General features: G+C 43.7%; 4 protein-coding genes across 16 annotated transcripts in view; all 4 read right to left on the reverse strand.

The window, feature by feature from the left end:
- The window catches only part of LOC140556451 (uncharacterized), an 8,412-nt gene extending 1,307 nt beyond the window's left edge, over positions 1–7,105 (reverse strand). The window contains exons 1-2 of one of the 4 annotated variants that reach the window (XM_072680391.1): positions 6,975–7,105; positions 1–2,942 (exon numbers count right to left, since the gene is read on the reverse strand). The exon at positions 1–2,942 is cut by the window's left edge and continues 1,307 nt beyond it. In XM_072680391.1, the coding sequence (XP_072536492.1) occupies positions 1–2,878 (2,878 nt within the window). In that variant the 5' untranslated portion in view covers positions 2,879–2,942; positions 6,975–7,105. Of the gene's footprint in view, positions 2,943–6,321; positions 6,495–6,521; positions 6,603–6,709; positions 6,863–6,974 lie in introns of those variants that run through there. The other 3 variants (XM_072680390.1, XM_072680393.1, XM_072680392.1) reach the window with 3 other exon arrangements.
- A 7,316-nt stretch (positions 7,106–14,421) lies between these two features.
- znf1035 (zinc finger protein 1035) lies at positions 14,422–29,053 on the reverse strand. Of its 5 annotated transcripts, XM_072680398.1 has the most exons (5): positions 28,789–29,053; positions 27,805–27,885; positions 22,834–22,887; positions 18,053–22,734; positions 14,422–17,971 (listed from the first exon to the last, which is right to left on the reverse strand). In XM_072680398.1, exons 4-5 carry the CDS (start codon positions 22,688–22,690, stop codon positions 15,029–15,031), a joined length of 7,581 nt encoding a protein of 2,526 aa, XP_072536499.1. In that variant the 5' UTR covers positions 22,691–22,734; positions 22,834–22,887; positions 27,805–27,885; positions 28,789–29,053; the 3' UTR covers positions 14,422–15,028. The 5 variants fall into 5 exon arrangements, with proteins under 5 accessions (XP_072536499.1, XP_072536496.1, XP_072536495.1 ...); XM_072680395.1 differs by having other exon boundaries at positions 14,422–22,734; positions 28,793–29,053; XM_072680394.1 differs by having other exon boundaries at positions 14,422–22,734.
- A 2,849-nt stretch (positions 29,054–31,902) lies between these two features.
- LOC140556454 (uncharacterized) lies at positions 31,903–56,547 on the reverse strand. Of its 6 annotated transcripts, XR_011979729.1 has the most exons (6): positions 56,313–56,547; positions 52,982–53,058; positions 46,164–46,244; positions 45,418–45,480; positions 37,084–39,805; positions 31,903–32,234 (listed from the first exon to the last, which is right to left on the reverse strand). XR_011979729.1 is itself a non-coding variant. In XM_072680401.1 (5 exons), exon 5 carries the CDS (start codon positions 39,457–39,459, stop codon positions 37,615–37,617), a length of 1,845 nt encoding a protein of 614 aa, XP_072536502.1. In that variant the 5' UTR covers positions 39,460–39,805; positions 45,418–45,480; positions 46,164–46,244; positions 52,982–53,058; positions 56,313–56,547; the 3' UTR covers positions 31,903–37,614. The 6 variants fall into 6 exon arrangements, 5 of the variants coding, with proteins under 5 accessions (XP_072536502.1, XP_072536504.1, XP_072536503.1 ...); XM_072680401.1 differs by having other exon boundaries at positions 31,903–39,805; XM_072680403.1 differs by lacking the exon at positions 52,982–53,058 and having other exon boundaries at positions 31,903–39,805.
- A 12,057-nt stretch (positions 56,548–68,604) lies between these two features.
- The window catches only part of fpr1 (formyl peptide receptor 1), a 4,826-nt gene continuing 1,341 nt past the window's right edge, over positions 68,605–72,089 (reverse strand). Inside the window, exon 2 of the mRNA XM_072679018.1 lies at positions 68,605–71,338. Within this exon, the coding sequence (XP_072535119.1) occupies positions 70,174–71,307 (1,134 nt within the window). The 5' untranslated portion in view covers positions 71,308–71,338 and the 3' untranslated portion in view covers positions 68,605–70,173. The remainder of the gene's footprint in view (positions 71,339–72,089) is intronic.

Genomic DNA, 72,089 nt, shown 5'->3' on the forward strand with positions numbered 1-72,089 from the left:
CGCAACTGAACCAGCGGACGCACACCGGGCAGCGCATTGGTTTGAAGGAGGGCGTACAGTTGTTGCTCTGAACATGAACCTTATGCGCTAAGGGACTTTGGAACGTCATGCCACAGCGAGAACAACAGTGTTTCCTTTGAACTGCAACATCTCCTCGGCAGCTCAACCTCAAGTGCCTCAGCAAAGACTTGCGCCCGCCGAAGATCTTTTTACATCTGTGGCAAACACATGGCTCAGTGAGAGGTCTGTTAGTCAAGCGTGACTTCAGCAGATCTTGCGGCTGGGTGTTCGGATTCTGAACGGCTGCCTGAAAATGCTGCAGCTGCTCGCCTTTCTGCCTTGGAGTTTGGGCGTGCAATTTCTGGTGTGCTTCGAACTCGGCCCAAGACTGCAAATTCTCACCGCAGTGTGAGCAAATGTAGGACTCCATTGCATGCAACTGCAGATGCTCAAACAGCAGCCTTGGGCAAGTGAAGGCAGCACCGCACTCACAGGTCACTCTTCTGGGGAGCACGGACGGTAATGACATAATCCCCCAGTTTCCACTCCCAGAACTGTTTTTGCCGCTCTCCTGTCGTGCCTGGCTCTTTGAAACTGGGGGCAACACAAACATGTTTTCCTGGGAAGCTTGATTTTTCTTCTCTAGCATCCTGTTCCCCACCAAAATGCTTGCGTTCCTTATCGACTGGCACCTCTTTCGGTGAATGTTCATATTGTCCTTGCGGGTGAACGACGTTCCGCAATGCGGACATGGAAACTTTTTCTTAAGGGCAAGGATACTGGCCTTTCCGAAAGAGCGCTGCTCCATTAATTTTCTCGCTCCGCAGATCTTAAGGTGCTGCTTTACAGTGAACCGCCGGGAATAGCTTCTCTGACATCTATTACAAGAAAAGCGCTTGACACCACTTTCAGAGATGTGCACTTGAAAATCTTTACTTGACATGACTAAACTAGGTTGGCATTTAATGGCGGGTTCTAAAATGACGACATCATCGGAGTTGTCTTTGGGCGCCTCCACCAAATGGTGTTTCTCCTCATCGACGTCCATCATCACATCAATTTCAGTGTCATCCAGAGGCACCGTCCACTGGCTCTCTTCTAACGATTCCCTTTCCTCCGTGTCGCTTCCTTCCCTCATTCGGGCATCTGTAAATTCTGTTAACGGTACTGAACTGAATTTAGGAACTTTGGCAAGAAATGGTGGGAAACTTTTAGCCGAACCCAAGTGGATTCCAGACGTGACCGAGGACAGAGGCTGCGTCCCTATCCTCGCTTCCTTGAATGGAAAGTCAGCAGTGAGCTCCTCAGTCTTTACGAACCGAAGGTCCCCTGTGTTCACACCCACGTTTATATGGCGTGCTGAATTGTGCTCTAATGACCCAAGCTGTTCTCCAGCACTACACCCTTCCCCAAAGTTGTGGACCTTGCCATCTTGTTCGGATGAAGTGGCAGAGCACTTAAGGGAGGCTATCCATTGACAGTTATGCTTATTGAGGTTGTGCCTCCGTGTGTAGCTCCGGTTGCACAGCGTACAGTGGAACAGTTTCCGAGAGTGAAGCATCATAGGATTGTTTGATGTCAGGAAGCTTTTTCTTACAAATGTGAAATGCCTGGGTGTTCCAACGTTGGAGACAGAGCAGATGTGGTTATTCGGAACAGAAATGACACATATCAGATACTGTCGGCAGCGGCGGCAATATTTGACTCGTTCTTTTTTGTGCAAGGCATGATGCATTATCAAACTGTCCACGTCCTGAAACACTCTGCGGCAGACGCCACACTGATGCTTACCCTCAATGTTGTCCTTGACGAGCTTTTGACAGGTCTCAAGAGCCACCACAGGATACAATGTCTTGGTTGTAGAAACAATCCTTTTAATTTTTTTTTTCTTTTTAGGCTTCACGTTAACCAAGCTGCCGTCTGGCTGCCTGCAGCCCTCTCCAGCGGGGCCATATTCTGCCACCTTTTGTCTCAACTGATTAACGAAATCGCCAGAGCTCGATGTGGATATTTCTGCTGGGGTCTGCATCGGAGCCCTTGGGGAAACTTTCCGAGGGGGAAGGGTTCTCTTGCTTTGCTCCCATTTCGTCTGTGCTGGCTGCCTGCGGCTCAAGTAGGCAGACGCGAGCATTTTAAGCAGCGATTTTTTATCGTTCGATTCTAATTTCTCACTTTCGTTCGCCGATTCCTCGCTGTCAGAGAGGGCGCTCTTCTCAAATTTCACAATCTCGGCTTCATTTTCGGAGACCGGGTCCGATTCTTCCGCGAGTGCCGAAGGGACGGAGGGGTCAGATGGTTGCAACCCTTCATCACAATGCTCTTGAGCGACGGTGTCTTGCACAGGGGGTAAATCTGAAGTCGGGATGCACTCCGTTTTGTCAGCCTCAGAAACCGAATGCGTGTCCTGATCAGGTGACTCATCAACACAATGAGATGGTGAGTTCTCACAAGGCGAGGGCAAAACTTCAACTGGTGTATCGTGGCAGCCAGCTGTCTTGACTTCAGGTTCTGCTTCAGAATTTGTATCGCTTGGCTCACCCAACTGTGGTGGTTCTTTCACATGTTTCGTCTTATGCTCCTGAAGGTCGCACGATTCACCAAACTCTTCGCCACAGTCACACCTGTATACATCTTGAGCAACAGGAAGGGGTAGTACCATGCAGTGGTGCTTTTCAAGAAGCTCCTGGCTTGCAAACAAGCCACTGCAGTGACTGCAAGTAGGCAGCGTAGACACTTTGTGGTCGGAGATTTCATTGGCGTGAGATGCTTGATGTACTAAGAGAGATGCTAGACCATTAAATGTGGCCGAGCATGCCACACAATTATAGGTTTTGGTGGATGGAGTTCCAGCAGATCTTGTTTCCTGAAGACCAAGCATTTTGAGATGCTTGGCGGAGAGGTTTCCAGTTGTTCACTCCGTTGCCATGACTCTTGTAGATTTCCTAGAAGAAGAAAAGCAAACAAAGTAAATCTAAACTGCAAAACATTAATCATGGTCAATGAAATGATTTACTACAGGTAAGGACTGTCACTGTGATAGCCACAGGCCTGGGGTAGAAGCACGCAATTACTATTTGTGTTCCACACATAAGAATTTAATCCCATCTGTGCAATGAACACACACAGACACGCCATAGCACACACAGTAGGGGGAATCCGTTTAGGGAATCAAACTGATGACCTTCTGGTTTAAAGGCCATTTCTTGAACCTTTAACTTTAAAACTTTAGGCCCCCAGATGCCCCAACATTACACACATTGGCAACAACAGACATACAGCAAATGTCTGAATGGCCACTTGTCTTAGATTAATTTGCAGATCAGAATTCACAACCTTCAATAACCATTGGAAAGTCATTAATCATTGACTCTAACACGGCGGGGGGAACAAAGTCTTTGCACCCTGATGACCTTTGAAGAAAAACTGAAATAATGGCTTTAATATTCCTCTTTTTCTGCTGGATTTTTACCCACTAACTTAACCCACAGTTTGAGATATCAACACTAATCCAACTCGCACTGGCTTAGCATTTAGGCTAACACACCAATGGATTTTTTGCTGATTTTGTTTTTCTCAAGATGGCTTGGGGTGCAGAAGTCTAGCATAGACTAGTTGATGTAGTATCCAAGTCTAGGACACCACATGAACCATCTAGGATACAACAAAAAAACACCTAGATACCCTAGCAACACAATAAACAATTATTTAAGATACCATAAGAACCACCTGAAATACCACAGCAAGCACTTATCAAAACCCCATAGTGAAAACAGTTCACTCTGTTGACCATATAGTAAAAGCCTGGAACCTGGAATACCACATTAACCACTTAGGATACAATAGCAACCACATAGATACCCTAGCAACACCATAACAATTATTTAAGATACCATAGCAACCACCTGAAATACCACAGCAAGCACTTAGCAAAACCCCATAGTGAAAACAGTTCACTCTGGTGACCATATAGCAAAAGGCTGGTAAATGCCTGGACCTGGGCTACCACATTAACCACCTAGGATACAATAGCAACCACATAGATACCCTAGCAACACCATAACAATTATTTAAGATACCACAGCAACCACCTGAAATACCACAGCAATCACTTAGCAAAACCCAATAGTGAAAACAGTTCACCCTGGTGATCATATAGTAAAAGCCTGGACCTGGGATACCACATTAACCACTTAGGATACAATAGCAACCACCTAGATACCCTAGCAAGACCATAACATTTATTTAAGATACCATAACAACCAACTGAAATACCACAGCAAGCACTTAGCAAAACCCCATAGTGAAAACAGTTCACTCTGGTGACCATAAAGTAAAAGCCTGCTAAATGCCTGGACCTGGGAACCACATTAACCACCTAGGATACAATAGCAACCACATAAATATCCTAGCAACACCATAACAATTATTTAAGATACCATAGCAACCACCTAAAATACTGTAGCAAGCACTTAGCAAAACCCCATAGTGAAAACAGTTCACTCGGGTGACCATATAGTAAAAGCCTGGACCTGGAACACCACATTAACCACCTAGGATACAATAGCAACCACATAGATACCCTAGCAAGACCATAACAATTATTTAAGATACCATAGCAACCACCTGAAATACCACAGCAAGCACTTAGCAAAACCCCATAGTGAAAACAGTTCACTCTGGTGACCATATAGTAAATGCCTGGACCTGGAATACCACATTAACCACTTAGGATACAATAGCAACCACATAGATACCCTAGCAACACCATAACAATTATTTAGGATACAAGGATAGGCTGTCCACTAGAGTTTAGAGGAGCATTACTCTGAGCATCTGATTGCATTCAGCAACAACAGCATTAGTGAGGTCAAGATGTTGGATGATCACCACCCCACTTCATCCAATAAGCACTGGATAGAGCACCATCATTCCAGAAAACACGGTTCTCCACAGCTCAATGCCGGGGGCTTTATACCCCTCTAGTGCCAATATGTTCATGCTTATCTGCTCCAGAGAGTCCTATTCTATTGGCAGCGCTTCTCTACAGGGACTAGACAAGCTGCGGGTGTGCGCATTTGCATTTATGTGTCAGCGGGCTATTGATGACAGGGTTGTGGGTTCGGTACCCGGGCATGGCAAGCTGCCACTGTTGGCCCTTGATCAAGGCCCTTAACTCTCTCTGCTCCCCAGGTGCTGCAGCAATGGCTGCCAGCGCTCTGGGCACATTTGCTCACTAGTGTGCATGTGTGCATGTGTGTGTGTGTGTGTTCAATGCACAGATGGGTTAAAGGCGGAGGCCAAACTCCACCCCTGTCCAACACAAAAAGAAGGGATGTCCACAAACATTTGGACAGATGGTCTAATAGAATAGGGGTACAAAAAGCTTGTGCAGCTTTCTTATCTTTACATAATACAAATACATTAATATCCCCCTAACAACCACGTGGGGTACTACTGCTACCACCAAAGGCACCATAGCGACCTCCTTGGATACCATAGCAACTGCCTAGCAACACCTTATAAACCATGTGAGATTCCATAGTAAACACTTAGAAACACCATGACAAGAACCTAGCAACCACCTAGCTACACCCTAGAGACTGCCTAGCAACTGCCTGAAGCTGCGCAAACAATTCTGAAGTTTCTTCAGGTTCTTTCAAGTTTATTGCACTTTTTTTTTTTAGAATTATAAATATTCAATTTATTTTTTTATAACAATGTTCTACATTAAGTGATGTAAAAAAAACAAAAACAGAACATATTGAATAAAAATAATAAATAATATAAATAAATAATTTGTATTATTGTTTATGATGTTACTATCAGCCCTAATGACATCATAAAAGCATAACAAGCATCCAAAGCATAACAAGAGGAAAATGGACGAGGTGGTCCAGAAGGCGTCTGCCCGCGTGCCAGTTCTGTAATATTTTAGTTTCCAGCCCGAGGAATGGAAAAACGATGGATGTCGACAGTGTTTAATGCCATCTGTGCACAGTACGGTTATTAGAAACCATTTAGCAATAAATGTATTAGAATTATAATAATTACACATATGTTATTACATTATCACGAATGGGCAAGTACATGCCAATCATCCTACATAAACAAAGGGCTCATATGTGACCCCCTGGCTCATATGTGTGGCTAACCGATTTCTCCAGTGGTGGTCATATCAGAGAGCCGGCTCTGAGCGTTAACGCCAAGTGGCTTCGACGTTTCCTGACAGGTGACGTCACCCACTGTACTTCACACATCTGTCTGAAACGGCTCTGGCGTCATTACCGAAAGCGCGTGAGTCGCGTGCGTTGGAAAACAAACCGTGCATGACTGAATGAGGGGTTGCAGGATCGCTCGCATCACAACACCGTTTGGCTGCGGCGCGCAGGCCTCTCCTCTCCTCCCACTGAAACGCACGGCGTGTCACCGCCAAAGCAACAAACGAGCATCCGCTTAACGTTTACGAGCCCCGAAAGCAAGCTATTTTATCGCGTGAACACAAACGACGGTGACCTCTGCACCTTAGCTCGCGTAAATCTGCGCTCCGTGGTTGCCTCCTCGCCCTGCTTGCCTGCCTGCCTGCCTGCCTCCTCGCTCACTCGCCCGCCCGCCCGAGACCCCAGGGATCCAGATGGTTAGCTCGGGTAGCTATCCGCGGCTCGGCATTTGTTCAGCACCGAGCAAAACGCCGCGCGAGAACAACGCTTACCTGGGCCGTCTCCACAGCCTCCTACCCCCGCTGTTGTCGAGCGAGGCGGCCCGCGTGCTCGCTAACGCTTTAGCTTAGCGCCACACATTGTGAGGGAGCAGGCGTGTATTGGACAGCCGCCTCGTCCTTCCTCGGTGTGGGTTGGCAGAGCAGAAGGCTTTAGCGGGGGTTCTCAGCAGCTTGCACGTTTCTTCAAAATAAAAGCACTCAAATGCAACCAGGGAAAAGCTCATGGAAAAAAGCACAAGCACGACAGAACACTTACAGGCTGTAGCCGGGTCCATATTGTGCAGGTCCGCCGCTGGAGATAAAGCGAGGCTTCTGACTGCACCAAAGCCACAGTGGAAGGAAGCCCTCCGAGGTATTCCCACTAGACTAGTCACACGCCTGCCTACATGAGCTGCTCACAAAACGCACTCTGAAGCAGCCCAGCAGTCATCATCATCATCATCATCATCATCATACCAAATATCATCACTGTGTGCCATCATTTCATAAAAAGCTTTTGCTTTTGTTGCATGTGGATCACAGATGGTTGAGCTCCAGGTGCACAGTAACCCAACCTGGCAATCCCCATGTGACCCACATGTGCATTTCACTGACAAGCTTTTTGGTTGAAGGTCTTTTGCACCTGCAGTTTTCTTCTTCTAAGATATAAGCACCGAACTGCCCCTCGTATGGAAAGCTGATGAATTGACCCACCATCGTTACAAAGGGAACCGCTTTGGCTGCACCAAAACCACAGCGGAAGGACGCCCTCAGAGATATTCCCACCGGACTAGTCAAACACCTGCCCACTGAATCTGAATCAACCCAGCAGTCATTATCCATCACCCATATGTCCAACTTTATACCCATGTGTACGGAAGGGGGTTTACCTTGCGACGTCCCAGTTTAGCATTATACAGTGTTGCCAAAGAGCATGTACCCTCTTTATTGTCTGTTGCACTGAACGGTGTTTTTATATTGTTTTGTCAGGAGCTGAAAAAGCACAGTGGCCCGTGCCATCAACATTACTCAAAATTGTAACACACTGGCACACATCAGCAGCCTGAGCCTGAGAGAGCACAATCGGCCATGCGCTCTCTCTCCCCTCATCACTCCCATCATGATGCTGGTTAGCAAGGCCTCTGTTCCACGAGGTATCAGAGCTGGGGATCCGGCGCTTTCCTCCAAGCATCTGCCTTCAAGCGTATTGGCGTCGTAGCGTTGTGAGCTGAGAGTGCTCTTCAATTAAGTGGCTACTGAGTATGCGTACGCCTAGCCATCTGGACAGTAGGGACCCCTTGTCGTCTGATATTCCGTATATACCCCTGCCCTTCTGCATTCAGGTCTGTCTCAAAGGTTAACTTTGGGGTACATGGTGCTTATCAGTGGGTAAACATGGTAGATGTGTATACAAGCTTATTCATGTGTATACGAGCCCATTGGCTCATTCTATGTTGCACCCTAAGGATATCAGTTTGGTGGTGCAGTGAAATTGAGAGTTCAACACCGTGGTACATTTACATTTAAGGCATTTAGCAGATGCTCTTATCCAGAGCGACTTACAAGTGCTTTGCTATTTACCCAAGAAAAACCTCAGCAGACTTATAATTCAAAGACACCTCTAAGATACCCTGACGCTGGCCTACAAAGCTCAGAATGGACCAGCCAGCCCCTCCGTACTTGAAGGCAATGGTCAAAAGCCGATCAGCACCAAGAGCCCTTCCAGCTTCAAGTACGGCTCGGCTCGACCCGACGTCCCTCAAAATCCACGGAAGACAAGCGTCCAGGCTTTTTACTGTCCTGCACCAAAGTGGTGGAACGAGCTTCCCCTGGGTGTCCGAACGGCTTTTGACTGTCGCCATCAAGGACGTAGAGGCTGGTTCTTTCTGGGCTTTTAGGCCAGAGTCAGGGTTTTGAATCTGATGCGGGCAGCAGCTACAGGAAGCCAGTGAAGAGAGAACGCAGCAGTAGAGTGACATGGCTGAACTTAGAAACGTTGAAGACGACCCGTGCCGCTGCATTCTGGATAAGCTGCAGGGGCCTGATGTAAAAGGAGACCAGACAGAAGAGAGTTGCAGTAGTCCAGTCTTGAAGTGACGAGATCACTTGAAGTGATCTTTATTTACGTGAACTTGGCATTGCAGTTAAGGACAAGTCTCTTATACAGTCTGCCATGGCCATGAGACAGCTCCTTTGTTTCTCCGCCGTTCAAGGACAGGTTGTTTTGACACACCACACTGCAGGGAGAATGCTACGACTCTGGCATTCTCAGTAAAGCTTAACACTACAATTTCTGTAGGGCTTGGCATCGCAGACATCGTCAGAGGTCAAGGCTTAATGCTGTGCTGAGAAAAAAAAAGATATGTCACTTATGTCACTGCTAGATATTCCATTCATAAACATTCATGGACGTTCATCACATACACACACAAAAATGCCTGGTCATCTAGAAACACTGGCCTTCAGATTGCAACAGCGTGATGACCAGTCACTCTCACTCATGTTCACCTGTGCAGTCATATGTCAGAGTATAAAAGAGGCCCCAGGTTACTTATACTGCTGTTCCTTTTCATAGAGGAAAAGTGAGAGTAGGAGGAGGCCTAGCAGGCCATGGAGACCATCGAAGACGAGGAGTAGGAAGAGGCAGGCAAAGACAAGCCAGTGGCTGTGTCTGAAACTGGAGGTAGCTTCCTGGCCTGATGCCTTTCTGTCCACGCTGTCTCCGAAGGCAGTGAAGTAATAAAGGTCTCTGTAGCCGAATCACAAAGGCAACAATATGTCCTGGCACTCATAGATATGAGATTGATATGAATGTTTATCTGTGCTGTCATTAGCTATTAGCATTTTTGCTAATAACACATTAATAACACACCAATAAAACAGAAGGCTAGACTACTAACCTTCGATTCCTGTCTGACTAGGCAGCAGTTCTTACATTTTAGACACAGCCAATATCTCCAATTAGAAACTTTGATGGACCATGTAGTCATTCGGAGCCCAACCTTGACCGAACAGGGCGGCGAGTCCAGCCGAATTTGGGCCACTTTACAGTAGAAATTTGGTAATTAAGCATCGAGTAGTTTTACAGTACTCTCTACAGTAATTACAGTTTCTATGGACTACTGTCTACTACAGTGCTCACAGAAAGGTACCCTATAGTGAAATGTTTTGCCGTACACTCACGTAGCTATACAGTAAAAATATGTAAAATATGTGTCCTATAATGGGTGTGTATATACTTTTCATAGGACAGTAGAACAGCAAGCAAGAGGTGACAAGATGCTAGAAATTCACAGCCAGTCAGAAAGACCACCATAGTAAACATGGTTCAGAGAAAGAGTCCTGGAAGACGGTGTCCATTTCCGCAACGTTGCCAAGGTCAGCCTGTCCACAATCAACCGTGTCTCAAAATCTGAGAACAACTCTGGCCAGGTGAAGGAGCAACGATACCAATATGTACATGTGAGTACAGCATCTTCTCAGTACTCGCTGTAGACAAGTCACTGTTTACCTCAGTGTCTCTGTATGTAGGCTCTATTATAGTCAAGTCAAGTCAAATGGATGTGTATAGTGCTTTTTACAACTGGGAGGAACCAAGACTCACAAGGGGGACCCGGCCCGTCCTCCTCTGGTCAGAACTATTTATAAATTATTGATAAAAGTTACCAAACCATCTATACTGTTAAACTGCTCTGATCAAAATCATAATATATTACTCATGGTGAAGTATAACTTAATATAATCACAGCAGTGATGGTCAGAGTAATGATAGTTAATAGTGGTGATATTAATTTTATTAGTGGCAGATAGTTAAGAGTCCATTTAGGTTGTAACATGGTCATTAGACAAGTAGCAGTGGTAGGAGGGTGTGCCGCTGGTCTGGCATGGGTGGTGGTGGGGCAGGGCCTGCTGGTTGTACTGGTAGGTGGCAGCTGGTCTGACGCAGGTTGAGGGGACCTCAGCAGGAAGTCTTTCAGCAGGTCGGGCTGAGTGACCAGTCATGCTTTTTCAAAGAGAGCTTGAGCTTGATGCCAGTGCTACTCCCTATGAATATATGTCTTCATTGAGGAGGCAGGGTTCAACCTGCAGAAGACCAGGTGGTGGCGAAGGAACATCATTGGTAAAGGTGCAATTGTCCATGTCCCTGGGCAGCATGGCAGAAATGTCACCCTGTATGCTGCTGTTGGTCAGTGTAGGGTCATACATTACCAAGCACAAACTTGGTCCCCATAACACTCTCCGTTTGCTAGCATTCCTTGACTGAGTAACAAATATCCTCATCCTCCCACAGGTGGAGGAGCCAGAGCAGCCCACCTATGTTGTAATTTGAGATAATATAAGTTTCCTAAACTGAACAGAGGTATGGAGGAGACATCTGATAACATCCACACAGATGCACGCCAGGGATGAAACCAGCTGGGTCAGAGCAGCTCATATTAAGGCAGTGTTCCTGGTATGCAGGGGGCAGTACCCACCAAAAGTGCTCTGAGGAAGAAAGCCGGTGATCAAGCATCTGTGGGATGTGCTGGACAAACAAGTCAGATCCATGGAGGCCACACCTTGGAACACACAGGACATAAAGGATCTGCTGCTAACGTTTTGGTGCCAAATAACACAGGAAACCTTCAGATCACTGTAAATGGACGAATTCCCCGACTCCTGAACACCTGCCCCAGCAACTCAGCCCATGTCCTCCACACTGAGCGACTTCTGCTCGGAGACTGGTGACGTTTTGAACAGGCGATGATCTGGTCTGACCAGGATCAGACACGATCACTCTCTGCTCAACATCAACGGCTCCTCTGTGGAGATCGTTAAGAGCACCAAGGAGAACCTCACCTGCTCCCTGAACACCAGCTATACAGCTAAGAAAGCCCAGCAGCGCCTCTACTTCCTCTGGAAGCTGAGAAAGGCTCGTCTCCCTCCACCCATCCTCACCCTCTTCTATAGAGGAACCATAGAAAGCATCCTGAGCAGCTGCATCACTGCCTGGTTTGGGACCTGCACAGCCTCCGACCGCAAGATGACTCCACCCACCCTTCACACAGACTGTTCTCCCTCCTGCCATCAGGAAGAAGGTACCGCAGCATTCGGTCCAACACGACCAGACTCTGCAACAGCTTCTTCCCCCAAGCCATCAGACTTCTCAACTCAACTCAACTTCTGAACTGATGTTATTTCTGTTACATGCACACACTCTCTCTCTCTCCAACCATTTACCCCAGATAACACGGGAGGCATTTTTGCACAAAGCATTTTGCACAAATAACTTTACTACCTCGCTGGACTGGAAAGGGAGGTAATCCTAGTTAAACCCTAATATCAACGACAATACGTGCAAAATGTCACGTTCATTTCAGTCAACAATCAAGTAAATTGCTTTTTCATAGAGTAGAAAGACTCCAGATGTTGTTTTAAACTGCGGTGACTCAAAAAGAAATAAATAAATATGATAATTTAGCATATACATGCACCAGCTTGCTTATTTTAAACAATAAAGGCTTTATTCACTTTGTATACAACAAAACCTGCTTGTTGCAATTCCCTGACCACGAAATAATCTCGCCTACGGATTCTGTTGCGTTTCTTATAAGTTTAGGCTGCTACGAAATGCATCCCCTTGTGAGAGGTCTTGTGCACGTTTCACCAAAGTTTCATACTGCAGTAGCCATCGTGTTAAGCCTGGAATGGTAGCCAATCACCCTATTACAAGTCAGTGGAGTCCCCAAGTGATTTTAAAGGCCTGTGACTGACAGGGGCCTTAAAAAATGTAGTAATTAAGTATTTTGGCTGAATTTTTTAAAGTTGTGGGGCCTAGTGTAATATATTTTCACAGGGCCCAAAACTCCTGGTAGCATAAGCAAGCACAACAATCTGCCAAATTGTGATGGCTAGACTAGCACAATCCTAACCCTGGAGGCCCACTGGCCTGCACCTTTCAGTGCTTTTCTTGCTTGAACACACCCACTTTAACTCAATAACAGACTGTTAATGAGCTCAGTAGTTGATCAGCAGTGTTGGGAACAGGGAAAACACTAAAAGGTTCAGGTTCAGGGCCTCCAGGACCACGGTTGAGAAGTATTTGTCTAGAGCATCTCTAAACAAGTCAGATCCAAGGAGAGCAGATTACACAGGACATCTTCTGATCACTGTATATGTATGTATCCTCTGATTCCGAAGATCTCTTGGCTTACGTTGATAATAAAATAATCATAATAGATACATAGATGTGGTTTATACAAATATATAGTTCATACAGATATGCACTATATTAGCAAAAGTTTTGGGACACCTGCTCGTTCACTGTTTCTTCCAATATCAAGGGTATTAAAGAGTTTACCCTGCTTTTGTTAGTTAGGAGTAACTCTCTCCACTCACCAGGAATGGCTTCTTCTAGATTTTGGAGCATTGCTGTAGAGATTTGATTGCATTCTGGCACAAGGGCAGTGGTGGTTCAGCGGTTAGAGCTCCACGCTATTGATAACCAGGCTCGGTGAGCTGCCACTGTTGGGCCCTTGAGCAAGGCCCTTCATCTGCTCCCCGGGGTGTGTGCACGCTCCCTGCCCCTAGTTCACTAGTGTATATATGTGTGTGTGTGTGTGTGTGTGTACACCACCACAGATGGGTCATATGTGGAGGACACATTTCGCATAGTACAAGTGACAAATACCTTTACTTTTAAGAGCATTTGTGAGGACAAGATGCCAAACCCATCCCCTAAGTACTGGATAGAGCATTCCAGCACTATTTCCAGACAACCCTGCTACACAACAGGTGGAGGGCTTTATACTCCTCTAGCTCATGTCTTGCATTAGACGTGGTACCAATAGGTTCATGTTTATCTGCCCCAGAATGTCCTATTGTTTTGGCAATATTTCTGTACAGGGACTAGACAAGCTGCACAACTATGTCAGCAATAGGTGAAATGTAAAGACACCGAATGCACTCATTAGAAAGGGTGTCCACAAACATTTGGACATGTAGTGTACATGTAAACACAGTCATATTAGAAGTATTAAGACCACCCCACTGTGTAGTTCTACATTCTAGACTGAAGTTCCATCTGTTTCACTAGATACTTCATTAGCCTCCTTTGACCCTGATCTTCACAGAGCAGGTAGTATTTGGGTGTTGAGTCGTTCTTAGCACTGCAGTGACACTGATGTGGTAGTGGCGTGTTAGTGTGTGTTGTGCTGGTATCCAGTGTCTGATCTACCACTTGTACCAGAGCCACACACACACACACACACACACACACACACTACTAAAACACAACCACCACCACCACATTAGTGTAACTGCAGTGCTGAGAATAACCCACCACCCAAATACTACCTGCTCTGTGGTGGTCTGGTGGGGTCCTGACCATTGAAGAACATGGTGAAAGGAGGCCAACTAAATATGCAGAGAAACAAATGGACTACGGTCTTGAATGTAGAACTACACAGGGCTCCTATGAGAGAAGTGGAACTGATCATAGGCTAATAGAGCGGTTAATATGGTTTCTCATGAACCATATTAGCATGTACTTCCATTTGACATTTTGGGTTTGAAAAGAGAAAATATTAAAAATGCATGCTTGAATTAACCACAGAGAAAGCCTAATCTAGATCTCCCCACTACAGTATGTAGATATGACCATGAGTAATGTTTTATTCCTTTGTTGTAACAACCTTAAATTGAAGCCTGTAAAGGATCAAAACAGCAGACCACAAACAATAAGCTATATAAAAGTGGGTTTATTGGTTTGGTTTGGAAAATTTTATACAGTGTTCTTTTTCATTTGTATAAAAAAAGATTTACATATGCATACTGTATATACTGTAATAAACATCTGAAGTAGCTTCTCCTCAGGGTACTCATAAAACACCTGTAAATCAAAGGCTAGTAATAGCAAGAGCTATCATTAACAGGAAAAAAAAAAAAAAAACATACAAGGCATATGCACAATATTCTTAATAATATTTTCTGACAATGCTATTTAAATCTTTCAAAACAGAGGTATTAGAGGCTATGGGGGGGGGGGGGGGGGGGGTGTTTATGCTTACCAAAAGGGCAATTTATGTAGCCATAAAACTCAAATGTAGGATATTTCTGCCAAATTCCACCTTGCAATCAGCACCTCGACTTAGCAAAATAAAGACTAATCTGAACTTCGGAGTGCTCTACAAAAACACTGGAAGTTCAGTGCGTAGTTCTTGACATAACCTTGACAGTTAGTTTTTAATATTTTAAAAAAAAATAAGAACTAGTAGCATATATACATAACAAAACAGTAGAATAAAAGGAGAAGCATATGTTGAGCATATGGAATTACAATAGGAAATACCTCTACAGTATGCTCTCATCGACTGGGCTTTGAAAGAGAATGTGGACTGGGGACTGGGAAGCATGTGTAGCAGTCACATGAGTCTGTTGATGTTCTTCTAAAAGGTTTAGAAAAGCAAAGGCTTTGTCACACTCCGTGCATTCATAGACAACCTGGCCAACGTGAGTTTCCTGGTGCTTCTGCAGCTGAGAAAGCAATGCGAAAGATTTGTAGCACATATCACATCGATGGTCTCCGCTCCCTTCCTTCTGACGCTGCAATTCTGGATGCTTCTTCGCATGCTTGGAAAGTTGGGACGGCGTGCGATAGCTTTTGTTACACAGAGAACACTGATGCTTCCGCGTCGCGTCATGGGTTCTGCGGTGGGACAACAGTCTCGACTCAGTCTTGAAGGATTCCGAGCAAAACTCGCACCGATACGGCTGCTCGCTGTGTAACTGCTGGTGCTGCGTGAGATATTTCTTTTTCATAAAGCCTTTCCCGCAAACCAGACACTTGAAAGGACGTCCGTCGTCGTGCAGCTTTTGGTGCTCCTGTAAACTGCTACTGGAGGAGAACCGCTTGTTACACAAAGGACAGTTATAAAAGTCTTCTCCAACGTCAACTTCCTCCTCCTCCTCTTCCTCCTCAACCACGACTTTAAACGAAGTTCCCGAAGATCTCTTTTTGCGAGGTGGGGACTTGGACGAACGTTCATGTTGCGTGTCTGAAAACAGGCGTTTCTGGCGGGCACAGTTATGCTGGCGAAAGGAATCGCTGCCAAGGAAGCTGTTTCCACACTCGGTGCACTCGTACTGTGTAGCTGCAGACAAATGGCACTGCTCGTGTTCCTCAAGCTGCTGCTTGGACGGGAAGGTCTTTTTACAAACACTGCACATGTGCGAGTGGACAGAAAGGTGGTTTGCTAGCTCTAAAGCTTGGGCGAAGCTTTCAGGACAGATCGGGCATTTGTAAATTTTGTCCGGATCTAAATCGTTGGCGGCTGGCAACTTGTCTTTTTCTCTGATCTCCGAGTCCGGAGGTTCGTCGCTGTGTCTCCGCAAATGGGTCAAGTACTGATGGCGCTGGGTGAAGCGCATGTGGCAACTTTTGCACTGAAAAGAACGTGGGCCAGACAGCTGGTGACTAAGCTGATGCTTTTTCAAGTGCGAGCCATGCAAGAAATGCTTGTTACATTCAGGGCATGAATATGGACGCTCTTCTGCTGGACTGCAGCCATGCTCCGAAAGCTGCTCCGGATCTTTGAATCGCAGCTGACAAACTCCACAGCGATACATGAACTGCTGACCGATGTTAAGTGAGGAATAACTTTGGATCGTTGCGGGAGGTGGTGACGGTTGTTGTGGCGGTGGTGGTGGTGGTGAAGCTTGCTCTGCGGGTGGAAGCAAGGGAGGGAGCTCCTCCTCTTGCTCGGCGTGGGTCTTGCGGTGCTCTGCTCTGCTCGATTTGCAGGAAAAGGTTTCGTGGCAAAGGTCACAGGGAAAATTTTCATTGCGATGAGTGATCATGTGCTCTGCAAGCTGTGAAGAGCCTGTGAATCTCAGGTGACACTTCGTGCAGCGATGGGGCCGCTTTGTGACATGAGTGTGCTTATGCTTGCGCAGAGCAAAGATTGAAATGAAACCTTTCCCACACATGTTGCACTGAAACTCGGTCTTGTGGCTACGCTGATGCTGCTGCAGGTATACAAGCTGGAAAAAGCATTTGCCACACTCCTCACATTCATAGGGCTTTTCGCCAAGGTGGCATCTTTGGTGGTCCTCGAGCCTTTCTGACGTCACAAACGTTTTGCCGCAGACGTGACAGGGAAAATAAGGTGCAGAGTCCGAATCGTCACCGCTTCCAGGATCGGCAACTTCACCTGAATCACTGACGTCAGGTTCGTTCGCGTCCAAGGGTTGATCCTTGGCAGCACTCTTAGCCTCGCGACGTTCTAAGCTTTCCGGATGTTTACTCTTGCAGTGTCTCATATAGGACTTTCTTGTTGAATAGGATCTATTGCAGGGCTGGCATGCAAATACTTTAGAAGACCCTGCTTCGGTAGACTCACTTGCCTTGACCATCTCAATAGGTGGATGAGCATGCCCTTCGTGAATTTTCAAGGCTTTAGCTGTCCAAAACCTCAAATTGCAGGTGCTGCAGACAACTGGCCGATTAGGATCATGACAAGACCTGTGGATATCCAAATCTGACGGAGAGCGAAATTTACGGAAGCATTCTGGACACGCATTTGGAGTGCTTTTCTGATGTTGGATCTTCATGTGCCTTTGCAGCATCCCGGCTTGATCAAAAGTCTTCCCACACTGTTGGCATTGGTGCTTCTTGCCCACCCTGCGCTGCAGGTCTTCGCGGCCATGATCCTCAAGGTGACTTATAAGTCTGAGGCCATCTGTGAAACTTTGATCACACTCGGAGCACTGATACTTGTTGACAACTACATGATCTTTGTCCAGGATTCCTTTATCATGATCCTTACATGAAAACTTTGTTTGCAGTACTCCGGTCCCTGTTGTTTTAGATCCCTTCTTAATCACAAGAACTGTATCCTCATTAAGCTCCAATTCTGATGAAGGTGCGCTTTCCAGATTATGGTCCCTTTTCGGAAAGACTTTACGGTTTTTGCACTTTCGCTTGTGTTTCTGCAGCATCACTTTGTTCCAAAATCCTTTGGAGCATTTGTTACAAGAAAGCGGGTAGTCTGCTGTATGCGTACGGACATGCATCGCTAGTCCACTGCTGGTCACGAACCTTAATTTGCAATGATGACACTCGTAGAGCTTTTCCTTTTTACCGTTCGGATTCTGATGTCCAAGCACTTGACTGCTGCTCGGAAGGTTGTCGCCGTACCTGGCATCTACTGGCTCGTCCTTTAATGGCTGGTCCTCTAGGTCATCTGACCGCTTTAGCCCATCAGATCTGTGTTTAGTCAGAAAATGCTGCTGGAGCTGGGAAAACAACAAAAAACGGTCATTACAACTACCACAGGAAAAACCCTTGAACTTTTCAGGGCTGCAAGTACTGCTTGCCTGGGTGGGGACATCTGACTTGACCTCAGCAGCAGGGCAGTTCTTCTGATGTTCATGTAGTGCATCTCCAGTAAACGATGCGCCACACAAGTCACAGGGCACCTTCCGCCGCCTTTTGTCTTTTCTACTGCATTTAATAATGTGTCGTTGCAAATAGTCCCTTCTAATGAAGCGTTCTCCACAGCCGGCACATCCAAAAGGTTTTTCTCCCGTATGAAGACGAGTATGCACATTCAACTGCCAATGGGTTTTAAAACGCCGGGGGCAGTACTCGCAGTGGAACTGAAATTTACTGGAGCGCTGTCCCTGTGCACGTGGCAAGAGATTGGAGGTTTCTTTGCTTGGCCGGATCGGAGCATCTGGCACAGGTGCTTTTAAGGCCTCTCCCGAGGACCTTTTGCAGTTTACTGTAAGAACGTGCCTCCTCAACGTCCTTTTAGTGCTATACCCTTTGCCACACCGTTTACAGAAGAAAGGTTTGATCGTAGAATGTAGAACGGACATGTGCCGTGTTAAATTCCTCCGGGAGGAGAACTGCTTCGAGCAGATGTCACACTGGAAAACATCATTTGGCGACTGCATTTTAGTTTGCCAGTCTGTGCCCAAAAGCTCGAGATTGATCTTTTCAATGCGTACCTCAAGCCGCTGTTTCTTGCCTTTACAGCGCGCCTGGTGCAGCTGCAGATGATCGTATCGTGAAAAACTGTTCTCGCATGCCTTACAATGATACGGCTTGGCGTCCGTGTGGGTGAGGATGTGGCGCCTGAGATTTCGGGGTTTTGTAAAGGTTTTTGTACAAAAGCTGCACTTCAGCTCTGTATCATCTACTCCCATATCCTTTACAATCAAAGAATCAAGGGACATGGCTTCGGTTTTTGGAGATTCTTCAGATATCTTCGTCGTACGTTCTTTTAAAGTGTTCTTACAGGAGGCCTTATGCTGATGCAGCTGTTTGGCATCAAATTTCTGACCACAACGCACGCACGCATGCGTCTTCGTCCTAAAGTGAGAGCCAACGTGTCTCAGGAGGTAACTTCTGTACCGGAAACGTTTAGAGCAATGTGGGCAGCATTGCTGAAGCTTTCCTTTGATCTTCTTCCCAATTCCTTTTGACGCCTGGCAAATTTCACTCGCAACAACCGAACCACTGCCTGTGTCCTCGTTTTCCTTTTCGCTTTTCTTCTCACTGAGCGTAGGCTGGGGTTCACTGCCTGTGCAGTTTCTCAGATGTTGATTAATGGTCTTTTTCCTGTAACACTTCTCACACTTTGAACATGGCACAAGAGTCTTAGCCATATGAGCTTGTTCGTGAATTTTCCGACTGCTCAACATGGAAAAGACATGAGGGCAGTACGAGCACTTGAAAGCGTTTTTCTGTTCTTCTGGACCTGGGCATTTCTCTTGGTGAACCATGAGGTATTCCTTCCGAGCGAAACGCCTTCCACAATCCTGGCAAAGAAAAGGTTTTTCACCAGTGTGGCGACGGATGTGCCGAATCAGTGAAGCTCGACTCTGAAAATTACGTTTACAAAACTGACATTTGGAAACCATCGATTTTGGCAAATGGGTTAAACAGTGCTCGCTTAGTGCTTTAGAACTAACAAATCGCTTCTGGCATATTCCACATTTGAAATCTTCGGAATTTTTGTCCTCGGCCCTTTCATCTTTAGGCTGGTTCTCGGGTAGCGACCGGGCTGACTTGTTTGATTTGGACTTGTTTTTGTGTGTCGAAATATGTCTGAGTAAGTAGACAGGGAACTTGAACTGCTTTAGGCAATCGGGGCACTCAAGCATACCCTTCTTTACATGGGATTGTCGGTGTTTCAGCAATTCTCCAATGGAGGTGAAAATTTCCTTACAGACAGAACATTGTATCTTTCGCCTGTGTATGTTTTTGTGAGACATCAAATGCCCATGCCTCCCAAAGTTTTTCCCGCAGTCCAAGCAGCGGAAAGGTTTGCTTCCCACATGTTTTTGCAAATGCCTGCTTAATGTATCAGAAGAATTGAAGCATCTTTCACAGAAGCGACAGAAAAAAGATACACTGGGGCCCACAACGGAAGAGTCTTGGTCATCAGCGCTTGATCGTTTTACATTGATCAGGTCGAAATCTTTGCCAATCTGCTTGAAGGTAGACTGATGCAGTTCATGTTTCTTCAGGTGTTTCCAGACTCCAGATTTGAAGGAAAATGCGGCTGGGCATAACTTACACTTATAACGTGTCCCATTCTCCTCTTTTTCTTCCTCATATCTCTTGAGGTCACTAGCATTGGCCCTGGTCTTGGCCCGTTTTACGTCCACAATCCCTTTAACTTTAAATTTCTGAAAGCAAGTGTTAATAATATGTCTATTACGATTGGAAGCCAAGCTGAAGGTTTCGGTGCACAGCGGGCATTTATACCTGTTCCCAACTTTTCCTTTCCCTTCCCGAACATATTCCTCTAGACACTGCTGACGCAAATGCCGGGTTCTATTGTAGGAGTACGTAAACACCCGTGGACACATGGGACACTGGAACCAACCAGGTTTCCTGCCTGACACTTGTGAAGCATGATGTCGCACAACACTTTGAGAGCACTCCTCTTTCCTATGCTTGTTCAGATTCCAGGCATATTTGAAATCCATCTGACAACGGTCACAAGTAAAGCGCTTTTCGTCAGAGTGTGATCTCATGTGAGATTTCAGTTGCGCTCGGAGCCGGAAGATCTTTCCACAAACCGGGCATTTTATTTTTTGGTCCGTTTCGCTTATGTCGACAAGTTTCACAAAACAGTCATGAATCTGACCGCCATCAGCTCCAAGTCCGACAGGGGGTTTATTGGCCCTTTTCTGGTCAATTCCTGAAATTTCTTCAGACTCTTCCATGGGTTCGAATACCAACGGTGTACACTTGACCTTTCGCTTGTGACTTTTCAGTTTATATTCATCCGGAAGGTACAAACCACAACAACCACATCTATGAGGCGTGACCACTCTATGCCTTTGTTCATGATCGAGATAATAAGCCCTTACGATGAATGGTTTTAGGCAGTACCTACAGTTATATTTTACAACCGCTTTCTTGGACTGCTCATCACGAGACAAAGAACCAAGTGCTTGCCCACAAACGTGTTGCTCCGCCATAGCCTCACTGAAAAAATAGCTTCCACAGGTGACACAGCACTGAAAATGACACCCCAAGTGTTCACAGTGGTGATGTTCAATAAGCTCATCTAAATGTTGGGAATTCTTTTTGCATGTACAACAGCGAAATGCATTTCCATCATCAGCCTTCTGCTCAGATGTCTGCAGAAGCACAACGGGTTGCAGTTTTTTCATTAATTTCTGAGACGACACCAAGCAAACTTCACTAGTCTTGATCTCAACTGCCATGCCACTAGTTTGTTGCCCTTCTGCGCACACATTCTGCTGTCCAGGAGGTCCCTGCATACCACCAGATACGTCTTGTATCTGCTCTCCAGTGACTGGTTCAATCGTAGCCTTCACAAGAACTGGAGGTTGAGTGTTCATGTCACGGTTTTGAGATGTTTGAGTCATACCTTCACGTGCTGAAGAATGTGTCTCATGTTGGTCTAAAGTTGAATGATCCGGACTACTCAAGAAAGGAAGGCTGGATTGTGTTTTTTTAAAGCCAAAACAAGAGTTTAAGAAATCAAAACTGCTGCGTTCAACCTCCCGATTGATGGATGGCGAGCAGGGACCCTCCGTCTGGTCAGCTTGAGGTACACCGTCAAGGGCAGTCTTTTCACAGTCAGGGTTGGAGTCAGTTTCTGGACCAGCAAGCTCAGATTCACGCGTCTCGCTGACCTCTTCAAACTGGCAACCACTTTGGTTATATGCATTGCCACCATTAATGTCATTCTTTTGGCTACTTGAATCCAAGGCACAAACAGAAGTAATCTGAGAATTCTCAGTATCTTTGCAGTTTTGGTTTAATTCCTCAACACAGCATCCATTCTGAATTAGACATGTTCTGTCTGCCAGGTTTTCCTCACGTTCTACAGAGCACCCATTTTCACGGTCTGTGCTACTTATGTTTAAGCTCTGATCTTGGAGATCTGAGAGAGACTTCTCCTGCAGGCTAACATCATCCATCACATTCAGACGGCCCCTTCCACTCTCACACTCTGACTCATGCGATTCCTTGTTGTCAGAATTTGTGGAGTCTGCTTTTTCCTTGTTGCTTGCTGCCAATGCACTACTCAAACGATCAGTATGGAACAACGTCGAAGGATATTTTTTCAATTCGTTTGTTTCCTTAATAGTGCCAATGTCCACCTCAGAGCAGCTGCCAACATCTGAATTGCCATCAAGACTGGCCAACAAACCAGGGTTTTGTTTTGTCCCATATGAACATGCATCCAGGACAGAGGATACATTTTTTGTGGAATCCAGCTGATTTGTTTTCACTTGCTGACCTTTCTCAGAGTTGATCAATTTCCCTCCCTCTTGCCATGGTGGTTCATGGCAGGTATCCTGAAGAGAATCTGCTTCAGTACTCAAACAGTCTGATGTGGGGATTGTTTCAGAAACCATCCTACTTGAAATGCTATCTTCTTTTATAAGATGGTCAATATGACGTTCACAGCTCTCCTCAGACTCCAAGGACACTCTCAAAGCGTTCAATCCATGAGCCATCGCTTTGACTGGAGTGTTCAGTAAAAATCTGCAGATCTCAAGTCCTGGGGAAAAAAAAAAAAAAAAAGTATAAAAAAAAATAATAAATTAACTACGTTTATAACAGTTTAACAAAGGAAGAAATGAAAGAAGTCAGTGCTTACCCAACTGTATCCAGCCGAATCAGTGGGAAGACTGCAATTCAGTTGTCTGAAGGACTGTGTAAGGAGAAAGAAACTCAATTAGGCATGTCAAAATTATAGGAAGCGGTCTTCAAGTCACAGAAATGGTGAGAAAGCCATTGTAGTAGATTTAATGTATGTTTGATCAGATAATGCTGCTATTTCTTTTTTTTATATACCTGTAGTCCATTTACATATGCTACACTTACAACAATGTACCTCTAGATACAATGTTAACAAGTAGTGTTCATTGAGAATTTGAGAGTCACATGCAACCCTAAGATTACCATATGCAAAACCCATGTATCAGTTTTGGGGCGAAAAGCACCACCACTGTAGAGCATGAATTTCCTTACCATCTGGCAGTATGACAACCAGGCTTGTACACTAGGGGTTTACTTTTTAGACACAAGTGGACAGCAGGGCAATGTTTAATTGACTACAATTGACGACCAATTTAGTTGGCAACTAATTTAATAATCAATTAGTTGGGGAGGTCATCACGCTTATTTCTCATGCTTACGAGGACCAGTTCGGGACACGGATAAATCACCAAAGTTTAACCAGAACAGTGTATAGGATTACTGCCACTGTTACTTTTTACAGTAATAATTCTCTCAGACTCTCTCTCTCATTCTCTCAGTGTCAGTCAGTGGCCCGGTTGTCTTTTCGGTCAGAAAAGGTGTGGTTCTACTTGTGCATTTTAGCCAAATGCCAAATTCTAACTGCCTCAATTGGAGTTTGTTGCCCCCGATTTAGGTGTGGCATCTCTTTACCAGAGATGGAGATATCCAACAAAGTAAACTGTAAATAAAGCACTGAATTTCAGTCAGAGACGCACCGAAACTTTTACATGTGCTTTTAACCTGATGCTGGAGTATCTGTAATATTTATACCAATCTTTGAATTTTGGGTAAAAATGTGTGACAAATGAAATAAGCAGCTTAAAAGAAAACTCTCGCTGAATAACTTCAGAGCCACAAGTATAAGAACACAGAGCTTTAACATATCACAGTTAACCCATCACATCAGAGTTAAGACACAGCTGAAGTTTTTTTTTTTTTTTGCATGTGCACAGCTTTCCATTGTCCTTTCACATCAACACTTGGGATGTACTAAGAACAGATACTTGGGCACCAAGTTGGTACCAGCTTGGTACCGAAAAGGATGCTAACCATAACATGTAATGGCGTAAAACGGAAAGGAAACACCTCAAACTTATCCAAGCACCTTAAAATGTTTTTGTTATTGTTTGTGAATTGCGTCCAGAAAGGCGCACATTATCTTGTTTAGGCTAATGCTGCAATCGCTCATAACCTGTAATATAAGCATGCGGGGTGCAGCCTCTGTGATTTTTCTAAACAGTAGAAGTGACATACTAGTCTGACCTACTTATACCTAGAAGCGCAAGCTCCGGTCATCTGACTGCTGTGACTATTCACTAGAAGCGCAATGTTGGTTTTACCTACTTATACCATGGTTCGGTTGGTAAAACACAGCTTTTAAGCCATTACCGACCTAGTGATCGGCACATGGGACTTTATGGTTATCTGTCAACACTGGGCTTGATACTAGGAACCCGCTCAGTGCTCTTGTCCTAATCAACAAGTTTACCTGTTTGTCCAGGCTGGTATCACTGTTGACATGCTGTGCCAAAACAGATTGAGTGACTTTCCCAACACAGTATGGAAACCCAATAGCACAACACTGTTTAATGCATTTTTAATTATAATGGCCAATTTTAGCAGCAGTGTTCACCCCCTGCCAAACTAATTAGCATTTCATAACTTAAGTATTTAAATAAGTATTACAGCCACCAAACATAGTTTACTTACAGTATTTAAACTAACTGACCATCCTAGTCAGATCATAATTGCGTTTCTTGATAACAAATATGAAGATAAAAACTTTTGGGTGTATTCACAGTACTTTTAAATAAAATAGAATAATTCCATTTCATAACCAAGTCATGAACTGTAAGCCTGTCAAAAGGTATATGGCATGAAATTTCATGACCATCCAAGTTAACTATTCATGTCAAATGCTTGCACTGCACCACATGTTCAACACACTGAACACGACCTGCTATGATCGAACGCAGCTACTAGAAGCATAAGCACAGTACTGCAAAATAGTATTGCCTAGAAATACACAGGCATGCGAAAAGTAACTGCCCACTGTAACTACGAATGTTCAATTCAGTTCTGATTATGCGTGTTAATCATGGTGTTTTGGTGCAGCAGTGCGGACGTTCTCCGACGGTAAATAAAAGCGCTTAGAGTTCGTAGTGTGGAACCTGAAAACAGACCATCATATCTGAAACTTTATAGAGAAGCACACAGCTTTGTTTTTAAACCAGCACTAATAAGTGCGCTCAGAACCAGGCTAATGACAAAAACACACGCTACAGAAAGTCTAGTCATAGCACATTCACCTCACCAGTGTATAAATACGTGGTTTGACTGCAGTTTTTTAAAGGAGCTGGGAGCTGACTGATCAGGGTGAAAAGTCAGACTGGATTATAAAATATTAAAACACTATAAAATCAGTAATTTTAAGAAAACTAAATCAATCAGTCCAGAATGTCTCATTATAGAAACTGCTACTACTAAGTGATTTAGTTCAGTATTTAGCAGCTAACCGAAATTGTAAATCTAACCTGACATATTTATACAAACACAAAAATCGGTATCGGCTGATACTCAGCATAGTATAGCCTACATACAAACATTTTATGAATATGCAGACTGCTTGTTTTAAAACTCCAAGGTAATATCGTTAGGTCTGTCACAACTACCTTTGTTTTACTGGGTGATAAACTGTCCCAGAAATGACTGCGATAACCAATATTATTGTAATTTTAAGACCGGTTTATTTTATTAAAAAGAGCATAATTAAAAGAGCATAATGATACAATGACACCCTTTTAAAGAGCAGTGAACTTTCTATAAGGAAAGGAATACATAAATTAAACTTCACTAACCGTTTTAAATAAAGTAGACTCACCAGCTCGCTCATATTAACAGGCTTTGCTCGCTCATTCGGTTTAAAGCCAAACTGTTCCCACACTGGAGCTGTGACACAAAGTCCATTGTCCGCTCCGTGTTTAAGGAGGCACTATTATTGAAGTATCAGTCAATGCAAACACTGCAGTCTTTTCCTAAATGCCGGATGTCGCTTTCAGATCACAGACTGGTCCTCGCCTATGACAGAAAGCAGACCAGAGAACACCGGTCTGGAAATGATCCATGTCATTTCCATATATTGTACGATAAGTTGATAACAATGATCAGGTCTAACGTGTTATATGCGGGTTATAACAGCAGTTATGACAATGTACGGTCTTAGGTGTAGGGATTGCGATACACAAATTAAGCTGCCACTACTGTCACTAATACAGAGATATTTCATGAATATTGCAGATGTCCTGTGATGAAATTCCTTTCCTCCATCTTTCATACAGTAAGACTAATCATGTCTCCAGCGTACTTAAGATTCTGCAGGTCCTCCTCAGGTCTGGATGACTGCCTCACACCATACCGTAATTAATTTATTAATTAATAAAGAATGTTCTCAAAACTATCTAAATGAACTGCTTCCCACTCCAACGCCCATGCGGTCCCCACACACACACACACACACACACACACACACACACACACACTACAGTGTCTGGATTTCGTTTCTCTACTTTTCTCTACCAAGTCCTCAAGACTGTTGACTAAATCTAGTAATTGTGTCCATCATGACAATACTTGAAATTCCTGACTTCTCAACCCACTCAATCATTTTGCAAACGATGTGGTTTTTGTTGGCCATAAAAAAGTTTATTTGTGGTTATAAAAAAGCAGGCATGATCAGGGTTCCCACACCTGAGTGTATGGTATGTACTATATGCAAATATGTTCTGGAAGCTGCAAATCCCGCTATGAATTATTTGGCCCATGGAGATGGAGACAGTCTGGCATTATTTTGGTAGAGAGAAAATCTGCAACCACCTAATAAATACATGCAATCTCAGAGGCTCAACAGCTCAACATTTCCCTAAATTCAGCCATGTCTCTCCACTGGCTTCCTGTAACTGCTGCCCACATCAGATTCAAAACCCTGACGCTGGCCTACAAAGCCAAGAACGGACCAGCTCCTCCATACTTAATGGCAATGGTCCAAAGCCGATCCGCACCCAGAGCCCTTCGAGCTTCAAGTACGGCTCGGCTCGACCCGCCATCCCTCAAAATCCGCTGAAGACAACCGTCCAGGCTTTTTTCTGTCCTGGCACCAAAGCGGTGGAACGAACCTCCCCTGGGTGTCCGAACGGCCGAGTCCCTCGCTGTCTTCAAACGCAAACTGAAGACCCTCCTCTTCAGAGAATACTTGGCTGAATAGCAGAGTACTATGGTCACCTTATTGTCTTGTGCTTAGTAATGTCTAAAGCTTAAAAGTATCTTTAAATTATTGGTCTATTCTAACTAGCTGAGGTTTTCTTGGGTAAATAGCAAAGCACTTTGTAAGTCACTCTGGATAAGAGCATCTGCTAAATGACAGAAATGTAAATGTAAATAAATAAATAAATAAATCATAATAACACCCCCAGGACATTATTCCCAGAGTTTCCATAACTGGAACAGTCTATAAAGTAGCAGGTTTCCAGATTCTGGGAAACCCCTAAGACAAAGCAGCAATTTTTGTTGACTGCCATTATAAACAAAAAGTAAGCGAGTCAATAACATTAATAAAGTAAAGATAAAGACCCATGGTGTCCCATATCTTCCCACCAGTTTACATAGCCTGAGCAAGAAGAGTCAAAAACTGATGCCCTCATCACATGTTTTGGTGCGACTGGAGTCGAGCATCATTCTACACAATGACATTACTGTAAAAATCACTGTAATATCACCATCCTGACACACATTATTTTATTTTTTGGGGGGGGGGTCTGATCAAATAACATACCATGTTGTGTCTCAACAGCTCCAACATCCATCTGATCACAGTCATCTCCACATCACTGCTGCCATAGAGCTCAGTGGGTCTCTGCGAAAACACAACAAACATGACATGAATTCATGACTTGCATGACTGTGCCTCAGATTTAACACGATCATGGTCACCTTTAAGTAACAACTGCACATGGCTGCGTTTGGGGCGCACTAGAACCCCGTGGTGAGCACAGTATTAGCTAGGTTAGCTATCTAGCTATCTACAGCAGAATGGGATGAATGATGCGCTGCAGCCTCCGGGTAAGCTCTCCATTAGCTAGAACCACAGACTGAATAAATAAATAAATAAATAAATACCAGGCACAAATCAACTCTAAGCCTGTTACAGGGCTAAAGAGCTGCTGTATATGTGGCTAGGCTAAGCTAAGCTAACAACGAAGAAAAAGTTCACTGCCAGGCATCCACAAGGCTACATAACCAGCTAGCTATCTAGCTAACTAGCTACCTAGCTAGCTGAAGAGAATAATAAGAAGCTTCATGTATCAGATGCAATACCTCTTAAATGATCAGCATTATTTAGCTAGCTATCTAGCTACAGCCCCGCCAGCCACTGTCATATTAGCTAGCATTATTATAAATAATAATAATAATAATAATAATAATAACAACAACGTAAGCTAGCAGGTATTAACCAGCAGCCAGGTCTTCAGCTCTGCCTACTTGCTAGCCTGGCTAGCTAGCTAACAAGCGAGGTAGCTAGCTATCTAGTTAGCTGGCTAGCTACCAACCAGTCCCAGAAGACGGACCACAGGGATGGGCTTAAAACTCAGCCCCCTCTCACCAAAGCGACGTGACTTCTGCTAAAACCTCGCAACTCAGCAGCCCCTCCGAAGGGCAACGCACGTTTAGCTAGGAGCACGCTTCCTCGGTTTCCCGCAAAAGCTCAGGCACGTTCATTCCAGGTGCACCGTGGCTGCCAACCCACCCACTCACTCACCCACCGTCGTCCTGAGGAAGGGGGCTGTTTTCGCTTTGATGTTCCTCCCCGCGCGCCACAGCAACCTGCGCTTCCCCTATGGGTGCTGACAGCGTCCTCTGGTCCTCCACGTCCGGGACGACGCGTGGATTATTATAACGTTATAATCCCCTTAATCATTGACGATCTGTCGGTGGCGCCCCACAGCACACTCTGTACGTACCTAGCTAGCTACCCCCAAACAATGTGCACAAGCCCGGGATGTTTTTCGTGACACCCCGGCTGGATCCAATCAGAGGAGGGCACAAACGCCGAAGCACCGCCCCCGGTTCTACGGGGCTTCCACTTCGACTTCCATTATGCGCAATCAGTGCCGCCTTTGCGCATGTTTCCTAGCTAAAGTCCTGTAAGATGGCTGCCTGCACGTTGCAGGGTTGGCCGTGGTGTGTGACAAAGGCACACAAGTCTTTTTCAGGGCACATCTAGACACCTGAATAAGGGTGCTCTGCAGCAGCCTAGCAGTTCGAGCACTGTCCCAGCAGTCCTCGACCTGCTTGTTCTCTTGTAGTCTTTTATGCACCGGTTCTGGCACTACTGGTCACTTGACCTTGCCAGCAGGCTGCTGTATTTGTGGTAGCCATGCCTGAATATCTGTCCTATCAGTTAAAACCAGTGCTTGTACCCAATGTATCCAATCAGCTGGCCAGGAAATGGAGGTGGTTCACTAAGGAAGGGTTCAGCTCCAGAGTTGCTGGACTTTGAAGGGCTGGCTGTTTCATGAGCAGAAACCCTAGAAGCACTACTCTGCCATGGTAAAAGAAAAAAGTGGTTGCACAACAGATGCGTCTGTGCAGAGTTTAAAACAAGCCTCGATTCTTTTTCCTCCTGCTGGGACGGTAGGTCAGTGTCCCAGCTTCAGTCCCAATGGACAACCTGCACAGCACATGTTTCCCTTGCCCCCCCCTATACACTTGTATAGTACTCTGCACATCCCATCTGAGAAAGCTAGGATCATGCTGCAGTGCCCCTGGGGCAGGGAGGTTAAGTGCCTTGCCCAAGGACCCGTGCCAAGGAACTACTGCCCCTGCAATTACTAGGGGGTATTTTACGAAACAGGATTTCCCATACAGAACACCTAAGCCCAAAGGCGAGTAGTGTCCAATAGGGATGTCCCTTAGCTCAGCTCGTCTATCAGACAGGTTTGATAGGAATCCTGCTTTGTGAATTACCCCCTAGGTCCTAGAGAGTACAGTACCAAACCATGTGGGTACAGGAAACACAGGAAACAGACCAGTGAGCATGTATTTGAGATTCACCTGCTTTCTAAGTATCTAAGAGCTTCTGGTCCCAAAAGGCCAGAAGGATTTAAGCCCACATGTGTACTCAGTTAGAGCAAGCATTTTTGCTTCAGGCATTTTTTGTAAACATCAGTGGTTGAATGTGCTCTAGCATATCGCCCCAATCTGAGGAACCATACTTGTTTAGTGAGCACCGTTCCACTGTTTGAAAGCACTGCTCTAAGTACTTGCAACTCCGGCAATTACACAGCATTGCATTTGAGCCACCCACCTGTTAAAACCCTCATCCAAGACCATCCAGGCTGATTAGCCTGATGCTGAAAAACATTCATGGTCATAATAAAGCTCTACTGCTCTGTGCTTCTGTACTATAGGATGTGCGAGTCTGTCTCAAATCCAGCCCCATAGTTGTTTGAAGGGCACTACCCTCAACAGTTGCAATGAAGCACTCTTCTCTTCGCAAGGTCTCAAACATGTTAAGCAGCTGTGCCCCCATAGGTCCACACCTTCTGATGTTGCACAACAGGGTCAACAATGAATATGACAACAGCGTAATGATTGGCGAACCCAGACAAGCCTAGAGTTTCCGGACCGCCATTGGCTGCATAGAATCGTTTCAAGTTCATTACCATTTCATGTGACCCTGCCTGGTAGAGGAATCAAGCCTTGCCCTCAGAGCCTTAAGATGTAGACCACATATTTTCTAGTTTTGAGATTTGAAAGGGCCAGGACCTCTTGAACATGGCTTGTGACTAGTGCAGCAGTAGCGATGCTGGACAAGACCGGCAGCCGGTGCAGTAGCAACGCTAATGCTGCGGTAGCAATGAAAACACCGAGGTAGTTATGCTGGGTGAGGTTGGCAGCCAGAGCGGTAGTGATGCCATGGTATGATAGCAATGAAAACACTGCAGTACCGATGCTGAGCGAGGCCTGCGCGTTAACACCGTGATAGGGATGTTGAGTTGACATGCTGTCGCTATGGACTTTGACACACATTAATTCCACAGGGCGTTTTCCCTCCACTTCCTATTTCAGTGATATCTCAAGCTAGGAGACCCAACCTCAATTTACCTAAGATTACATCTCCTCTCGGCAGCACATATACTTGTAAATCTCAGACTGTCAGCATGGGAAAATGTCTTTTCTAGGCAAACTAGAGGCAGTTCTTGGGCATGCGTGTTTCAGCTTGGCCGGCCTGCTTGGCGGTCCAGCAAAATAAGAGATATAGCTGTTATCATGGTTTGTCTAGTCTGCAAACATCACATTAAGGCACAGGGCCCCACTGTTTATGTTGGTAGTGCATGTTATACTTGTCCTCTTCAATTTCTGTGGAGGTGAACAAAGAATATTACGAATACAGGCAGGATGCACGGGCAGCCATCTTGAGCATAATTCAAATCAAGTCTTTTGTGGTCAAGGTCCAACTATGGGCCTTGAGGTCCAAAGGGACAACAGATTTACCCACAAATGCCTTCTGGGGCTGCAGGTTTTCAATCCCAATCTTAATCTGTGTGTCCCTTGCTGAACAGAACCCCTGATCTGTGTTGTTTCTTCTGAGACCTTAGACTGGTCCACGTCACATGGCTGGCCGTGTCCCTACCCAGAGGTACTCTTTTAAGGCCCAGTTTTGAGTTCCTTTAAGTAAGCATGTTAGACATTAGGTCAAGTTTGCTGAGTCTGTTCACTGTTAGACAACATTAGGGCGTCATTGAGGACAGTCCACGACTGTCACAATTCATCCCCTTAGGAACTAGACTGTACACATACATTAGAAGCCAGGACAGATCATAACCGTATGCTATATGGGGTTCCAAAGGACGACAGTAGACAACACCTGTACATTTACATCTGCACAACTTTATTGATAATGTTGAGTTCTAACATAAGTCAGTGTCAATTATCGTAGCTGAGACTTGCACTGGTATTTGAAAACATACTCAACCCTTTCACAAAGGACATCCTAACTCACAGAAGTGGGCAACAGTAAATAAGTCTCCAAATCCCAGCAATACTTTGGCAAAAAGAGGAAATGGTAACATTGGATGAAGTGCACAGTGGATCTTGACATATGAGCTCAAACTGAACACTCCGGAACGAAGCAGTGTTGACCGGCCTGTTCGCGGAGGGAAAGTATGAGCTGGAACACAGGTCTCGACGTTGGAGAATCTCCTGTTGTAAAGACAAAGACATCCATATTCACATTCACAGTTGTTTTGGACGCAGATGGAATTTGGCCTCTGCCTTTAACCCATCCGTGTAGTAAACACACAGTGGACAGCAAGCACACTTGCCCGGAGTGGTGGGCAGCCATTGTCGCGGTGCCCGGGGAGCAGAGAGGGTTCATGGGCTTGCTCAAGGGCCCAAAAGTGGCAGCTTGCCGAGCCCAGGTATCGAAGCCACAACCCTCATGAACAGCCCGGTGCTCTAACTGCTAAGGCACCACTGCCCTGGTCTAGTATTTCGCAGTCAGTTCACATTGCGTCCCAAATGATCCCTCGTCTACAGTTCATTTTCAGCAAGAGGTTCTTGACAGAATCCCATGAGGGTGGTCCATACTCCACAATACCCAATCTGGCAACTTTCTTTGCTATGGAGAAGAGCTCTTCCGTAGAATCAAGGGTTAGTGCACAGGGACATACCACTAATTGCATGCAATGCTGCACTTAGTTTCCAGGCTCATGACCATTTTTGTCGCTCTTCCTATGTGGATCCTTTTTTGGGGGGTTATTGACTGTTGGCCTGAGGTAAGAATAGGCTCTAACTAACTAGAACATTGTTTGGGCAGAGAGCGCTCTATGACAACATTCCTATGTGATGATGCCTGGAAATGCCAGGGATCCACAGACAGGGTGAAATTAGGAAGCCAGCATTTCACAAGCCAGGAAACTCAGGCTCAGTCATATTGCACAATTTTACAATTGTGTAGTGCTAAGAAGTACCATACCTAGATCAATTTGTGGTCTATTGGCCACATGACTAGATTACCAGTTTGAGCAGCATTTTTTTTTTATGATGAATTCCGGATGGCAAAGACCTGACATGAGCGGCAGGACTGTAATGTTAATGACGTTAATGTTAAGTAAAGTTAGATGGTTTAATTGTATTCTGGTTTTGCCCCCAGGGGACAGGGGTACACCTCGTTCCTTACTTGTAGACAAGTTCCTTATGTTTCTAATTTAATGATCGCCCTAAGAAAATGAGTTGGCTGTTGAGCGGGGTTGGGTGGGGGTGCTAAGCGTAGTCTACATGACTAGTCGAGGGCACTACTGCTGAAATAGAAACTGGTAAAACGAGTCAAAACAAAGTCATAGTCATCTGTGTACCAACAAAACCGCTCTAAACCGCCCTTTCAAATACCTAAGAAGGTGCCCCTGGGGTATCTGGCACCACAACATTAGCATCAAGTCCTCTCACTCCTTTCAGTTACGAGGTGGCTCTTGTACATCTCCAGTGCTTCCCACAAGTAAACAAAGCATAAATACATATACATTCAGGTCATCCCTTTGTGGCTTGCGTCACTAACCGTAGGCCATGGCTGCTATTCCACATATGTAAAAGAAACCGGACTCATTTGACCAGGCAAACTGTTGCCACTGCTCTAAGGCCCTGTTCAGATGCTTGGCTTGTATACCTATTGTAGGTGGTGGACAGGGGTTAGCATGGGCACTGAAACTGGTTAGCTAGGCAGCAGGGTGTGATGCATTGTGTGTTGGGGGGGGATTCCTCCTGTAACCATCGTGACGTTTCTGAGACCTGTGTTACAGCAACCCTTCTGAGACTTCCACCGGGTGGGACACAAGCCTCAGGCGCCCAAAACTCTGCCGCTGGTTTGTGATTTGCCCTTCCTCAGACCTCTGTTGGTGGAAACTCGTAATAGCTGACCAAGAACCCTACAAGCCCTGCCATTTTGAAGATGCTCCAACCTGCTCATCTGGCCCTTGCAATGTGGCCCTGTCTAAAGTCACCAAGGTCTTGAGAAGGTCTTCATGCTGGACCATTTCTCCTGCATTCCAACATGGCGACTACGAGAACTAACTGTTTAGTTACTGTCTAACATACAGTCAGGTCTGTAAATATTTGGATAATGAAAACTTGTAAATTCGTCTCTGCCTCTCACCACCAAAGCAATACCCCCATATCTATCAAACATGGTGGAGGCACTGTTATGGCATGAGCTTGCCAATGGAACCATCGTTTACTGATGGTATGACTGCTGACAGAAGAAGCAGGATGCATTCTGATGTGGTGCTGTATGGTGCTGCAGGACCATATGGACACCAAGGCTGAGCTACACCAGCCACAGTAAGAATTCCATTTTATAGATGTAGTATGCCAAATTATGTTGAATGGGAACTCAGTGGCTCGGACTAGAACACACAACACTATTCTAACCAATCAGCAAGAGGTGGGCATTCATGCTCATGCACAGGACCAGGGAAGGGGAGTCTGCGTTGAACCTCACATAGCACACGTCAATGAGAGGTGGCCGAGAAATAGCCAAAAAGGAAAATATCTGATGAACGAATGCTGGCAAAGACACGCCTTAATACTGGTGAGGCATTTGGACGGTGGGTGGACCCCTGAGCATTGGAAGGCATGAAAAGGGATGAGGATGCTGCTCTATTCCTGATCGATGAGTGACAGGACATACGGCAAGATTGTTTTGTCCCGTTTGAGAATGTTTGGGATAGGTCATCAGAACTGGTTTGCCCAGAAACAGCAATTGTAACAACAGTCTGCTAACTCACAACCTAGCTAAAGCTAATTACTTACCATGAACTTACAAGATGGTTGTTACCTTGGCACTGTGCATGCATTAATTTGGGGGAAAGAGCTTTAGAAGAGGCCCCAAAAAGTATCAATTTTGAAGAAGACAAAGAAATTGAATATTCTTAAATGGCAGGTGTATCGGGGTCACCAGATCTCTACCCAATTGAGCGTGTTTTTGACAAAACTGAAGGCCAAAACGAAAGACCCACAAGTGAGCAGGAACTGAAGGCAGCTACAGTAAAGGGTTGGCAAAGCATCTCAAAGGAGGGAACTCAACATTTGGTGACAACCTCAGGAAGTCATTGACGGCAAAGGATTTGCAGCGAAAAAAAATCAAAGGTTTATGAAGGTTAGCTGGTCCAATTACTTTTGGGGGAAAAAAGGACTATGTTGCTATGATTAGTTCATACAGGGACAGCCATGGCCTAAGGATAAGAGAAGGTCCAAGAAGGTCACTGGTTCGATTCTTAGGGTCATCCACGGCTGAAGTGCCCCTAACCCTCAATTACTCCCCAGACACTGAGGTGGCTGCCCACCGCTCCAGGTGCTCTCACTGCCCTAATCAGTAGTGGGAGTGAAAGTTAACGGACATGGATGGGTTAAATGCAGAGACTGAAATCTGCTTAACATTTACTAAGATGGTGTACAGAGCTAAATGGCAAAAAGTCATTGTCCAAAAACTTATGGATTTGACTGTACAGCTTAAAATTTGACATGCACCACTGTTACAGGCTAATAAATGCTATTCGTGTCGTCTTTGTGTGGTCTTGAAGTTTTGGCTAATCTGTGTATGTACAGTCATGGTTGGAAATCTACATATAATCATGGACAAGAATGAAACCAAAAAGTTGGTGGACAAGCATTTTCCCAAATCAACACACCACAATTATACATACAGGGTATTAAAATACACATTTAACATGCCTAATATTTGGTTAAGTTTCCCTTCAGTCCCAACAGTTTCACCATAACCAGGTGCTTTTGGTAGCCTTTAACAAGCTTCTGGCAGAATTCTTGGACATTTGACCACTTTAATTACATTTTTTAGTTTCCTGACATGGACTCGAGCATAAAGCTGTCAATTTTTAAGCAGGGTCTTTTTACTGGGACAGCAGTCTCTCAGTCCATGGCGCTGTAAATCTCAGTTGTAGACAGACTGTGGCGGCGAGGAGGCGGGAGAGCCGTTGGCCAGCCCCCCTAGGGACCAAGCCATCCACCATGATGCTGTTTACCTGGGGAAACGAGCCCCAGATGGCGCTTAGGAGGAGTGTTGAGACTGTCAGAGCCCCACATGGGCCTTTGTTTGTTACATTTTTGTGATTTTCTTTGGGTGTTTGTGGAGGATAGAGGGTAAATAAAGGCCGTTTTGAGCTACTTGAACCCTGCGTTTGTGTTGTCTCCGCACCGAGGTGCCTACTGGGTCACTAGCTTCAAATTCATGGAAGGCTTTGGTGTTTTCTGGGTTGTTCCTGACCATCCAAACCAGTTTCCTCTCAATGAAGGGTGACAATATGGGTCTTCTTCCAGACCTTGGGAAAGTAGCCACAATTCCCAATTCTGCACTTCCACATAAATCAACTGAAGATGATTTAGAGACCTTCCTGACTACAAACATCCTTCTCAGACTCAATGCAATATTGCTGAGGCATTCATGACCATGATAAGTGTATGTAAACAACAGGCCACTACCGTTTCATTGTTTTGGAGAGCAATAAGCATTCAGCTTAAACCAAGTGGCACAAATCGACCTTAAACAGAACTGAAACGTCAGGGAACTTCTCTAATTCTGACCTTGTCCTTGCCTGCATTTCAAGGAATTCTGGGCAAGGGGCAACTGTGAGGTCTACACTAACGTGGTCCTTGGTGAAGATTGCACTATTAGTGGCTAGAGGGTACTCGCTGGAGTACAGTTCCTCAAAATAACAGTTCCTGTTGAGTAACAAAGTGCCTGAACCAAATGCCATGGTTGCTTCTCAGACACAGCTAAACAGGTTTTTGATCAGCTTGCATTTCTGAGAATACCTGGCGAACCTCAAACCTACTCCTTGTACTTGTAACACAAGCTTAACAAAAAACTAATTATCCACACATCATTCATTCATATTTTTACTGAAAATGTCTTTTTATTGACCACTGCACTTTTTTGTATGGCCCGTGTTCCCCTTAGACATCAAATACTGACAGTCCCACACCACATATCAATGCAAGGTAGATCAACACTAGCTCCAATTGAGGAGATATCGCTTACCGTTCTGTGCGATTTGCCTACATTTAGTACCCACTACATTTAAGGGCCTAAATCAAGTTAGATTAGCCCAGATCACAGACTTTAAAAGGATCTTCCAATGTCAAAGCCAGTACGTAGGCCTGCTTTGGTCAATAAAAACAGAACACAGCATGTCAAATATCCTCCGTTTCCATTGCAATCGACCGTAAAAACACTGAAAAGGTAGTTTTGCGACGCTCTGTACAGTACAATTTCACATTTAATGAGCAAAGATAGAATAGACAAGACAAAAATCCACAAGGCGAAAAACAAAAGTCCATAAAATTAATCTTGACCCCAACAGGAAGTACGGAAAGGTGTCAACCTGGCATTATTTCAAATCAGGACAACAAATTCAGCAGTGGAAACTTACTTACATACAAACAAATATCAGGTAGTGCTTGATTTGAACACACAATGCAACATGGAATGGTTTCGTCTACACAGACATTGTATCATCACCTGATTTCCCTGGTAACATCATATTTAAATAGTTTATTATTTTCCTTTCTTTTAACCATGGGCACTTTGGTGTTGGAGGAACATCTGCAGGTCAGTGAACGTCTGGGTACATTCAGTGCATTCATACAACACGTCTGATGGGGTCTTCTCTTTCGGATCAGTTTCCGACCCACTCCTTACAACATCTACATCCTCATCTTGGTTTTCTAAAAACTCTTTGCGGGCCTCTGCAGCTGGTGGCCCTTCCTTGGCACTTTTCTCAGACGCGTCTTTATCATGATTCTCTAGGTGGCGCTCTAGAGCGGTCCGGAAACTGAAGCGACACGGACAGCGAGGACAACTCAGCAAAACTCGGCTAGGGTCTCTTCTGTGATAACGCACGTGCCGTTGATACACACTAAGCAGCCCGAAGACTCTACCACATTCTTTGCATTTGTAGGTCATCCGTGGCTTGTGAAGAGGCATCTCTTGAGTTTCTAGCGACTGCTCGTTGTCTGGCAGCTTCGGGGAATGCTGGTCTTCATTTTCCTGATTTTCACGATCGTCAGAATCGATGCCCAGCTGCATGTTAGAGGGTTCCTGCATATCGTTTTCATCTTCACCCTCCAACATTTCACTTTCTATTTTAACTTTTACATCTGAACTGTGATACATGGCGACATGCCTCGTGACGTCACATCTTTGTGGAAAGTGTCTGCCGCAATACAGGCATGTATGGAGAGTACCTTTATGGTAACGCATGTGGCGAGACAAACTGCTGGAGTGTACAAATACCCGATGGCACTGTTTGCAAGGGAATACTTTAGAGTTATGGCTCCCTCTAGCACTTCCTCTAGGTCTACCTCTCATGCGTGACCTTAACGGATCCATGCGCTGCATCTGGTGCTTGGATACCATTTGGCGCATTATGCCATAATAAACAGGCTGTCGCTTAACCGGAGACGCTGATTCAGAGGAGTCTTCGTCATGCTCATCATCTGGATGCTCGGAGGAATGATGCTCTTTCAAATCCGATAAGCAATTGAAACGTCCTCCGCACAAGCCACAACGATACAAGTGATCAACAGAATCATCAGCAGAGTGTGTGGCATTCTTCTTCGGGCTACTTTCCTCCTGAACCTGCATGTTCTCTTTTTGCTTGGCATCAGTAGCCGATTTGTTGACATGAGAATGACTCATCAGATGGCTCTGCAAGTCTGACAACCAAAAGAAACGCAAACCACAAACCTTGCAAGGGTAAAATTTATCCATGCCGTTTTCACGATCGTCCTCAAATTTACTCGAACTCTTGGATCCAAGAGACCTATGCCATTCTTTTTGGTGCAAGACCAACGTCTCCTGTCTCAAGAACCGTTTCCCGCAATGTCCGCAACTGTAAAAGCGTTCCTGGTCGTGGTTCTGAAGGTGAACCCGGAGACTCTCCCTATCGAAGTAAACCTTGCAGCAAAGAGTACATTTGAACCCTTGCTCAAGGGGGCGGTATCGCTGATGCTGCTGCAGATTCTTCAGGCTCCGGAACACCTGGCCGCATCTTTCACAACTACACGGTGAATGCTCCTTTTCGGTCGCTTTGTTGGAAGGTAAGGAATCTTGAGGAGGCGTCTGCGTCAACAAGGGCTTAGATGTGGGTTTTCCAAATAAGAACGAGAAGTTGGACACTGCCGATTTGTCCACTACTGTGAGTGTTCCGTTTTCATGGAGGGCAAATTCGATAGGTGCATCACAGCCATTACTGCTCACTTTATCATTTGAAGATAGAGGGTCTATGGGTCCATGAATAGCCATGTGATTGATCAGTTTTTGGTACTGACCAAATCCTTCACCACACTCTGCGCAGATGAAATCCTCTCCAGTTGAGGCTTGGGAATATGAAAAATCAATCAAAGGGTACGCCATGTCTATTAAACCAAACCTTGCTTAAAATGTTATACAACTGATAATTTGGAAAGACAGGGAGAGTTTTAGGCTTAAAGAGAAACTGTAGATATCTATGCCAAGTCTTTTAAACATCTAAAGTGTTGATTTTTTTTTATTTTTTATAAAATCATCTGTTGCTTGTTAGTGTTATAAAGCGTTAGCCATTCTTCCAATTGTAAACTAAATAGAAGAAAGTAGGTCAACGTCCTTAATCCCAAATGTGCCGTTGGAACGGATGGAATCTGTGTGTAAAGTAATGGACCCAAACCATACAAGGTAGGGCCTCCTTTTTCCAGTTTGTCGTCTTCAGTTAGGATGACGGCACCTGAAAACAGAAAGGGAGAAATAGAAATGAGAGAATCTGAGGCAGAGAATATAAAAGTATACAGTCCTTGCAGTATACAGTCCGTGCAGTGTACGGTCCTTGCAGCAAGAAATGACTTGATTTCATAAGGAGAACCCCAGAGCAAGCCAAAAACAGACAAGCATCACATGTATATAAAAAAAAAAAGAAAAGAAAAAAAAGAAACACACACCAGATAAGCATAGGAAGAGATATTAAAAAGAACAGGAAAATGTCAACAGTGCAAACAGCACCTCTGACCATCACCTAGTTCACAAAAGTATGCACCCATCTCTCGCAAAGGCGAAGATGAGGACAATTTTTCAGGTTCCGGAACACTTGATCGCAGCTTTTGCTGCTTTTCGGTTGTTATGTTGGAAGGTAAGGAATCTTGAGAAGGCGTCTTGGTCAACAATGGCTTAGATGTGGAAGTTGGACACTCACGATTTGTCAACTACCGTGAGAGTGTCAGGGCTAAATCAATAGGTCCACCACAGCCATTATTGCCATACTACTTTATCATGTAGAATAAACTGATTATTTTTTGGTAGCCTAATTCTGCATTTGCTAGCCAATGTTTAAATGGCAGGGTTTCATTTAGGGATGTCCCGATTAAATTTTTTAAATAATGCAGCCCCACAACTTCGGTAATACGTGCTTCTAATTAACTTTAGTAAAATCGCCTTGAACAGTTTCTATAAGAAAACATTCTTTTTTGCACCAACTGACTTTTTATAAACTTTAGAGTGTGTTTACTATCTTATAATCCAGTCTAATCCTCTATCTGACCATTCAGTTCTTGGAAAATAGACAAGCCTTTTACAGAAGAATGGTTTGAATCATTCTTTTCCGATGTATAAACTAAGAAACTTGTGTACCGTGCTGTGTACTGTTCGTTGTTGTAGTGTCACAGCCTTGTTTTGGTTGCTAACTGGTAACATCAGCGCACTTACCAGTTCAAATAAAGCCAATTTGTGTTTTGTTTGGCGAAATAATGTCACAAATGAATGTCTAGTGTGTCTAGGGTTGTTTTCAAAGCAAATCTTGTCTGTTAATGAAGCATAGCGGCCGGCAGAGGACAACAAAACCAAGGATTGGAAGAGCATCAGCCTGATCCCCAGTGACTGCATGGGATTGGGACATTCCTAGTTTCAGTATCTGGCATGAAATAAATTAACTTTTTGGTTGGGGTATCCATTTAATATAGAGACCAAATCTTGTTGGGTCCTATTACTAACAAAATCATTCCATCAAAATTCCATTGTCAATTCCATCACAAAACACAAGAACAAGAATCTCACCCAACCTTGCCCAGACAGCATAACTGTTTGAGTGGGATGGCTTATTAACCAAGCACCAAGCACTTTATTAGAAAGATCTGTACACCTGCACATTCATGCAATTATCTAATTAGCCAATTACATGGCAGCAATGCTTGTGATTTTATGCGCCAGGAGAATTATGTAATGCTCAATGACTTTATGAATGTGGAGTTGGTGGTGACAGACAGGCTGGTTTCATTATTTCTACAATTGCTAATCTCCTGGGATTTCCAGCACAATAGTCTCTAAAAATAAATAAATAAATACTTCCAGTGAGCAACAGTTCTATGGACGGAAACACTGTAGATGAGAGGTCAACAGAAAATCGAGGGCTGTGAACCAACAGGAAAACTATGGTAACTCACCCAACCACTCTGTACAATTGCGATAAGCCGAAAAGCATTTCAGAATGCAAAACACGTTAAACCTTGAGGTGCCTGGGGTACAACAGCAGAAGATCATGCTGTAGTGGACACAGGCTCACCTAAACTGGAAGACTGGGAAAAACGTAGCCTGGTCAGATGAATATGGATTTCTGCTGAGGCTCAGCATTTGGCACCAACAACCCAACAGCATAAATGCCATGGACCGAACGGGGAACGTTTTTCTGGCACACTCTGGACCTATTAATGCTAATCAATCACAGTCTATTTCAGTATTGTTGTTGACCATGTGCATCCCTTTATGGCCACAATCTTCTTATGACTACCTCAAGCATAATAACGCACCAAGTCACAAACCAAAAGTCGCAAACTGGTTTCATGAACATGACAATGGGTTCAGCATTCTTCAAGAGCTCGCCAAGTAACTACACCCGAATCCAACAGAATGTCTTTGGAATGTGGTAGAATGGGAGATTTACAGCATTAAAGAGCCCCTGACAAATCTGCAGAAACTAGAGGCATGATCTTTTAATAATGGACCAGAAACTCTACTTTTATTCTACTAACATTCAAGTAGCTCAACACGCCTAACATCAATACAAATTGGTGGTATTCCCAGGTGCCCAGGTAGTATTCCCGAGGTATTCCCCATGGGCAATGGCCTCCAGTTCACTAATATTCTTGAGTTCTACTTCAAATCCCACCAAATCATTTTCTAGAGGCCTCAAGTCAATAGACTAACAGCCACTCCAGAATCTTCCAGGACTTCTTCTGAAAACAAGCCTTTGAGGTCAACTTTGAGGTATGCTTGGGATCATTGTCCTGTTGGAAGGCCCAATGATGCCACAGCTACAGCTTCCTCACAGAAGGCGTAACACTTTCTTCTAGAATTTCCTCATACTTCCATTTTGCTTTCCACACCCTGCATGTTTCCAGTGCCAGAGGAAGCAAAGCAACCCCAGAGCATCACCGAACCACCACAATGCTTCACTGCAGGACTCTTCCTCCTCCAGGCTTTCGAGGTTCCTGAAAAGTTTTAGATTTTTCCATCGCTCCACAGAACAGAATCCTAAACCTTCTGTGACTTACTTATATGGTTTTGAGCAGATTGGAGCAGACTTCCCTTGTGTTTTTGGATCAGTAGAGCTGTAAAGGGATGGAGACTTTCAGGGATTAGCATGTGCCTTACTGTGCAAACTGAAACCTCAGTGCATGTTGCCACCAAATCTTGCTGGGTTTTTGACCACCTGCTTTCTCAAGAATCTGGTGGGAGTTGGTGATAGCTTTCTCTTGCTGCCATGTACAGGTAGTGCAGCCAGTGTTCATTTAACTTTGAAGTTGTAAACTATGCTTTCAGCTGACATCCAGTGTCCTTTTCCTTGTTTGTGCATGGCACAAATGAACTCTCTTCAGCCATATTTCTAACAGGCAATCAAATGTTACACTCGGGCAACCCCTAGCCACTCCAGATATTTGCTATTTGAAGCCCCTGATTAGTTGCGTCAAGTGTGCTTGATACAACACCTGATTTGCAAATGCGTGCTCTTATGAGGGACCCTATTCAGATGCTGTAATCAAGACCAAACACAGTCCACATTAGACTGTGTTAAAATTGTCCTAACAGGAAGGGTCCATCAAGGAATTAAAGATGCACCTAATTTAGTCAAAGGTTCCTACAGTCAGGCCGGGAGGGGAAGGGTGGATAGTCTAGGATTTCCTTCCTACTGACAGACTTTGTAATCTTTGCCACATTCACCATGCAAAAAAATCAAAAGCACACCTCAAAGGCATTCTATTCCATGCAACCTAAGGACCATTTCAAGAATGTGCAAAGTGGAGGAGAACTGTTGACCTGGCCTGCTCAGAGTACTGGTACAGGATACCTTGGACTCCCAAGTGCTACAACTAATTTATGCCCCATTGTTGGTAGAGCAAATTGTGGCAAATCCCAGCCGTCCACCAGAAGTAGTCCAGCAGAGCATAACCTGATTCCCTCTCCCTTACCTGTTTAGTGCAAAGCTAGCCAACTGCCTGCATATGTTCTCATACAACAGAATGGGCCAATTACAGGTTTCCTCCAGGGGGTCTAGTGATGCCACAAGAGCGGCAGGTCACAGTGGATGGCCTTATGTATCTTGGAGAAAGTTTGTGTTACCAGGCTGGAAGGCTGTCAAGAGGGTGATCACTGTACAAAGTGGGAGTCCTAGCTAGTAAGTAAGAACTGGGAGGTAAACAGTGTTAAAATCATTTATATAATGCAATGGTTTATTGCAGAAATCTAACTTTGGCCTAACTTGGCCGATCCTGAGAACCCATCAGATCATATGATCTATATTTTGTGAGCTGCTGCAGCATTGAGCAAGACCTCTGCAGTTCCTCATTCAACTGTCAAATGGCAATACAGGCCTTGTGCACAGCCATGGGAGCCCTCATAAAGTTCAACATGGCGCTTCTTTACAGATAAAGTCCCGTCCTTCAACAAAGACAGCAAATCAGCTTGCTTATTGTGATGTGAATAGAGGGGAGTCAATGTGACTGTAGGGAAAGCCCCCTTCAAAAATTCTCATTTTTGTGCATTATTGAGCCAAAAGCTCTAACCTACACAATTTATCAGTGACATAAAATATATCTGAAATGGTCATTTCACCTTCAGTTTCCAGTATTTTGGTCTCTCTATTCATAGAGACATAGACATAGTGCATGGTCTTGTGTGACTGAAAATAACTGCCTGGTGGCGTTGCAAATATGGCCACCAAGTGAACAGACCTGCCTACAAGGCTTAACCTCAAATATTTGGAGAAAGTATAAAAGTAATGTGTCTTGTGGTGGAAGCAGAGTTGTCTTTTAACACCACTAACTTGATACACATTGAGAGCACATCACTCAGGCCAGTACAGTGAGTATGAGAACCCAGCAGAACTAGCAAAGGAAACAGTGAGCTCCACAGTGCAGTTCTGTACAGGAATTCAGAGGCTCTCACAGAGTTTAACCTGCTCCTGTTGGAGCAACTGTCTACTGTCTGGGAAGGAAAGCTTTCTACTAGATTTTGGAGCATTGCTGTGAGGTTTTCATTGCATTCTATGATTGGCGGTAGTGAGCTCAGGATGTTGGAAGATCACCACCCCACCTCATCCCAAACTCATTAACTTATACCCAAAAGTACTGGATGCTCAGTCACTCCAGAGAACACAGTTCCACTGCTCTACAGCTCAATTTTGGGAGACTTTGTACCCCTCTGGCCCATGCTAGGCATTAAGGATGGTGCAAACAGGTTCATGGTGATATTCTCCAGAGAATCCCACTCTATTGGCAGTACTTCTCTACAGGGACTAGACAAGCTGTGTGCGCATGCTAGTACTAATACTGGTAGTGCAAATGTGTGCAAAACAACATGCTAGCAATATTGTAGAACATCAAGTAAAGTCATTTACAATAGTGTGTTCCAAATGAATTTCAAGGTGCTTAGACTCATAAAAACACAGCAACAATGTTTACGTTCTTGGTGATAATATTACATTTACATCCTCCATTACATAATCCATACTTCCTTATACTTGTTTAGTGTTTGACCATCTCTTACCTAAATGTCTAAAACATTTAGCATTTAGTAGACACTTGTTCTGAACTGAATATTAAGGTTTGGCACAGGTCCCCAAAATAGAGAGAATGCTTGAACCCTCTTTGCGTAAATTGAATGCATTTCTTTGACCTACAATTTAACTACCCAGTACATCCCAAACGAACATTAGATTTGTTTGAGTCTGGGATTTCCCAAGGTTTCTTCTTCATACCAGCCTAGAACTTCAGTAGCCATCACATGGGTTACTCACTGATTGTAAAGATACTGCATCTACTATGAAAAGCACTTTAATACAAAAGCTGAAATTACCTTCAGATAGGTGTACAATCCTGCTTCGCCATAGTCAAAGTGGGATTCTGCATGCGGAATGACCTGTAAGCATAGCAGATATGGTCTTATAAATTTACTTTGGTCAGTTTGCAAAAGGCAATTTAACTAAGGATATCATGTCCAGGCAAATGTAAAGGTAAAGCCAGGTAAAAATAAATTAACCTACATTAACATTGCCAACCTTTGTCAGACCTCAAAACAGAGTTTCTTGCCTCAGGAGCAGAGCACACTTTGAAGATTGTACGTGACTCACATCTGGAGTTACAAGGCTATGAAGACGAGTCGAGATACTCGTCTCGGCCTCTCACCATGCCGAACTGGTGGATTTGTGTGCCCGTCTTCTGCCTCATATGTAACTGGTGGATGTGTGTCCCCCTCTATGGTTTTGTGTGAAATTGACCAATAGATACTCAGAAACTTGTCTTCTGCCTCTTGCCAGTGAGATACCATTGTATTTATACATTCCATTGCATTTGTGAAGCTAAGATTCTGGTAAACCCATTTTAAGCACCAAAAGAGTTTGAAATATGAAGAATTTCTAAAATCTAAACCTGAAAAATTCAAATTAAAATTCTCTCTTCACACAGCGCTCTAGGTCACGTAGGGTCTCCTTATAGAGAGAGCGGAGATTGCTCTGACAATCCTGATATAAAATGTGGGTATTATCTTATTTGAAAGTGCCTTTAAAGATCATTTTAAGATGATGTGCAAATCTGAGAAAATACCCTTAGACTCCAAGCTTCTCCACTTCCTGTGCCTCCATTTCGTCATTTAATTCTTCACTCCTGATCTTCCTAACAGCCCATCTGGGAAGAAAAGCAAACACTGACTGAAAAACGCTTCACGAAAAGAAAGGCCAGAGCCTAGCTGCTCTAAAACCTGGCTTTAAAGACCAAAGTTTTTTCCCCTTCAAATCCTTTTTGCAACACATGGATGGGGCAACAATGTATGAAGCATGTGAAGGTCCCTGAGGACCAGCTTGAGAACCATTGGCAAAGCCTACTGCGTCTGGGATTTACAGTATGTTAAGGATATGAACCTTTTCACAATTACACAAAGGTGCCTTTATGGCATAGAAGTGGAGCTCTGGGCCACAGTGAAAGGGTGTAAAATTAAATTCAATGTCTATGTAAAGTCCTCTCCCCACTGAAGCACTTCAGGACCCTGATATGGAATATGGTGGTGCCCAGGATTCTAAGGTGGGGACGGGTGCATTTGAAGTTCACCGTCACCTCTACTTTCTTTGAGCACTAGGACACCAGCTGCTCAACTTAATTGGTTATGAGGCCAACCATAGTAGAGTTACCTGCAAACTTCAGGGTTATGGGCAGCATTAACCAGCTTCCATTCCTCACAGTTGATCTGGCAGTACCTTCTGGGATAGCCAAATACTAGGATACTATGTAGTATTTTCTTTTATTGCTAACTTCCTTAGAATGCTACTGGCTCTTCACTTTCACAGTCTGATCAACGGTCCTTGACTTAAGGTGGTCTTTTATAGAGAAAAGAGGAACTTTTTGATGACTCACAGTAAGAAACCACCTCAGTGCCTGCGAAGCAATTGGCTGACGTGATCAATCTGACTTGATCAAGGGCACCTCAGTCGTGAATATTAAGGAAGGAGAAAGCTCTGTTGCTTCACTTTACCTCGCCTAGCTACAATTCCTGCCGGCCCAGGGGATAGAACCGACAACCTTCCGGCCTCAATCCTGCTTCTCAAGTTCCATTCCCAGTGATGCCACAGCCATCCGTGGACAGGAGTCCAGGAGAGCGTAACTGCCCTAATTCTCTGATTGGGTAGGACTGCCCTCTCTCTCTCAATCACTCAGCATAATAGTAGCCAGTACAGGCAAACATCAAATTACCGGACAGGTTGTACAATTTCAGAGATCACTGCCTTGCACAAATTTAGCTAAGGCACTTAACGTTCCAAACAATGCAGCTGGAATTGGGAAGAGGGCCACCATGCAAGCAATGTCAAAGTTTCCACCCAACTCAGAAAGCAATTACAAATTATCACAAATTGTACAAGGATTTGCATCTGTATTCACATGTCAATATGGCATCTGGTCTCAAAGATATTTTACAGACACAGCAATCCCCCCAAACTACAACAAGACCAAAACCATCATAGAATCAGTAAAGAAAACTGATGGGATAGCTGTAAATGTAATGCACAGACATCCACTACACAAAGAATTTAAAACTACAGAAGGGTGGCAGCTAGCGTCTTGTGCTCCATACAAGAGCAGTGAATGAGAGCCACATGGGTGCAAATATGCCGGACCTGTTAAAGAAGGTAGCAAAGGAACCGCAGGTCACTGGGAAAGATTTAGCTTTGCTGCTGAACGGGGTAAAATCCTACATGTAAAACGCTATGCCCACATGCTAACTCTGGCAAGTGCTCAGGTTGACCACTGTGTCAAGGCTCGGTGATGCTCTGGGGCTGCTTTGCTTCCGCTGGCCCTGAAAACCTGCAATGTGTGTAGAGCAAGACAGATTCCATAAAGAATTGAAGAAATCTTAGAAGAAAATGTCTTGGGCCTTTCAATGATCTAAAGCATACTTCCACCAAGTCCACCAAGATTTGGTTCCAGAAGAAGTCCTAGAAGATTCTGGAGTGGCCATCACAGTCGCCTGACGTGAACCCCTGCGGAAGATTGAATCTGTGTCTTTAACCCATCCATGCAGTAAACACACATACTCTACTGAGCACACATGCCCAGAGGGTTAAGGGCCTCGCTCAAGCTTGCAGAGTCCAGGTATCAAACCCACAACCCTCTGTGCTTGAACCGCTAAACCACCACTACTCCTATTCATCTAGAAGAGCATTTGTAAAGTCAGACACTGATGTTGGGCAAAAATATCTGCCTTGCAATCCCGATTCTAGTTTCCCCCAAAGCCATTTGATTGGGTTAAGGTCAGGGCTCTTTGCAGGCCAGTCAAGTTTTTCCACACCACTCTCCCAACCATACCTTTATGAACCTTGCTTTGTACACTGGGGCACAGTCATGCTGGAACAGGAAAGGGCCTTCCCCAAACGGTTTCCACAAAGTTGGAAGCATGCAATTGTCCAATATGTCTTCCCCTTCACTGAAACCAAGGGGCTTAGGCCAACCCCTCCGAAACTGTGAAACCCCCCAGGAGGTGAGGGCTTAGAATATTGGGCTATTGCTGACAGGGTTGTGGGTTTGATGCCTAGGTTTGGCAAGCTGCCACTGTTGGGCCCCTGAGCAATGTCCTTAATCCTTTCTACTTCTTGGAAGTTGTAGTGGAGGCTGCCCACCACTCCAGGCAAGAGTGCTCACTAGTGTGTCCGTTTGTGTGTACACTGCAAATCAAATTCCATCTGTGTCCAATACAAATGATGACTGTGGTTGTCCTTGTCTTCAAGAGACAACCCTGTAGCATTATCCCCCCTCCACCAAACTTTACAGATGGCACTTTACAGTGCACTCAGGCAGGTAATGTTCTCCTGTCATTTGACAAACCCAGACTCATCCATCAGACTAGAGAAATGTGATTAATCGCTTTAAAGAACACAATTCCACTGCTCCAGAGTCAAGTGGTGGTATGCTTTACATTACTCCCTGCAACATGTGGCACTGGTTCCAGGCTTGCATGAAAACCATGCCATGGAGCTTCTAGTGCACAGTTTCTGTACTGGTGTTCATGCTAGAGGAGGTTTGGATGACCCTGCCCTGTAACTTTATGTGGTTTGCCACTCTGTGTCTGAGTTGCTGTCGTTCCTAAACTCTTCCAGAAATACTCAAATAGGCTGTTGCATTTAGGTGATGATGGTTTTAACAAACCCAGAGTGAGCCAAACAAACTTTTTCCACACCATTATACTACCCCCACTAGCCTGGACAGCAGACACAAGGCACCATCGGTGCCTCAGCAGAAATCAAGATTCATCGGACCAGGCTACATTTGACATGTCTTCAACAGCCTGTGCCCACTGCAGCCTCAGCTTTCTGTTCTTGGCTGACAGAAGTGGACCCTGATGTGGTCTTCTGCTGTTGATGATTTTCTGCTCACCACAGTTGTGAGCTACTGTAGCCTTTCTGTCAGCTATACAAGTCACCTTTATCGCTAAAAACACTCAAGTGGTGAAAAACAGTGCTTGCTGGAATCATGACATTTCACTGTGCAAAAACACCAACAAACTAGGAGTCTTCCTTGCCGGAGAAGGTTTTTTAGCCATGCAGGCGATAAATTGAAGCAGTCTTATGACCAAACAAACTCTGGACTGCTCACGGGCTCAAAAACAACTTTCACACTTTTAGACCAAACGTACCAGACTCAAGCAAGTAAGGGGAGTCAAGAAGAAAAAACGCTGGTGTAAAAATTGCCCTGAATCCCTGGAGATCAGAAACCAGCCCACCTGGGACATTTTTCCTCATTCTGCTGGTGCAGCTCCTGGCCCATATGTGCATTCAATCATGAAGTGCACTGATGCTTCATGATTGGTTAATTACATCACTGCATGAATGAGCGGGTGTTCAGGTTTTCTTACGACACTGTTCGGTGAGCGTATATGCTTCCCACAATTTTTGCAGATATATGCTGCAAACATTCATTTTGCAAATGGGTGTGGGGTGCATCTCCCACAGCTGGAAAAAGAAAGGAATTCAGGGAAACTGAAATGCTAGAGAATTGTGTGATTACAGCATGTCTGACCACAATAGACACAATGCAGCAAGTGACTGATAGACTGCTGGCACAGTAAGCCTTGGGGCAAGACAGCTGGTTCCCTCCCTCCCAGTCCTTGACCTGTTTGAACAAGGTACTGCAGAGTATTCAGGGAAAAACTGTGAGCCTAAGATGCCTTCATCTGCTGCAGGTAAAAACTCTGGAAGGACAGCGAGTTGACCTACTTAAAGCCAAAACGGACAGAAAAGCAAGGCTGAGTTCTGAACCGAAAACTCAGATGCCAGAAGTCAGAAAGACAGAATCTTTTAACATGTGGGACAATCTGGAGATGTCCTCGACTTTCTAGGAGGAACCCTGTTGTCAACACCTCAGCAATGTTAGGAAGTGCAAAAAGGAAAAAGGACAACTTTCAACTAGTAGAACAAGTGCTTTCTCCAAATTCATTGCTGTAAACGAGTTGCATAGCCAGACATCAGCTCCTATTCCTCATGGGCAGTGGCTTCCAGTTCCCTAAGGGCATTTGCACACTAGGGTGTTTTTTTCCTGGACCCAAGTTTGCTTGCTCTGCGAGTTTGGTATGCCTGGTCAAGTGCGAAAGCTGTTGAGCCCGGGAGAGGCCCTGAAAAACAATCTCTGGCCCGCCTGAAACCAGTGGTCTTCGCTTCAAGCAGACTCCAGTTTGGTCTGCCGCAGGTGTGGAAGCTATCCCCTTCCGGTGCCATGAGTGGGATTGTGTGATTGGTTCATTTTTGCACATGACTCCTTCGACTTACCGCCTGCATGGCTAAAAACCTTCTCCTACGAGAACGACTTCTTGTTGGCAGGTGTTCCAGCATGGTGAAACCTCATGCCTGCAGGAAACCACTGCCCTTTGCTGCTTGTGTGTCTGTATCCAAGAAAAATAAACCAACCAAACCAGCAATAATGAGGCCCTCCCTTAAAACTGCTCCTTGGTGCAGACCCGTGACAAGCGTGAAAGCGTCCTAATATTCAAGGACTTCTTGATATTCAACCGCCTTCTTCAAATCCCAGGTCAGACGACTGTGATGGCCACTCCAGAATCTTCTGGGACTTCTTCTAAAACAAAGCTTTAGCAAACTTTGGTGGCACAAAGCTCCAAGTCTGGTGGTGGTGCACCAGACCTAATTTCCACATTTAAGGTGTCAGAACTGGACACTGAAGCAACTGTAGAAGATCAGACGAAATTCATTTTCTTTTACCTCATGTGGACGGCCAGGTATGTGCGCTGACCTGGGAGCACTGGGAGAAGACAAGGTGTTGAAGGTAGCCTGATAATCTGATGGGAGACTCTGGTCTGGGCATTAATGTGGACATCAATTTGCCAAATTTTACATAGACATTGTTGAAGAGCAGGCCCACCCCCTTTATGTCAACCGTATTCCCTGATGGCAGGGGCTTCTCAGCAGAATCTGGCCTTCCACACTGCACACACTGTTTGGGAATGGTCTAAGAAACCTGAGAAAGAGTTCGAGCTGTTGCCTTGGCCTCCAAATTTTGCAGATCTCCATCTGAGCATGTGTCCAAGGGACGAATTGGAACAAGTCCTTACAGGACTTACAGTATCTGCTGCCAATGGACTGGTGCCAGATACCACAGGACACCTTCAGAGGTCTTGCAGTGAATACAGATTAGATATCATACACCCCTGTTAAAGTCGTTTAGGACATTTTATGTCCATATCACTCTACCCTACAGGCTACAGATTCAGGCCAGCTTCAGCTTCACTGAAACAGCCACATCTTACACACCTTTCAGCGCTTTACCCACCTACATATTGTAAACAATCTGGCAGTAGACTTCGTAGACTACAGTTGACCAGACAGGGCTTAAGCCTTGTCTAGGACTATTCAATTGTGAATGGAGATTTTCCACTAGAATGAAAATATAGTGTATGACTAAGCTTTATGCTCATCCCGGAAAACCAGCCCTGAACATTCCCACCAATCAGTACAGTCTTTACGTACATACATCACATGCACAGCCTCTAAAAGTGGATCCAACACTCTTCCGATCACATGCGATCACACGTATTGCAATAAATATGCTGTGTTGTGAAAATGGCTTTAAAAATCTGGATATAATATTTTTACCACATCGACCATTCCTACCTAAAAGCATTCAAATATGATGGAGCTGCCGTTTTTTTCCCCTGATTTCATGCACTATCCTTGCTGTGGTTTTGTAAATACAAACTATGTCAATGCCTGACTGAGTGGATGCATCATATAGCTACCAGACACATGCTAACTAGCTGTACTCTTACAGCCAGTGTTTGTCAGTACATTCTATATTGTGAGCGAAACCATATACTCAAGGACACAATACAATTTCACATCAATTTATTTACCTTAACATGCATTAAAGGTTTAAAAACACTTTTAACTTCAACTAAAAAGTTGCTATTGTTGACGTACATGATATTTTCTGCAGATGCTAACACTAACATATATATATATACACACCGTATACAATATACAGTTATTATGCTGGATGCAGAATGAAAACAGTACATCATTCTCTGGCATCCTCTGAAGGCATTTCCGTCACCAAGTTCTGACTGAGCTCTTGCTGAATACTCCACTGACTGAATGTAAACACCTGCTCTGAAAGGAGACCACACCACAACTCACGTTTTAGAAATTCTCCTCAACATGCATGGTGCAAATACACATTTTCACCAGAGAGGTCTTTAAAACGTAGCTAAGTTACAAAGCAATACTTTTGCACCAAATTAAACAAAAAAGATTATATATAGAAGCAAATACAAATCTAAAACAAGACCAGAGATTACAGATCATAGTGTAATATATATTACACTTGATCTATCCATTCTGCATTCAGTGATATTAGATATCCACGTTACTTACAATGTCTGTTTCAGGACAGAATCTTGGTCTGCGCAGTTGATTGAAGGCTACATACACAACAGATGCCTGGAAAATTTCTATAGCAAAAAAACAAACAGAAATATCTATTCAGCAAGACCACAATCCAATAGATAATTATCTTAGCAGTAGTTCTGACACAAAAACAAGATGACTAATGACAAGGCAAACCGGTTCGTCTTTACATGAGCTGTTAAAAATGTATTAATTGAAGAAAAGGCTGTGCAATATGACAATATTTTATTGGATCATAATAAATATTGTTATCATAGTAGACAATATGCTCTTATGAGTGTATTGTGAATATCGGCAGTGCTTAAAGAACACTGATTAACTGCATGTTTTATTACAAAGAGTGTAATAAGTCTAATTTCATTCAATAGAGTGAAGCATATTTTAAGTACAAATCACAGTACTCAGTATGGTGAGCAAGAGCACAATACAATAGATAATTACCTTGGCAGTAGATTTCTGACACAAAAACAAGACGACTGATGCCAAGTTAAACTGGTTCGCCTTTACATGAGCTGTTCTGTGCCCGAATTAATGTGTGCTGCTGATTAGCCGTGCATTCAAGTTAGTTTCACTTTCACTGCTGCACATTACAGATACAGGATCATTTCTGTATCATTTCTGATCATACAGATACATTCTAGCTTCAACTTCCCCACTGATGTTCATTACAGTGGTGGTAACAGAAACCAGAGGTCATGCAAATATAGCCGTTTACTAACCAACACGATGTGTGAACCTATATACCACAGGTCATACGTATGTCTTACTACTTTGCCTTATACCATCCTGAAATGTCCCTCACTGCTGTAAATGCACTTAAAAATACATTTAACAGAAATGAAAAGTTTTTTCGGAAGTTGGCAGTAACCTTAACCTAGAGCTGGGCAATATGACGATATTTTATTGCATCGCAATTTGTTATCGTGATACACAATATGCTTTTCTAGGGATATCGAGAATATCGTTAGTGCTTAATACACACTGATCAACTGCAAGTTTCATTACAAGCAGTGTAATAAGACTGGTTTGATTAGATGAGGTGCAGCACAATAAATGAGTAATGACTACTTAGTACGGGAGAGTATCTGAATAGTAGTTTTTAAGAATCTGTCTCTACTGATGTATTTAGTCTGTGGTTACATGTATCGTGATAAATTTTGTGTATCAGGAAAAATGTCTTTAAATATCGCAATATAGTATTTTTACCATATCGCCCAGCCCTGCGTTAACGTTGGTGGTAAACTAAAGTGTTCCAAACTCTGTGGACATTTTCCTCTCGAACACTACAGCCCACTGAACAAATACACCGGCAAGCAGTATGCGATTTTCATGGTATGGTAATGTCTCGGGTATAATAATATCACAGCTTTATGGTATTAAAAGTATTTCACAATTCTTCCTCTTGTTGTTGTTGTTCTTCATCTTATTACTATTATTATTATTATTACTACTACTATACACTGACTCTTAAAAGAATAAAAAACTGGGTACTTTTGGTTGAACCAAAAAATTGACTACAGTTAAAAATGTATTAATGGAAGTAAAGCTGGGCAATATGACAATATTTTATCGTCTCATGATAAATATTGTTATCATGGTAGACAATATGCAGTGCTTAAAGAACACTGATAAACTGCACGTTTCATTACAAAATACAGTGTAGCATATTTTAAGTAAAGTTACGCTGTTGGTGTATTTTGTCTACATGACAAAATATTGCAATAAATATTGTATATCATAAAAAATAATTTTAATATCGTTATATAAATTTTTTTCCATATCGCCCAGCTATAAATGTAAGTATATGTGAAATATCTTTCTTTAAAAAAATCTATGAATAAGAAAGCTGCATGTGAGAGGATCTTATTTCCAGCTAATGATCATTTTCGATATGGATCGTCTGCTAATCTCCTGATTGATTGGTTGGTTGGTTTTTAAACTCAGTAACTGAACACAGTAACAAATTGGTGGTATTCTCAGTTCGGTTGCATTTTTCTTCCAATAACGATACTAAGCAAACATAACCACGCAGTTTTTACACTACGGTATGCCTAATAACGGTATGCCGCTGCCACAATACAGTAGAGTAGTTTGAGTAGCCGGTGTTGTTATAGAAGTATTAAAGTGTAGTTATTTTAAGGCAGTGTCATTTCAATGGGCCCGATTATGGCATGGATGTGGTGATGTTCATATTCTGATATGTTAACGGTCTTGTCATGTAAGGGATCCAGTGGAATTCGGGAGGAAAAACCTCCATAGGACCAAGCGGATCGGATTTGAAACCTTTTTCGCTTACCACATGGCATGATCTCTGAAAAGCCCTTATAGCCACCCAAGTCTGCTTAGCCTGAAGGTCCCCAATATGGGCATGATGCAGACTACAGGATGGCATATGGCTCGTCTTGGCCATTAGGCAGCATATAAGGATCTCTTTATGCAATAGCTTTTCTGCACTACAGCTTTAAGAAGCATTACATGCTGTAGACATCTGGTCCCGATCACCACCACTGTCAACAAATGTGATTTGCTCAGTTTCTCCACAACAAAGCAATTTTCACAGCAATTTTTACATTTTAAACCTTATTATGACTTCAAACTGCATCTCCAGCTCACATCTGATTTATTAGCATTACGTTTATCATGTTAATTAGGCTAAGATACAAGTACAAGAGTGGTAAAAGCAAGCAAGCAAGCTACATGTCAAACAGTGGGTCTTCACTAGCCTGCCCAAAATGAACAGATCCACACAGCTACCAAGCTAGCACTAGCTAACTTCGTAGCTAGCTAGCTAGCTATAACAGATAGCTAATGTTAGCGAGCCAAAAGGTGTTATTAGATACCTATGGCTTAATAAAATAACTGGTTAAAGGAAGACTAGTTTTAGAGCTACTGTAAACTTAGAATAACAATACGTTAGCTAGCTACCTAACTAGCTAGCCAGCTAGCGATATTTATTTAGCACTAGCTAGGTAGCTAGCTAGCTAGCTATTGTTTTCATAGCCTCCGTTCGCTAGCTGGCTAACGAGATAGCTTTATGTTTACCTAGCTATGTCAAACAAAAATAACAACACAAACCTCAGTAACCTATTAAACCTCTAATACAAAAAGACCGGTTATTTGCGTCAACGGGTAGGAAGCTAGCTAGCTAGTGCTAGCATTCACCGACAGTTTGCGTTTTGCGAACCGCTCTAAGCTAGCTAGCATTAGCTAGCTAAAGGATATGCCGGCTAATGCTAACGCTAGCTAGCTACAGCGATGAGCTCCGTGCTTCAACTGCAGAGCCGTGGGGGAGACTTACCGCGTTAATCCATCGCACTTTCAGCGATCTTGCTCTGTTTTAGTGCTGATGGACCTGATCGTACGACCCCCGTTCACGTTTCATTACAAAGGCAGATAAATCCAACCGCTGCAGATCAAGAAAAAGCTCCAGAGACGCGAAACATACAGCAGTAGCTAGCTAGCAAAATCCTAACGCGTCTTTCCATTCACCCTCGCTAACCACCCTCAGACACTCCGCCCTCGACTCTCCCCCACCCAGCTCTACTGTTTCGAAAAAGCTTAAAAACGACGTTAGAAAAATAGACCATTAAAATCTACATGGACTCTTAACTCTCTGCCACTGTTGTTGTTGTTGCTGCTGTTAGTATTAGCTAGCTACCACCATTGACCCTCATTCCTCTCATTCCTCTGACCATCACTACTATGGTTGTATTAAGTTATACTATATCATGATCATTCGGATTATTTTATTATGGTATTGTGGTTGTTTCAGCACACCTGAGCAGCAGGAAAGTCTTGTGTGGTGGTTCGGTGACTTTGATCAATAATGTAATTTCATTTCATTTAGACATAGTTCTGATCAGAGGAGGATAGATGGGTCCCCTTTGTAAGTCTTGGTTCCTCTCAAGGTTTCTTCCTCCTGCTCTGAAGGAGGGTCTCCTTGCCACTGTCACTTTAGCTGCTCACTGAGGGTCTTAGATTTTTTATCTCTGGTTGATCTTGTGTCTTTTAACACTTCTTAAAATAACTTTTAGAAAGCCACTGACCATAAAAAGCATTAGCTTTTGCTCTGGGGAGGCTTTTAGGAAAATAGGGGGACGTAAAGCTTGGGGTCTGGCCTTTGTTTTATCGCTTCCATTTATTAGTTTTGGGCCTCCAAATATTGGAGGTCGGAAAAATCATATTTACAAGATGAGTGCACATGAACGGCACCATAAATCTCATATGTACAAGTTACAATATAGAGGGTGTGTCCCCAAAAACTGTATTTTAAATTGGTTATATGTTGGTTAGTTCGCAACATAAACACTGTAGTCTATTTGTAATGGTTTACTCTCATTCACACGTGAAAAAAGTAAATACACGCTACTGATGCTTCTTACTGGATAAAAATATCGCTCACCTAATGCTCATATTTGCTCGTGGCCTAAGTGTATTATTTCCTGACCTCAATCTGTTATCCTGTGGCATTCAATTATTATCTCAAGGCCTCAGTATGTTATTTTGTGGCCTCAAGATATTATTTATATCTAGTGGCCTCAGTTCATTATTTTGTGGCCTCAAGATATTATCTTGTGGACTTAGTATGTTATTTTGTGGTCTCAAAATATTATTATTATTATTTTTGTGGCCATTCTGTCCATGGGCCAATACGGCTCGTGAATAATATACACTGCCCTTTTCAGTCACACACACAATGGAACTATACTCAGCTATACACACACACACACACACACTACATTTACTACGTTTATTGCTGCTGTCAAACTACTGTTTGCAATAATGCACAGTGCACTTGATGACCATGCTCTTTGCACAATACTGCACGTTGTCAGTGGTCTGGGTGGAGCTTGACACTCTGGTTATGGTGGCAGAGAGGAGGACACTGAACAAATTGCTCTCTATCATAGATGATGTGGGCCATCCACTGCACAGCATCATTATGGACAGGATGAGTATGTTCAGTGGCAAGTTACTGTCACAGAGCTGCTAAAAAAGAGGCTCTTTAATTCGTATGGTATCAATGGAGTGCATAGTTATTAACATTAATAACAGGTGCATAAATGACTAGAATAATTGTTCTATGTTCATTTTAAGCTGTAATGGATGGTAATGTTTATGGCATGTTATTGTTCACTAAGCCACTTTATTTCCTTATTCTAACTAGATGTATATTTTCTATTTAGTCACTTTACTTTTGCACATCACATGCATGCAGTTTTCGTATATTTAGTGAAGGAGTATTTTCTTAATTGTATTATTTTCTTATTGGATTTCTATGTGTATTTACATCTGTATCAGATTCCTGTATTTATCTGTTCCTATAGTGTATAAACTGTGTTAAGCTAAATTTCCTTCAGGATCAATAAAGTATCTATCTATCTATCTATCTATCTATCTAAAGGGGGATCTACAAGTTATTAATTTATTATTTAAAAAAAAAGCAAGGGTTCACTTACTTTTTCTAGCCTGCAATGTGGATGTTGAAGCACTGTGCTTAGTAAAAGGCATGAACAGTATCACTGTTTGTGTGTTGAGCTTATTTAGATTTAAAATGGTGGGGGCGCTGTGGGAGCTCACTGATTGGTGAGATCACACTCTAAAAACAGGTGGGGGAAAAAACAACCCCACCATACTTGCGACTTTAGTGACTTTAGTTTGATTAAAAAGCAGAGCAAGTCAATCTGGGTGCACCCGTCTACTAAGTGTACCTTAGAGACTTTCTTCTCAGGAGACATGAGTCCAATAAAGCATCAATGAAATTAAATCTTAACAAATAATGAATAATGGAACCATGTTAGCAAGTTAAAACCTTTGTTGATAGATAAAGTCTTTGCCGTAGGCCCCGTCATCAGCACAGGTCCTACAACACCTGGACTCTCGCAGATCCTGCCAAACTTAAAGGCGAGTCTTCTGGTAGAGTTTCATAACCATCTGCACTACTCGCGCAACTTATGCTACCGCCTCCCAATGTGAGGGAGTGGCGACTCCACTCTTGGCCTCCTTTTTCCGGGATACAACCCAATGGTCTCATCCCAGCTGCAAACTGTTCAAGTACAGGTTGGAGGCCCCTACATGAAGCCAGCAAGACAACATCATTCAAAAACAGCAGAAACGAAACCCCCTGTTCACCCTGGCAGAAGAACTCTGGCCCATGGCTTCATCACAAACAGGAGTGGAGATAAGGCACAGCCCAAAGCGTTCCACTCACCTGTGATTTTAGACTTTGACAGAGATCATTAGACCACTCCAGTGCTTGTGCCATGACAAAGCACTTATCCAGGCTTACGGTCATACCACCCTGAGAAGATCTGATCAGACAGCTACTGACATGTAAATACCAGCAGTCTGTGGTAGCAAAGAATTTATGGAAGTCTATGCGCCAGAGCCTTGTGTGAAGCAGTCAGTATGAGATTTAGCACCTCCAAATTTCCAAGTCCATAGTGGTATCCTGGAAAACGATGGCATCTATGGGTCTTGTTTATGAGTTACGGGAAAAAGGATCATGTAATTGATCATAGGTTAGATGCAGCAGCTGCAGTAATGCAGTGGCAGTGCCAGACTGCAGTGGTGAAGGAGAGAGCTGAGCTCTCGGAAATTAGTGTCCTCCGTCGTGTCCGGGCTCTTCGTGGTAGAATGAGAAGCTCTGTAATCTGGGAGAGAGCTGCTCTGCCTTCGCATTGAAAGGAGCCAGCTGAAGTGGTCAGGCGTTCCTAATGGCCGTCATTTTACCAGGCACAACCAACTGGAAGGAGACCCCTAGAAAACCCAGGACTTGCTGAAGGGCCTTGGAGCACCTGGACATCCACCAGAAGGAGCTGCTGGAAATAGCTGAGGACAGGAATGCCTGGGCTTGAGTTGTTTATAGTAGAATGAGCGGTTTCTCCAGATTTGACACAAAATGCCACTCTGCCAATGATTTTTTATATACTTTGGTTGCTACTATGAATATTCAAAATTTTATAATTTATGGGGCAGTGGTGGCTCAGCAGTTAGAGCGCCGGGATATCGATAACAGGGTTGTGGGTTTGATTCCCGGGCTCAGCAAGCTGCCACTGTTGGGCCCTTGAGCAAGGCCCTTTACCCTCTCTGCTCCCCGGGTGCTGGAGTTGGCTGCCCAACGCTCTGGGTGTGTGTGTGTACTCACTGCCCCTAACACATGTGTGTGAGTGTGTGTTCACTACCAGATGGGTTAAATGCGGAGGACACATTTCGCTGTAGAGTGACAAATACGTCTACCTTTACCTTTTAATTTATGTGTGCATTTTGTTTGAGGATTTGGAGGTCTATGTGTGTGTGTGTGTGTGTGTATGTGTAGGTAGGACATCTGTCTGTCTGTATATTTGTTTGTGACTAGTTAAGTTAGCTTGTCATTGTTAGCCAGTTGCACCTTTGTTAGCCCCTCAAGATCATGCCCATTCACTGGACTTTGTGCTCTCTAAACGGTGTGATTTGAGCCTCAGTTAGCTGGACGTTCCTGGCTACACACCGCTGTCCATGGACCGCTGGCTCTTTGGCAATTTGGATGGACTGCTGTTGAGCCAAACTGCCTCGAGCTTGAGGAGACAATCGCTTCATTCCTGTTTTATTCCTGGTTTGGCCATTTTCACCTCTGTTCGTGCCACAGTGAAATGTAATCACAGTCAAGTGGGCTGAAATCTAAGTCTAGTACAAAGAAGACTGTCTAGGTTGAATCAGTCAGAGCCCATCACTCAGTTAAATGGCTAAAACCTCCGGTCTGGGTCATAGCACTGCAGAGGTCAGCATTTCAAGTCAAGTCAAGTCAAGAGGCTTTGTCGTCATTTCGACTACATACAGAGCACACAGTGAAATCCTCCAGGACCATGGTGCAACACACAACACAGTGCAGACACAACACAAGTGCAGACAGACATTACAACACAACACAGTGCAGACTAGATAGTGTCAATAAATAGGACAGAGACTGAGACAGTAGTGGGAAGTAGGGTTGTACAATAAACTGTGCATACTGTGTTAAAAACAGTAGAGTGCAGCACAGGTTGGTGCGGTACTCTAGCAGCTCTTTTGACATAAATAATAAGTCTGTGCAAAAACGCAACGTGCAAGTTTGAATGTTAGAAGATTGAACACTGATCTGTGCCTCAAACAGAAGTTGGACACCATGAATCGTCAATCATCTAACTATCTATCGTAGGCATGTCTAGTTTTCACAGGACATTAGATTTCAGCAGGGCAGATTACATGTGCTCTATGTGAGGAGATCGAGCCACATTAAATCAATGTAATGGATCTTTAACTTTTCATTTTGACACGTTTCCACTTGTCAGTGTTTAAATGCAATCTCACACAGTAATCTTGCCAGTGTTAAATCAACACTAACACAACAACTTAGTGTTGAAACTGTGAGCAGGCAGCGTGTACCGTCAGCCACCAGCAGGGGACCCGGCAAGCAAAGTATGAAAGCTGGTGGGCTTGGAGCAAAGAACTCCAAGCCCCAGAATCCCCAGCGGTGATCAACGCTGACCAGACCCACCTGTGTGGCATGGTATAAAAACACCCAGCCAAACACAATTACCCCTCGCACCTTTGTAGAGGGGTGAACGGTAACAGTGGGTTTATGTTGTGAACAGTGAAGAAAAGCTGAAGTTATGAGGGAACCGTTTCAGTTGTGAACAGTGAAGAAAAGCTGAAGTTATGAGGGAACCGTTTCAGTTGTGAACAGTGAAGAAAAGCTGAAGTTAAACGAGAAAACAGTTTCAGTTGTGAACAGTGAAGAAAAGCTGAAGTTAAAAGAGAAAACAGTTTCAGTTGTGAACAGTGAAGAAAAGCTGAAGTTAAAAGAGAAAACAGTTTCAGTTGTGAACAGTGAAGAAAAGCTGAAGTTAAGAGAACACAGTTTCAGTTGTGAACAGTGAAGAAAAGCTGAAGTTAAGAGGGAACCGTTTCAGTTGTGAACAGTGAAGAAAAGCTGAAGTTAAGAGGGAACCGTTTCAGTTGTGAACAGTGAAGAAAAGCTGAAGTTATGAGGGAACCGTTTCAGTTGTGAACAGTGAAGAAAAGCTGAAGTTAAACGAGAAAACAGTTTCAGTTGTGAACAGTGAAGAAAAGCTGAAGTTTAAGAGAAAACAGTTTCAGTTGTGAACAGTGAAGAAAAGCTGAAGTTAAAAGAGAAAACAGTTTCAGTTGTGAACAGTGAAGAAAAGCTGAAGTTAAGAGAACACAGTTTCAGTTGTGAATAGTGAAGAAAAGCTGAAGTTAAGAGAACACAGTTTCAGTTGTGAACAGTGAAGAAAAGCTGAAGTTAAGAGGGAACCGTTTCAGTTGTGAACAGTGAAGAAAAGCTGAAGTTAAGAGGGAACCGTTTCAGTTGTGAACAGTGAAGAAAAGCTGAAGTTAAGAGGGAACCGTTTCAGTTGTGAACAGTGAAGAAAAGCTGAAGTTAAGAGGGAACCGTTTCAGTTGTGAACAGTGAAGAAAAGCTGAAGTTAAAAGAGAACACGGTTTCAGTTGTGAACAGTGAAGAAAAGCTGAAATTAAGAGAACACGGTTTCAGTTGTGAACAGTGAAGAAAAGCTGAAATTAAGAGAACACGGTTTCAGTTGTGAACAGTGAAGAAAAGCTGAAATTAAGAGAACACGGTTTCAGTTGTGAAGAAAAGCTGAAGTTAAAAGAGAACACGGTTTCAGTTGTGAACAGTGAAGAAAAGCTGAAGTTAAAAGAGAACACGGTTTCAGTTGTGAACAGTGAAGAAAAGCTGAAATTAAGAGAACACGGTTTCAGTTGTGAACAGTGAAGAAAAGCTGAAGTTAAAAGAGAAGACAGTTTCAGTTGTGAAGAAAAGCTGAAGTTAAAAGAGAAACCAGTTTCAGTTGTGAACAGTGAAGAAAAGCTGAAGTTAAAAGAGAAAAGTTGTTGTCTTTAGTTTGAGTAAACATCACTCCTGGTTTTTCCTTTGTTTGTTTTCCTGACGTTTTTATATATTGCCTATGATCAGTGTTTATACTGCCACCCCTCACAGCTGTGGTGGTGCAGTGGAAGTACTCCCCTTTACCAGGGTTGGGATTTCAAGCCCAGCAGTCACCAATTTCACCAAGCACATACCATTAAAAGGGGTGGTTTCATTTAATAATAATAAAGCAAAAAGTTTAACTGCGCTTGAGTCCAAACACCACACTGTAACCGTAATCAAGTTTCATGTTTAGTTTTTTAACGTCAGTGTTTGACGTTTCCTCATTGGCCCAGCTACTATGTCTTTTTAATGTATAGCTGTTGCAGGACTGGCCTAAACAAATAGTTTAATCTTGATAGATAATGTAATTAAACATCATGCATATTTTTTGGTAGAGTATTGGAAATTCTACAAATTTCTTTTTTTTAAATAGTTTTGTATGGTAATAATATTACTTTTAATATTACCTGGACAAGCCCCAAATAATTCAGATACATATTATTTTAGTAAGGAATTTTAAATAATTTTATTATTTATTTATTTAAATACTTGTGGAGCAGATGTTTTCAAATATCACAAAGGTGTGGTATTAGATATTTTATTGATATTTTATTTAAATGTTCCAAATGTCCACAAGAGGGCACTTCACTGTGTGGTGGGTGTTTCAAGAACTTCTTGACTAGAAAATGCAGCACAGGAAAAAGTCAATGGAGACTAAAGACACTCATGACAGACATCATCCTGAATACCGCCATGATTACATTTACCACTACCTATTACATAAACATTTTTTTTTTTTTCCCCAAAACTGGATACTTGACTACCTCACCAACCGACCACAGTATGTGAGGGCATGGGACTGTGTCTCTGATATGGTGGTCAGCAGCACAGGAGCCCCTCAAGGATCGGTCTTGGCACTGTTCCTCTTCACCCTGTACACTGCTGACTTCATGTACAGGTCACCGACTGGTCACCTCCAGAAGTTCTATGATGACTCCGCAATCGTCAACCTCATAACTAATGAGGAGGACAGCGAGTACAGAGAACTTATCCAGGACTTTGTGGACTGGTGTCTGCAGAACCACCTTCAGATAAACGCTGGAAAGACCAAAGAACTGGTGGTGGATTTCCGCAGGTGCAGACACTCCCCTCCATCAGTGAACATCCAGGGTATGAACATCGAGAGTGTGGACTCTTATAAATACCTGGGCGTTCATCTGAACAACAAACTGGACTGGTCAGTTAACACTGCTGCACTCTACAAGAAAGGCCAAAGCAGACTCTACCTGCTGAGGAGACTGAGGTCCTTTGGAGTGCACCCCTGAGGACTTTCTTCCACACAGTGGTGGCATCTGCCATCTTTTATGGAGAGTGGTGGCATCATCTCTCTCAATGGCAGACAAGAAGAGACTGGACAGACTCATAAAGAGGGCCGGCTCTGTCCTGGGATGCTTCTTAGACCCAGTACAGGTGGGGGGAGACAGGAGGATGACAGCCAAGCTGGCATCCATGCTGGAGAACAAATCCCACCCCATGGGAGAGTCTGGCAGCACTGGGCAGCTCCTTTGATGACAGGCTGCTTCACCCCAGGTGTGTGAAGGAGAGGTATCGGAGGTCCTTCCTTCCTGCTGCCGTCAGACTCCACAACCTGCACTGCTCCCAGCGGACCACATACACACACACTTAAACTACACACACATGTTCAGGGTTCATTGGTAATTTATCTAGGTTTTGCATCTGAGTGTCTTGCTGTCCCTTTCTGCTGTGACATTGAGAATTTCCCCACTGTGGGACTAATAAAGGATTATCTTATCTTATCTTTAGGAATTCAAAGAGGATTCCAGAGAAGCTGTATCATGATGATACAAACATAAATTGGATTCAGGACCATTCTAGCAGCTTCAGTTTCTTCCTCTGAAACCAATTAAGAGTTTCCTTCTCTGTGTGTTTGGGATCACTGTCTCGCCCAAATGTCCACTCATCATCCTGGTAGATGCCAGCAGATATTTTTATTAAGACTGTCCCGGTGCATCTGTCCATTATTATCCTTCCTTCAATGTCCCCTTTTCTCATATCTATTAGTTCATCTCTTGAGGCACCCAGATATTGAACCTAGCAGTCCTGAGAATACTCAAGCCGTCGTAGCAGAAAGGTGGGAGAACCCTGGGAAGGAGATTAGTAACTGATCAAAAACTATTATAAGAAAAATCTATTTTATTTTTGTATTAAGTATTTTGTTGTTTCATTTTTTTAAATTTTATTTTTAAAGAAAGTAATTTTTTTATTCATTGTATCGCAATTGTTTCTCTTCAGACACATCAAGCCATACTCTGTGTTCACTCCATGGATTGAAGTGGCGTTCCACAAGGCTCGGTTCTTGGTCCTCTTGTTTTCTCACTCTACACTAGCTCTCTTGGTAAAGTGATATCCTCTCATGGATTCTCTTACCACTGTTACGCCGATGACACTCAACTCATCCTTTCTTTCCCACCATCTGACACACAGGTTTCTGCCCGTATCTCAGCATGCCTTGCTGACGTCTCTTCTTGGATGGCGGCTCACCACCTCAAACTCAACCCCAGCAAGACGGAGCTGCTGTACATCCCAGGAACTGCTGGACCTAAAAACGATCTTGCCATCTCCTTTGAGAACTCACTGGTCCCTCCTTCTACAGAAGCTTGAAGCCTTGGTGTAGTGATGGATGATCAGTTATTGTTCTCAAGCCATGTTGCAAACTTAACTCGGTCCTGCAGATTCCTCCTGTACAACATCTAGAGAATTCAACTCTTCCTCTCTAGAGAGTCGCCCAGGTGCTCGTTCAGTCTCTCGTCACTTCCAGACTTGACTACTGCAGCTCTCTTCTGGCTGGTCTCCCTCTGCGCACCATCAGGCCCCTGCAGCTTAACCCCTGCAGCGGCACAGGTCGTCTTCAACGTTTCTAAATTCAGCCATGTCACTCCACTGCTGCAACGTTCTCTCACTGGCTTCCTGTAGCTGCTGCCCTCATCAGATTCAAAACCCTGACGCTGGCCTACAAAGCCCAGAACGGACCAGCCCCTTCATACTTGATGGCAAGGGTCAAAAGCCGATCTGCACCTAGAGCCCTTCCAACTTCAAGTACAGCTCGGCTCAACCCGCCATCCCTCAAAATCTTTGGGTGAAAATACTTGGGTGAATAGCAGAGTGGTCACCTAGTCGTGTCTAAACTACTAAACACCAGTCTTTTTGCCTATTTTTAGCCTATTCAAACTAGCTTAGTAAATAGCAAAGCACTTTTGTAAGTCGCTCTGGATAAGAGCGTCTGCTAAATGCCTTAAATGTAAATGTAAATGGATTGGGCAACACTAGAATGAATGATGTTGCTCAAAAAAAGATAATTCAGAGTCCGTCTCGAAAGCACAGAGTGAGCACAACAAAAAGAAGTCTGGAAATCAATGAAGACCAGATTCTAGTCAATAGTACAATTTTCAATCGACCATAAAAAATGTTCAACAAGATCATTTAATTGCCACAAAGTAAACAACAACTTTTTCACAGGCCACAAAGGAGGATTTGGGCAAGGATTGCAATGATCTTGAAGTTTTACCTGCAGGCTCACAAACAGGCCTAATCAACAGACTTGAGGAACTTTACCCATAAATGGTTGGTAACATTTGGTTGTGTTATAGTAACACTGTAACAGCAACGTCTACACAAGTTTAATGTTTTGCTCATAATATTTCTTAGGTGGGCTGTTACACATGCACTGTATCCACAGAGTGGTGTTCTATGGGACTATGGAGATGCTCTTCTTAGTTCCAAATCCTCACCTACAGTTCTTGTCGGAGGTGTTGCTTGGTATGTCAAGAATAGCACACAACAGAAATTGTCCAACCACATGATAGCAGTGTATGTGCACCAACTGAGGATGCACACAACATAAGACAAGCAATTAGTAGAAATTTGAGACTATTTGACTGTTAATCCTGTGTGGGTGCATTCCCCCTGTACAGCTGTTACCCAAATGGACCCTCTTCTGGACAACCTGAGACTGGAGCTCCAGATAGATACTCTGTCTATGATGGGTTCCATCAGAAGAACCAGAAAAGGCCTGAGAAGAGACTGTGGAGTTTAAAGCTGATGCCAAAAAAAGATATATATAAAAAGAATGACCAAAAACATTTCTCCATTTCACATTCCTATGCTCCCTTACACAAGTTAGCATGCTAGTTAACTTGCTAACCCTGAAATCAGGGCTGGAGACTGGACACATCCTAAGGCGGCAATTGTTGCATAAATAAAGGTAAAGGTGCATGTATTTGTCACTGTACAGCGAAATGTGTCCTCCGTATTTAACCCATCTGTGGTAGTGAACACACACTAGTGAACTAGGGGCCGTGAGTACACACACACCCAGAGCGGTGGGCAGCCAACTCCAGCGCCCGGGGAGCAGAGAGAGTAAAAGGCCTTGCCAGGGTCTTGCCAGCTTGCCGAGCCCAGGAATCCAACCCACAACCCAATAGCCCGGAGCTCTAACCGCTGAGCCACCACTGCCCTAATATGAGACACCAACAGTCGGCAAGACAGTCACCCTCGTATCCATTTTGGAATAATATTTTTGGGAAGGGTTCAATATTTTTACAGGCCACCTGCAGTGTGAGCACCCACGTCGCAGCATGCTAGCGTCAACCCTTGTACAGTAGTTGCAGAGGTAGGCTGCATTTCGGGCCGCTCCATTATAGAGATAACGCACACACAAATGATATTAATGTGTAAAAAGCCACTAAGTGTGAACATTTAGTGAATAAATGAAGCCTACATATGCTCTGTTTGTTCCTACTGGCTGCTGTTCCTTAAAAATCAGGATTTGCTTAAAGGCGCAATTCAGTCCAACATGCTGCCTGCCTGTGGACATAAAAATGGACCTGCCACCAGCCTGGACAGTTTGTAGGCTACAGTGCATCAAGTCTGCCTTAGAATAACTCAGAACTGTATTTGGATTTGATACATTTAATGTTGTTAGTGAATTTACACCTAAAAAAGTACATTTAAGACATGACAAAAATACATACATTTATAAACAGCATCATGAAAATGCATTATTGAATATACCGAGCAATGCCAGGCAGGAAATACACAGCATTGTTGTGACATATGTGGCATTGCATACACTCTGAACAGGGTACTTTCAGCAACTGCATATCAAGTGCTAAAGCCCTATGTACAATACTTGGACAACACCTCTGACATTTCTTACACATAACATAACATAATATGGTCATAATATGAAAACTGACTGTGTGATCGTACAAGGGAGTGAGAACTTGGTCTAGCTTCTGGGTGGCTTCTGCTTTGAGAAGTCAGGGTCTTCATGCTGTCTTACATAAAGTCCCTTTAATGCCCTTTAATAGCCAGTTCAATGAAACCCTACCTGCACTATTAAAACCTATAAGGTTCAATACACACAAGAAAAGGAGTAAAGCTCGCTCAGAATTTCCATCATCACTGCTTCTTTCTTAGGGATGAAGCTTCCAGCAGCTTTAGGAACAATAAAAACATGAAAATCTTAATGTATCAAGCTCTTTAAGCCCAAGCAGTATAAGTTATTTTATATATATATATATATATATATATATATATATATATATATATATATATATATATATATATATGAGCTTGATATACGGATATAATGACGAAAATGCTGCATGTAGTCTCTACTGTATCATATCATAAAATCAATCAAGCTATATGTGTGAAAAATGGATGTAAAAAATGCATCTGGTTGGGCACATCGAAATTGTCTGGGATTTCTCATGTATTTAACATTAATGTTTGTTTGTACAGTGGCCACACATTTTGTATTTAACAAGTCCCGCCTTCTCACCGCCACTATTGGTCTACATCTCCTCCTGCCACAGTTCCGTAAATACTTACGGAAATGTAAATAAACACATCAGTTTGCCTTTATCTGACTTTCATTTTATTTATGTTTTTTTGATCATATATTTTTGCATGAAACTAAAAATATAATGTAAAGATTGTAAAAGTAATTTTGCTTTTTGTATATATATAATTTTATAACCTTCACAACAAGTGAACTGAAAGGAGATGAAGGCCATCAAGGCTATTAGGGTTACAGTAAATGAGTAAATGTTTCTGTATTAGTGTTCATTAATATAGTAATAATAATTTAGAGATATTTAACACTCTCCTGTCATCATACATGCACACCGCCAGTGCCCTCTTTTTCTGAAAACCAAATCACCATAGCTGTATGAAATAAAACAAATGACAGTTGAGTTATCAACAGCAAATGTTAAGAGAAACTGTTAACCCACCAGTAACACCTTTGACCACTGACATATTTCACTGACATAAAAAATATAGTCAACCTTTAAATATGACATGTACCCAATATGGCAGTGGTAGCTGTATTCTAGCATGTTTTACCAACTTCCTTTTGTAGAGCTCTTTTTTAGACGCATACTTGAAGTTAATGGTTCTGGTCATGCGACCAATTACGCCATCAATATGAGAATTTAAATGATAAGAAATTAAGATAATCTGCAATTCAATTTATAGTTTACAGTACAAAAACATGTTAACAACTCGTTTAGAGAGTTGAAACCCAAAACTGGAATTTGGCATTAAATAATCTACCATGATGGATTTGCTTTATGGCCTATTTGGAGGGACTGTAGGGAAGCTACATAAGTGAAAAAAACTTCTCATCTCTTTCTGAGAAATGTGACTGTTGAGTCAAGAACAGGTAAAGAATTGACCTAACAACTCAAAAATCATTCTAGATTCATGGTACATTTAATCAGTACTTGTTATCTTTACTAGCCCAGGACAAATGCATTCATACCCAAACCAAAGTATAAGGCATAGATCGTCATCTAAAGCTTTTGGACTGCCGGAAGGCGCTAACAGTACTTTGCATATAAGCAACTACCAGAGCCAACCTCACTTTCCAACTCAAGCTTCAATAAGAGTCCTTATTTTCATCCTTCATACAGCCGCAGAGATTGACATACCGTATGTTGTACCACACATGCATCATTTCAAGTCCTTGTCTGCAAAAACTGCAGAAGTAGTCCACAAGCATTTGGCTTTGAGATGCTGCTCAAATAGGTACATAGAGATGTCTGAATGCTAAAAATCTGCCATTTCTCTTAATTACACAAGCCAAAATTGCTATGCAAGAGTGCGACCTCTCCTAGAAGTGAGCGCATGCCTCTGTCCCTTACACCTCGACATCGGAAAACGATTTGCTCCCTTGCTCTTTGCTACGGTTGTGTAGCATGGAGGCTGTGTAGGTGTTAGAGCGAGACACCTCTTCGGTGAAAGCCGTCTCCAGAACCTTCAGGACGGACTTCCGCACCTTGTCTTTGAAATCCTGACCGATGAACACGTACAAGAGCGGGTTCAGGCAGCTGTTGAGGAATGCCAAGCTGGTGGCTATGGGAATGCCAATGGTGGTGACATGCTCCAGGGTGGGGCTGTATTCGGGTGCCATGTGGTTAGCCATCTCGATCAGCACCAGGATGTGGTACGGAGCCCAGCACAGGAAGAAAGCGGTGATCACGGCAGCGATGATCTTGAAAGGGCGCCCGGTGCGGCCGGACATGGAGCGGTTTCTTTTGAGGCGGTGTACGATGACTGCATAGCAGGAGACGATGATGGAAAAAGGTATGACAAATCCCAGCAGGAAGCGCGTGATGATCATGGCGCGGTGCCGCAAGAGCCGGAGCTCCACCACCTCGGCTGTCTCGTAGTCGTCTGAGAAGGCAAAGTTGTTGAAGCAGTTGATCACATTCTCGTTGTCATAGCCTGGGGCTGTATCCCGGAAGACGAAGTAGGGAGAGCTCAACAGCAAAGCAAAAACCCAGACCACGAGGCTCAACACGGACGCGCGGCCAACACTGCGGTGGTTCTGTGCCCATATGGGACGCACCACAGACACACAGCGGTCCACGCTAATCACCATCAAGATGTAGACGCTGGCAAACATGTTGAGGAAGCTGAGGGTGCTGTTGAGTTTGCACATGAAGCGGCCAAATGGCCAGTGGAAGCCCATGGCAGTGTAGGCCACGCTGAGGGGCAGGAATGCAGTGAACAGAAAGTCTGCCACAGCCAGGTTGAGAAACCAGACCGTGTTAACCGTCTTCTTCATCCTGAAACCCGACACCCAGATCACAACACCGTTCCCGACCACTCCGAGCACAAAGGCCAGACAGTAGACGATGAGCGACATGATGTTGAGCGACTTTCGGAGTTCCGTGTGCTCATCATAGTCGTCGTAATAGTCTTCCCCTGAGCCGTTACCGGCTGACGAGTTGTAATTGGGGGACATCTCTGTCCCGTTGACCAGAAACATTGCCACGGTGATGTTTGATGGTATCTTAAACCTGGTTTAGAAGAGAAATAATACCAAGATGTCATTTAAACAGATTTGATCAAAGGAAAGTGCTCACTTTTTTAAATAGTGTCAGGGGCGCCCAATCCTGGTCTTGGTGATCAGTAATCTTGGAGATAATCTTGGTACCAAACTGTCACCAAACTCTAGGCTATTTATTTCATGTTTCTAGTCCCTAACGATCCAAATAACTAGGTTACATACTGAACGTAAAGTTCATATAAGTTCAACTCCAACCCTAAACTAATATACCAGACCTTCAGAGGCATCTGAACTCCTTAGCAGGGACAGGTGAATTAGATCTGATCTCCAGGACCAAGGACTGGGCACCACAGCAATGTGTGAAGATGAGCGTTGCATTCCACTATTGTCCACTAGGGGTCACAAGTATAGCACCACAAACTACCTCCCCACTCAATAAAGGCAGTAGTAGCGAGCAGTAACAAATAATCTCTCTGACACAAACCTAAGTCATGGTGAATTGTCTGAAGCTCTAAGTGGTATTTGGAATGTCCCCTTTTGACCACTCATGCCTACTGCATTTAAGGCGCAGTGTGGTTTGCAGCTGTTTCGCAAAGGTCCTAGCCACCCAACACATCTCGTTACTCAGAATACATGGAGGGTAGCCCACATTTCAGTGGTAAAAAGCTGTAATTTTCTAAACGCTTTCACAACCTAGACATATTTGAATGAGACGTCAACCATAAAACAAACAACAAAGATGATGCCCCTAGCAAGATTTT

This window comes from Salminus brasiliensis, chromosome 5 (assembly GCF_030463535.1).
Source record: "Salminus brasiliensis chromosome 5, fSalBra1.hap2, whole genome shotgun sequence".
In the NCBI taxonomy this organism is placed as follows: domain Eukaryota; kingdom Metazoa; phylum Chordata; class Actinopteri; order Characiformes; family Bryconidae; genus Salminus; species Salminus brasiliensis.

Excerpts from the sequence above, each read along its gene's own strand:
- znf1035 (XM_072680395.1), bottom strand. The coding sequence starts at position 22,690 with ATGGCTCATGGATTGAACGCTTTGAGAGTGTCCTTGGAGTCTGAGGAG.
- LOC140556454 (XM_072680406.1), bottom strand. The coding sequence starts at position 39,459 with ATGGCGTACCCTTTGATTGATTTTTCATATTCCCAAGCCTCAACTGGA.